Below are 70809 nucleotides of genomic sequence, written 5' to 3' on the forward strand. Positions count from 1 at the left end.
AAATTAAGCACAAAACAATCATCCAACACTGAATTACCTATAAAATTGACATCATATGAACACTAAAAACCATAGAAACGTATGTGTTATCAGTACCCCGACTCCTTGTGAGGTCCGGAGGGTCTCGAATATGTGTATGGTGGGGGGGGAATACACCTATGGGCTATTATTCTTTCCTCTAAAAACAGAGGGATCTCAAGATAGAGATCAAAACGAAACTTTACAAGCAAACTAAGACACCTGTTAACAGAGAAGAGTTTTGACCAACAAGGTTGACGACTGATACTGAAAGACTCTTCAATAAAGAGTTAACAGTTAAGTTACTGGAACTTAACTGATGCACGTAAAGGCTTCAGTCGAGTTTGCTAAAACAGAGATGATATAAATCTTCCTGGCTATCAGAGGATAGATCAGTCAGACTGATATCATACGCAGCGGAAATAACTTTATTTCATAATAGCCTCGGTTGAGCACGTTATTAGTCTTAAGTTTCTCTTTGCAATTAATCAGAATTCAGTTTATCAAATGTAAATACACAAGTAAGAATGTAAAACTGAAAGCTGTAAATAACACAGAGACTTTTACGTGGTTCGGAAAATACTTCCTACATCCACGGTCGGTTGATCAGACCAATAATCCACTCAGCAAGTGCTTAACTGGTGCACTGCAAACCGAACCGTGTGCTTGCCGGGTGCACACAACCGTTCCACTGAAGATTCCACTCTTTAGTATCAACACTTCACTCGCGCTGGATTTCTCACTCCTAGCACGACCTTGCACTAGGATCTCACGGAGTCAGAGTACCTTCCTGAACTCCTTTACCACTCAAACACTCGATTCTATCTCTCGAAAGGAGGTTTGAAAACTTGCCAACTAAACTTCAAAGAACAAGTTCTTTGGAGCAAGTTTGACCTAGGCTTCTGGGTAAACAGATATTTGCCTAAGGTCTAAAAGAATGTGTGTAATCAGCAGTGACTGATTTTGGCTTTGGAATTCTCTTCTTCGATTCAAGCTTTGGGAAGGTTAAGTTTTTGGCTGAGTAGCAATTTTGGCAGAGCTTCAGCTTATGTCGTTGAATCGGTGAAGATTGAAGTGATCCTTGAGCACTACTTATAGGAGAGATCTTGAATAGATCTGCTGGCGGAAAACGTCTTCAAGATTTCTTTCGTTGGAGAGCTTTTTGAATTTGGGCTAAGGCTCCAATCTTCGAGGTTCCTTGTTTGGTGGGAACGGCTATGTTGAAGAGTAGGAGATGTGACGTCTCTGATAAAGTAGCCACCAAATAGGAATGACCTCTATAGAGAGGGATGATCCTGAGATCTCTGCATTTAATGCGGCTGTACTATGTGAGTACGTGGCTTCCTTTTGAACGTTGGAAGTTCAGTCCAAGGAAGAATGTTTAACTGATACTTGTCTTTAGTATCAGTCCGCTGAGTCCACGTGGCACGCATTAAGTAATCAGTTCCGAACTGATTCTTCAACTGATACTTCAGTTGGTAACTTCAGTCTTCAGTCCTTCGTTCTTCAATCTTCAGTCTTCAGAACCCCAAACTAAACTAGAAACGAACTCTAACACTTGAGTTCAAACATTGAGTTCAAACAGTTCTAGTCTATTACATATTAAACCTAAGGATTTTGGTATCATCAAAACAAAATAAGATATTCCATGGGGTTCCCAACAATTTTCCCCTTTTTGATGATGCCGAAACCTTACAGCAGTTCTAAGCATTAGAAAGTCTGAACTCAGAGCACAAGTTCTAAAACAGGGTGAATACTATTCCCCCTTAACAATAGAACCTAAAAACTTGTACTTAGAGTCAAGAACACAACAGTTCAAAACGAGAACGAGGAAAAAGACAGAAAAATATTAATCAGAGCCTGGACAAAAAGTTATTGTCTTCAGGTTGAGATCAAAAGAAGTTCTTTTTATTTCAATAAAATGACTGATGAGACATCCGTCGAGGTACAGAGCAAGACTTACATTGGAGTACAAAGAAAAACAAAAATATCATGGAAAACCCATGGACTCCAGTAGTCTGCTTGGCTGCGCCTTGAACTTCTTGATCTTCATCTTCTGTCTTCGTGTTCCTAAGCTTGTTCCACTCTCACTTGTTTTCCGTTGATTTGAGGTCTTTACTGGAACGTCATCCTTACAACTTCCGGTGATCCTTTTGCTTTACCATCTTCAGTCAAGAAAAGAAGATGCAGGAAAAACATTTGAGAAGGTTTTTCTCTGACTTCCTACTTTCCCCCTTTTTGGCAACATCAAAAATAGAGTTGATGATGGAAGCTATGATCGAATGAGACTTCAACTCCGACTCTCAAGCACTTGTGGGAGGACTTGAAAAGAGGAAGGGTCCCGAGATGCAGAAGGAGGAGGACGCCAGTGGAGAGAGAGAGGGATGAGAAAGGAGGCGGAGAATTGAAGGAAATGAAAGTATGCATAGCATTTTGGAGATATTCAAGTAATGCGGCTATGCATACGAACCTGAGAGAGAGGGCGAGAGACAAGTGACGGTGAGGAAGAGGAATGGTAGAGGTGAGGCGGGAGATGAAAGAAATGCATGGCGAGCCTTTGGTGAAAGAAGTAATGCAAAAAGGGCGGCTCGTCATACATGTAGGGGGTGGATGTGAGGAAGAAAAATCAAATCAGTGGTAGTCGTGAGGACTAGCACTGTCGATGTTGCGCCGGTTGACAACGAGCTCCTGCTCATTGCTGTTGCGCCACACGGAAGCTTCACAAAAAGGTGAGAAACTCGCCTGAGGAACATGTGAAGTCCATTTGCTTGAGACAGGTACTTCAAACCGTATGGTCCGGGCATGAGGATGGAAGACACTCGCTTCGCTGGATACAAGTGAGGGTAGAGCAAACTTTGACGTCGGAGAGACGTTGAAATCCAGTGGAAGGGTCCGGTGAAGACCAAATATGTGAGCGTCATTCTCCCACTCCATGACTTTGCAGTCATTGAATTCTCCTTTTGTCGGAACAAATTTTCTCTGCAAACTTTTGGAAAGATTGGTAATTTTTCTCACAGTGAAAGCTGTGGAGATTTGTTAGTTGATGCAGAAAACTATTGAAGACAACATGGTATAAATAGACAAAATTTACCAAAAAAGAAGATGAAAAGTTTTTCAAAAACTGTGCCTAAAATGTTTTTGAAGTAAAAATTCATGTCCGCCGTCACTGCAGGGGACGGAAGCTTCAAATTCTCAAGAGATTTGGTTACAGAGGCAAAAAGGTTGGAAATATTTTTAGGTAAAGATCAGGACAGGTTAAATCAAATACGGATCCCCTTTTTGAAAATACTTGTCCTTCTCGGATATTCCATTTTCCAACAATCAGTTAAAGATTTTGAAAGAAACTGATCAGTTAGAGAAATATTTTGAATTTAAAACACAAAGCTCATAACTGATGTAACTGATTTTAAATAGTAAGCTTAAAAATACTTACTGATCGACTGATCATTGTAGTCAGTCGATACCACTTGATCTTGGTTGACTCATCAGGATGAGTTTTCTTCATTGCTTTCCACGTCAGCGGTCGTAGAACAATAGTTGGTTGACTACCAGTCATCATGACTGTTTGAGATAAATCTTCAAACACAACATCACTCTTCTGGGTTGATGGGGCCGATCATTCCACACAGATCGTTGAACATTTTTTCTGGAAGAGCTTTGGTTAGCAAGTCTGCTCTCTGAACTGTGGTCGGAACATTCAACAGAGATATCCTTCTTTTCGACGTGATCATGAATGAAGTGATGTCGAATAGCAATATGTTTGACTCTGGTGTGATGAACTGGATTCTGGGATATTGCAATAGCACTGGAGTTGTCGCAATAGATTGGGACTTCCTTTTCTTCGATCCCATAGTCCTTTAACTGTTGGACTAACCATAGGAGTTGTGAACAGCAGCTTCCCGCAGCAACATATTCAGCTTCAGTTGTGGAGGTGGCGACTGAAGTCTGTTTCTTTAAAAACCATGAGATGAGCTTGTTGCCTAGGAATTGACAGGTTCCGGATGTTGATTTTCAATCAATTTTGCATCCCGCAAAATCTGAGTCTGAATATCCGGTGAGCTTGAAGTCGTCGTCAGCTGGGTACCACAATCCTAAATTGGGTGTGCCTTTAAGATATCGCAAGATTCATTTTGCTGCATCCATGTGAGCTTTCTTTGGATCTGACTGATATCTCGCACAAACCCCGACTGCAAACGCAATATCTGGTCTGCTCGCAGTTAAATACAGCAACGATCCAATGATTTCTCTGTATTTAGTTGACGATACAGATTTCCCTTCTGATCCTGGATCAACTTTTCAGTTTGTATTCATTGGGATCTTGACCGATTTCATGTGCTGAATACCGAACTTGGCGATCAGTTCTTTGGCGTACTTAGACTGATTGATCAGTATTCCTTCGCTGGTCTGCTTGACTTGCAATCCTAGAAAGAAATTCATTTCTCCCATAATGGACATCTGGAACTTATTGGTTATGATGTCAGATTGTCAGCGAACTTCTTGCACATGCGTTCGGATTTGGATCCGAAAATTATGTCATCGACATAGATCTGAACAAGTAGGAGATCTTCTCCTTCTTTGAGAGTAAACAATGTTCTGTCCACTGATCCTTTCTTGAACCCTTGTTCAATAAGATACTCAGAGAGAGTATCATACCATGCTCTTGGAGCTTGCTTCAGTCCATAGAGCGCTTTCTTCAGCTTGTACACCTTTTCTGGACCTGCAACCTCAAAGCTTGGAGGTTGTTCCACGTAGACTTTATCGGTGAGCACTCCATTGAGAAATGCACACTTCACATCCATTTGGTGTACCTTGAATCCTTTGTGAGCTGTGAAGGCTAAGAAGAGTCTGACTGCTTCCAATCTGGCAACTGGTGCAAAAGTTTCATCGTAGTCGATTCCTTCTTCTTGACTGTATCCTTTTGCAACTAGCCTTGCTTTGTTTCTCACAATGTGACCTTCTTCGTCTTTCTTATTTTTGAAAATTCATTTCGAACCAATCACCTTTGCATCATCTGGTCGATCCGCAAGCTCCCAAACTGAATTTTGATTGAATTCATTGAGCTCTTCTTGCATTGCAATGAGCCATTCAGTGGACTTCAGAGCTTCTTCAATATCCTTGGGCTCTGTGGATGATAAGGAACAGCTGAAATTCTTATCTTCGTTGATGCAGTTCTGGTTGATATCAAAGACGAGGTTGCACATTGATCTTCGAGTCTTGACACCGTCTGATGGTTCTCCAATGATGTTCTCCTTTGAATGGAGTTCAAACCATCTTCGATACTTCTTGATTTCTTCTGGTGATGGAGGAGGTTCTTCAGTCAGAATGGTTCTGAGAAGTTGAGCATTGTTCTGAACTGGGGAGAGATGAGTTGGATCTTCTTCGGTTGGTTCAGCTCTTTCCTCGTCAGCTGGAGTTCCCCCTTGACTGATGCCATCTGCATTGGCTACAGTCTGAACTTCTGACCTTTGACTGATCTTCTGATACTAAAGCTTTTCAGTATCTTCATCTTTTCTGGGTCCCCACACCAAGACTGTAGAAGGTTCGGTGTCCTGCTCTTCAGTTCTGGAAACTTCAGCAATCTCAGTTTCCTGTTTCCTGAATTCATCAGCAGACTCATCAAAGACAACATGTTGTGTTTCTTCAACACAGAGAGTTTGAGAATTAAACACTCGATAGGCTTTGCAGGAACGCTCAGTTCTAGAATATCCAAGAAAGATTCCTGGATCTGCCTTGCTATCAAATGTGTTTAATCTCCTCTTATCATTGTTGTGAATGAAACACTTAGAACCGAAAGCATGAAAATAAGAGATTGAAGGCTTTCTGTTCTTCCATAGCTCGTATGGAGTTTTTCCATGTCTTTGAGTGAGGAAGGAGCAATTTTGCGTGTAGCATGCGTTGTTGACTGCTTCGGCCCAAAACTTCAAGGGGAGTTTTGATTCGGCTAGCATCGTCCTTGCTGCTTCCTTCAAAGACCCGTTTCTTCTTTCTGCAACTCCGTTCTGTTGAGGAGTCCTTGCTGCAGAAGTTTGATAACTGATTCCATGTTCCTCACAATACTCACGGATGACAGTATTGAGGAATTCAGTCCCACGATCTGATCTGATGCTGATGATGTTGACTTCCTTTTCAACACTTAGTCTTCTTAGCAGCTTTGGCAATTCCATCAGTGTCTCATTCTTGTTGTATAGAAAGATGACCCAAGTATATCGTGAGAAATCATCCACGACAACTAAAGGTATACTTCCTGCCATTGTAGCTTCTGGGAGAGATTGGGCCAAACAGATCCATGTGAAGCAGTTCAAGAATCCTTCCAGAGGAGTGTCCTGACTTTGACTTGAATGATGTCCTTGTTTGCTTTCCTCTTTGACATGCTTCACATTCTTGCTTTTTCTGGAATACAATAGAAGGTAGACCTTCTACCAACTGGTGTTTAGCAAGCTTGTTGATCGTCTTGAAATTGAGATGGTTGAGTCTCCTGTGCTACAGCCAGTTGAGCTCTGAGCTGCTCTTGCTGAAGAGACACATTTCTGGAGGGCTATCTTCCCATGAGACGACGTAGAGACTTCCTTGTCTGAATCCTTTCAGAACCATCTTCCTTTTATTGTTTCTCACAGTGAATTCATCCTTTTTTATCTTCACTGTGAAACCGCTGCCACAAAATTGACTCACAGACAACAAATTATGTTTAAGACCATAAACAAAGCTAACATTACTGATACTGGCGTTACCCATATCGAGCACACCATAGCCTTTTGTTTCTCTGATTGAGTTGTCTCCGAATGCAACTTTAGATCCAGCTTTCTCAACATAATGAGTTAGATATTCTTTGTAGCCCGTCATGTGCTTCGAACAGCCGCTATCAAGATACCACGTTCTGATTGACGCCTTAACTTCTTCCTTCTTTTTAGATTTTCTGCATTTGACCTGCAAAGAAGAGTCAATTTAGGTACCCAATCAAGATTTAGGTCCTTCAATGTTAGCTCGAGTTCCCTTTGAAACCCATATCTGCTTCAGAACTGGTCTTGCTGATCTCTTGCGCTTTGCTGGTCGTCTGACTGAAGTGGTCGTCGCTTCAGTTGGCACATGAGCGTTCTTCTGTTGAGCTTTTCTTCTGAAGGCCTCACACTTGAAGGAGTTCTGTCTGATGAGAGGTTGAGGTCTTCTTTGCTCTACAAAGATCTTCCTAGAGATATTTGAGTCATTCTTGACTGATGGAGACTTGACTTATGTTGAGCAGCATAAGTCTTTGGATATCCAGTCGCATGTTGTTGTTGTTGACGTTTGTCTCGTCTGGATTTGTTACAGCTTTGTCTCCATGGATATTCTTCTCTTCGGAACTGAACTGGTTTCTGTTTCTGACTGATGTTGTCGGTCTTCCCCCTGGACTGATGAGGAAGAGTCTTCTTGAGTCCTGATGTTCCTTGCCCAAACTTTGACTGAAATCTGCTTTCCAGTCTTCTCAGTAGGATGATCTGGTTGGGGGACTCCTTGGCTCGTCTGTAGCTTTGTGGAGGTGGAACATTCGATCTTGCCATCAGTTTCCATTTCCGAAGTTCTTCCATATCATGATCTCTTGGCTCCTCTGAAGTGCTGTCTTTAGGAGTATCAGTCGACTCGTTGATCATGATACTCTTTTCTTTATCAACTTGGGCAGTTCTTCCTCCGATGCTTTCAACAAGGCCTTTTGATGGAAAGTTGCTCATCATGGGAGACTTCATCATGCAGTCCTTGACTGTTTCGTCCAGTTTGTGATTGAGCCTCTTGATTTCATGAGATGCTCTGTCACATTCTGAATTTGAGATTTTAAGCTTTTCTTCCAGTCGACTATTCTTCATGATCAGTTGATCAAGACAAGTTTCATCCGAAAAGTAGATGACTGTCTGATTCTTGACTCGTTCATCATTAATCTCCTTTTTCCATTATCTGATTCTGCTTGAGGAGATCTTCGAACATTTTCCTCAACTGACAGTGATCAGTCATGAGCTGATCGAGCTCGTTAGCTTCATTGGTTGAGCTTTCTCCAGATTCTGAATGATCTCCTGAATACACCAGGGAATTATCAGTATAAGAAGTATTTTAGTGAGAGTTTACCTCTGAGCAATTCATTCTATTGTCGTAGTTGTTGTCAGCCACGCTTTCAGTTTCGTTGGCCATCAGGGCTTGGCTCTTATCATCTGAGCTGGTAGAGTCGAAGTCGGAAGATTCTGATGTATCTTTGGAAGATTTAGCATCGTCAGCAACCATCGCCTTCTTCTTCGCATACTTGCGATCTTTCTTGGCTTTCAACTCTTTGCGCTCAGACTGCGTCAGCTCAGGGCATCCATTTCGAAAGTGCCATTTCTTTTTGCATCCAAAGCATTTCATATCTTTGATGTCGTAGGCGGCTGACTTTCTTTCTCCGCTTCGATCATAGGAATGTCTGGGGTTGCTTTCTCTTTCTTTTGTTTTTGTAGTTGATGAGGAGTAATATGTGCAGAGTAGGGAAAGAATACAAATCAGAGGAATCGACCCCACTGGCGGGACGAATATGGCAGAAGAGATACACTCACCAGAGAAGTCAATTCCATCAGAGAGGTCACCCTTATCAGAAAAGTCATCCCCATCAGAGAAGTCACCATCATCAGAGAAGTCATCCCCCTCAGAGAAGTCACCATCGCCAGAGAAGTCCTCCACGCCAGAGAAGTCATCCACGTCAGAGAAGTCCTCCACGCCAGGGAAGTCATCCGTGCCAGAGAGATCGCCTCTTTCAGAAGGATCGCCAAAGACGCGGAGGATTTTCCCGCGTGAAGATGAAATTCCTAATATACCCTTCAATCATGTCAAACGCATGCACTAACATCGATTTTACCTTTTTACCCTCAATTGTAATCTATAAATAGGCCTCGTGTTCGTGTATGACAATTACGCTATCATTTACTCTTGAATACTACAGTGATATTTTGCTCTCGTGCTCGATTCTCCGATTGTTACTTCATCCTTTCCGATCAACTTTACTAGGTATAGTTTACGCCTTTCATTCCGTAGTTTAGGTGTTGGTTTCGTTAAACACCAACTGGCGCCGTCTGTGGGAATGCTACTGAGCTAGGATGTGAGATCACGGTCGCCGGCGTACGCAGATCTGAAATTCCAATCGGATTTGCGGGCGTTGGCACCAATCGAGCCGATAATTCGGACACCCAGCTATTTTTAATCGGTTAATTGCGTCTTCCGGGTTAATATGTTTTTAATCTGCTATGATTTGCGTTGATTTATGTTTTTAGTGCATGGGGAAAGGTGGCGACGGGCATAAGTCAGGAATCGGGGAATTCTACGTTTATTTACCGTTTGTGTGGTTTAACTGTTTACGAACGAGGGGTTTCCTTGTAGAATTGACGTTTTCATCACCGATCTAATGTTTTGCATGAGGAAATTGTGATGTGAGGCTCTGTTTTGATTATGTTGGGTGTTTTTTTCTTACGGATCTAGTGTTTTGCGTCGATGAACTGCGGACTGACCTCGTATCTCCGGTATCTTGGGTTTATGTTGTTAATATACGGGTGTTTTACGTATAAACGGGATAATTGTGGGGGATCTTCATGTTTTCTCCGATAATCTTTGAATTATGCTTGTGGGCTGTTGAGTATTACTCTGTTTTTGGGAGGATGTGAGGTTTTGTTGTTAATTAGGGGCTTTGCACTGATGAAAGATTATTTCGCACTTTGTCTCTTTTTTCATGAACTTCTTTACTGTTAATTTTCGGGTTTCGCACCGATTAATACGTCGATTAGTGTTTTGGTGTGGTTATCATGAGGTTTGTGTTGCTAATGGGTGGATAATTTGCGTTTAAAAGAATAATTATGGATGTCCTTCGTGCTTGCTTAAACTAATTTTCGTCCTATGCATTGAATACTGCCTTACGCTAATAATTTGGGTGATGGTCGCGATAATCCTGTTGTTTATAGGCTTTGTGATTATTATAAGATAGGATCATGTTAATCTTGGGTTGATTGCCGTGTTAATCTTGTTCGTTTCCTTACATAGCTCTCGTTTATCTATCCTTTCTAACGCATTACGCTAATAAGTTTGTTGGTGGTTGCCCTGTTTTTGCTTGTCTTTGGATTTCCTATGTTGGTTCTCTGGGTGCTCTGTTTTCTCCGCCGGACTTTGGTGGGGGTTCACGGGGGAAATCACCGTTATGCGGGCTCTGTTTTCTTAATCTATGCCCTGGGTTTATTTCCCAGGGTATAGAGTTACTGCGTGAGGAATTTTTTAACGGTCTCTGTACCGGTAGCCGGGATTTCTTATTGGATTTCTTATATCGGAATTTCAATCGGCAACAGAGGGTTTATTCTTTTGTCGTTAGAATGGTTTCTCACTTTGTTTATGTGTAGGTATCATGGGATCCTCTGATGCACACCGCAACCTAGAAAAGGAGTTCGACTCCGCTGCGCTCACCACTGAGGTGCCTACCTCTTTGTTCAACAACTTGCAGGGCAACACAACCTTCGCTACACCGCCGGGATTCCCCGCTGTCTCAGCTACTCCGCTGATGGGATTGAATGGTAACTTCCAGAGGTCTGCTCTGGTGACACCAGGATCAGAGGTGCCGAGCTTGGCCCCCACATCTGGTGGGGGATCGATTAACTTTGGGATAGCAGAGCAGATGATGGCCTTGCTCAGTTACGCTAACATGCGCCAGGCAATGGGAACTCCGATGCTGTCTATGGTTCCTACTGTAGCTCCCCTGGTTGGAGCAGCAAACCCGCAGGGCACTGAGGCCCCACCTCCAGCTGTTCAGGAGGTAAACACTTTGGCAATCAACAAGCAAGCTGTGATGCCTCTGGAACTGCAAGGGGACCCTGCTGACAGGGAAGTGGAAAGAAGACCAGAGGGGAGCCGGGTCAGACTCAACAGTGTTGTTAGAAAGGAGAGGGTTGACGAGTCTGATAGTCAATCCGTCTCCCTTGCGTTCGAGGAAGAGAGACCAAAGGAGAAGGCACGGTTAAAAAACCAAGTGTCCCAGCTGAAACATCAACTCCAGAATCTGGAGGAATCACTGAGGGAGAAATCCCGGAGGGAGGACAGGGAACAAAGGTCAGGAAAATCACACCGGGTAGAGAAGTCCCATCGATCAGAAAAATCGCGCTACACAGAGAGATCAGAGGAACGAGAACCGGAGTATTCCTCTGGCAGACCTGAATATAGAATTCACAAGCGCCATGCTCGTGACGCACCCAGGGACAGAAGGGAGCAGGGGAGGCATAAGGGGGACAAGAGGGCTAAGACTTCACGGTTTCACCCTGTCAGCAACCGTAGTCCTTTCTCTGATGATATTTTGGCAGATACCCTACCCAGAAGCTACAAGCCCATCTCACTGGATTATGATGGCACTACCGATCCGGAGGTGCACCTCAATCGGTTTGAAGGGTTGGTCACGCTGCATATGTACACGGAGGGCATCAAGTGCCGTATCTTTTCAACTACTCTCACTGGACCGGCTCAGTTATGGTTTGGGATGCTTCCCCCGAATTCCATTTACTCTTTTGAAGATCTGCAGACTCGCTTTTTACGTCAGTTTGCGAGTTCACGGAGGGTAGGAAAGTCAGCTCTTTCGCTGATGGATATTAAGCAGGAGCAGGGAGAAACGCTGCGGGAGTACACAGCGAGGTTTAATCTTGCTGCTCTGGAGGTGCCAGAGGCGGAATCGCAAATCAAAAATTGCGCCTATGTCCGGGGACTAAGGCCAGGGATCTTCTTTGACGAATTGCAAATCCGTCCAGCAAGGGATTTTGATGACATTATGGCAAGGCTGCCAGGATACTTACAGTTAGAGGATGCCAAGATGGCAAGAAAAGTGGAGAATGATAAGCATAGGGTCAAGAAAGTTGAGGAAGCACCTGAGAAACAGAGACACCAGGACAGGGCCCCGTTCAGAGGGTTGCCTCCACGGGTATTGCCACCACAAGGAGGAATGTTGTCCCATCAACAACGCACAGTGAATGAGGTTACGCGGTTTACTGAGTACACACCCTTGAATAAACCACAGGAAGAAATTTTCCATTTGATAAAGGATCAGCCGTTCTTTCGGGCACCGGGAACCTACCGGACTGGGCCGCCACAGGAGGGGCCTAATAATAAGTTGTGCGAATATCACAATTCCTTCGGGCATTACACGAAATATTGTGGACATCTTAAGCACCAATTGGAGTTGCTGGTGCGGCAGGGATACCTCGACCAGTTCATCGACAGAGGAAATGAGGGTCAGAGGCGGAATGATCAGAGAGATCAGAGGGATCAGAGAAATAACCGTGATCAGCGACAAGAGCAGGGAAATAACAGAGATCGTAGGCCCGACGATAATCGAGATAACCGCAGAGAGGGACCGGAAAGACAAGCTCCCCCTTTCCCATATCGGAGGGAAGTTCATATGATTTGTGGAGAGAATGGGATGCCCACATCGAACAGGGCTAAGAAACAGGTGGTGCGGGCAGTCAAATCGGGATATTATCCTAAGCGGGTCATGGAGATTACAAGCGCGGCGGAGGACCCATCTATCACATTCGGGGCAAAGGATCTGCGCACGTTAATGTACCCGCACGATGATGCGCTGGTAATCACGGCAGACATTGCCGGCTGCATCATTCACCGTATATTTGTAGATTCGGGTAGTGCTGTAAACATCTTGTACAAGGAATGCCTTCAAAACATGGGAATCGAAGCCCGTATTGAGCCAACAAATGCCCCTTTGTTTGGGTTCGGGGGAGAGATGGTCATGCCGTTAGGTTATGTGGAGTTGCCAATAATTCTGGGTGCTAATGCTGCTAGCAGCAAGACAAGGATGGCACGATTCTTAGTTGTGGACATGCCAAAACCTTCATACAATGTCATACTCGGTCGGCCTGCTTTGACGGCGTTCAAGGCGATAATTTCTATATTTCACTTGAAAATGAAGTTCCCCATCGGAGGGGGAAAAGTGGGAGAAGTTTGTGGTGATCAAACAGCGTCGAAAGCATGCCACGTACAAATGCTTACACAATCAGCGGGTCAAAAGAGGGAAAGAATGTCAGAAGGATCAGATACACGGAAAAAGGGAAAGGTGGGCGAGGTGCATGCCCCAGCAGAGGAGCGCCAAGAGCTGGCGGATTTATTAAAAGACAGAGACTCCACAGAAAAAACCGCGCTGGTGTCCACTAGCGATGTTTGCAACATGATTGAATTATTCCCGAGGAAATAGGGTTTCCAGACTAAAATCGGGTCTGCCATGAGTGATCAGGTCAGAGAAGAGCTCATTGGTTGTCTTCGGCGAAATGCGGATGTGTTCGCATTCAGCACCGCAGATTTAAAGGGAATTGATAGAGGGCTGGCGGAGCATTGTCTCAACGTGGATCCTAAGGTTAAGCCGGTGAAACAGCGGACAAGGAATTTTGGGGCTGAAAAGGACGCTGCAATCAGAGAGCAAGTCTATGAATTACTGAAAGCCGGGCATATTGTGGAGGTGCAATATCCAGAGTGGATCTCAAACGCAGTGATGGTACCCAAGAAAACAAACACTTGGAGGATGTGTGTGGATTTCAGAGATTTAAACGCCGCTTGCCCAAAGGACCACTATCCTCTGCCGAGGATTGATCAATTGGTGGATTCTACTTCAGGGTGTGCCTTATTATCCATGATGGATGCATACCAGGGATATCATCAGGTAAAGATGAACAGGGGAGACATCGCCAAAACAGCCTTTGCCGTCTGTTGCGGAGTATATGGATGGAGAAGTATGCCTTTCGGCTTAAAAAATGCGGGAGCCACGTATCAGCGAATGATGGAAAAAATTTTCAGAGACCAACTTGCTAAGAATATTTCGGTATACGTGGATGACATGCTTGTTCGGAGTGTGAGGGCAGAGGATCATGTTTCTGATCTAGAGGAAATATTCACGGTGGTCAGAGACCATCGACTTATGTTGAATCCAGCAAAATGTACCTTTGGGGTCACAACAGGGAAGTTTTTGGGATATAAAGTCACGCCTGCAGGGATTGAGGTTAACGCCGAAAAGGTCAAAGCTATTATGGAAATGACACCGCCCAGAGGAATCAAGGAGGTGCAGACTCTGAATGGGCGCATCACTGCTCTGAGCAGGTTCATCTCGCGATCGGCAGAGCGGAGCATGCCATTTTTCAAAGTATTGAGGAAGGGAAGTAAGTTTCTGTGGACAGAGGAATGCCGAGCGGCATTTGAGGACCTTAAGGTATATCTGGCAAAACTACCGACTCTGACCAAGCCGGTCCCAGGAGAAACGTTGTATCTGTATATAGCGGTAGGGGAGGATGCGATCAGCTCTGTGCTTATCAGGGAAGAAGGAAGCCACCAGATGCCCATCTATTTCGTCAGCCGAATTATTCAAGGTTCTGAATTGAATTATACAGAGATTGAGAAGGCTGCTCTGGTAGTCATGGTCACGGCGAGAAAGTTGAGGCCTTACTTCTTGTCACATCGGGTGGTGGTGCGCACTGCTCTACCTTTCAAACAAGTTTTGGGACGCCCGGATTTGTCTGGGAGAATGGTTAAGTGGGCAGTAGAGTTGGGGGAGTATGATGTGGACTATGAGCCGAGAACGGCGATCAAGGCGCAAGCATTGGCAGACTTCATACAGGAAACAACTCGTCGTCCTGTACCAGAGTTTTGGGTGGCTTACGTGGACGGATCCGTAACGAAAGAAGGATGTGGAATCGGGGTTTATATCACTTCGCCGGGTTATGGGACATACCAGTTCGCCATCAAATTCACTTGTCGATTATCCAACAATGAAGCGGAATATGAGGCCGTGGTCAGAGGGGCTCATATCTTGTCAGAGCTTAAAGCCGAGTGTGTCATCATAAAGACAGATTCCCAGTTGGTTGCCCAACAGTTCTCGGGAGGCTATAATATCAAGGATCAGAGGATGAAGGCGTACCATACCAAAATTAGCGAAATGAAAGAAAAGTTCATGGAATTTAAGCTCGAACAAATTTCTCGGGAGGAGAACACGAAGGCCGACCTACTGGCACGCATGGCTAGTGCAGTAGAACAAACTTGGAGCGACGAGATTATTTTACTCTGTGATACCAGGGAGATGGAAACTTCGCAGGTGTTCTCGGTAGAGATCAGAGATGATTGGCGGGCTCCGATTATACACTTTCTGAAGATAGGGGAGCGGCTGAGCAGAGAGTCCAATCAGAGGGCTCGCTATGAGAACTATTGCTTAATCAACGATCAACTCTTCAAACGATCTTTCACTCAACCTTTGCTAAAATGTTTATCTCCAGAGGAAGCTAATTTTGCTTTGCAAGAAATTCATGCAGGTTGCTGTGGTGGGCATACGGGATTTCGGGATCTGGTGCGCAAAATTATCCGGGCCGGGTTCTATTGGCCTCACATCAACAAGGAGGCCAGGGAGTTCGTCCGCAAGTGCGAAGCTTGCCAGAGACATGCAGGGCGAATCAATGTACCAGGGGAGCCTATGGGTGTCATGTACGCGGCATGTCCATTTGACAAATGGGGGATTGATATAGTCGGAAAGTTGCCTACAGCACCTGGAGGGAAATGCTTTCTTATCGTGGCAGTAGATTATTTTTCTAAGTGGGTCGAGGCCGAGGCCGTGGGCAAGATTGATGAAGTTACAGTGGAACGCTTTATTTGGAGGAACATCTGTTGCAGGTTCGGGGTACCGAGAATCATTGTATCTGATAACGGGACTCAGTTCACAGGGCAAAGAATCGCGGATTTTTGCGACCGAATGGACATCACCCAGCGTTTTGTTTCAGTGGCTCACCCACAGGCAAATGGCCAAGTGGAATTAGCTAACAGAACAATCTGTGAAGGGCTCAAGAAGAGGTTGAACCAGAGCAGAGGGAAGTGGGTTGAAGAACTGGATACCGTCCTCTGGGCTTATCGCACTAGTCCAAAGACGGCAACAGGGGAGGCTCCTTTCACGCTAGTATATGGATCCAATGCGGTGATACCAGCAGAGGCTAGATTGGAATCATATCGCATTATCACCTATGATACGGAGCACAATGCCGACCTTCGAAGAACTGAGCTAGACCTTGTGGAAGCACAGCGGGAAGAAGCGCAAATCAGAGCAGCAAAATATAAAAGTGTCATCAAGGCAGGGTATGACAAAAGGGTCAGAGCGCGGAAGCTGGTCAAGGGCGATCTAGTCTTGAAAAGAGCCGATGCATTAAAGGCAGTGGGCAAGTTTGAAGCAAACTGGGAAGGACCGTTCGTAATCACAGAGGTCTTGGGTGGGGGAGCGTACATATTGTCGGATTCAGACGGCAGAGCTCTCCCCAGGCCATGGAATATAAACACACTCAAAAAGTTCTATGTATAACTGCTTCTTAGCAGGAGTAATCATTTGTAGACCGGATACTCTTTTTCCCCACAGGGGTTTTAACGAGGTCCGGGGCCATGATATCAATAAAACAGATATGTGGTTCTAGGGAATTCCCTTGTGTTGTTTCATTTGTTTCAATTTTTGCCTTCTTACATTTCATATGCTACTTAACATGTTCATGCAGAGCATTGCACATGTCACCAGAGGGGGGAGTAGGGTGTATACCCGTAATCCCCAATTTTCAAATTCAAAATACAAACTGCTTCTTAGCAGGACAAGGGAAAAACGAATACAAAAACTGCTTCTTAGCAGGTCAAAGGGAAAGCAAGCACCAGGGATGGACGTCTTTTCTTCCACACTTCGAGTTCTCTTTCGCCGCCGAGACATGCTCATTCCCCAGATCTACTCCAGCTCCACCCCACGTCTGCAGAAGTATCAAGAAAAACAACAAGTCAAAATGCCAAAAAGAAAGAATACAGAAGGGGAACAAACCAATGTCCAGATCCGGGGAATCAACGCCCAGATCTGGAGAAACAACGGCCAGATCCGGGAAACACGGCAATAATGCTCTCAAGCAAGGGAAGTCCGCTCATTACAACCACAAAGTCAGAGATCTGCACCAGAGGCACAGAGGAAAAGGGCGAAGCCTTCAGGGATGTGAATGTTCAGAGGGGAACTTCCCTTACTTGAGTGCCTTACAACCAAGCCAGGAATGGTTCAGGAGGGAAACTTTCTTCAGAAACCCTGGAGATAAAACTCTCAAACGGGGGAGAGTCCTGTTTTTTCAGTGTACAACCTCTTAACAGGACTCGCTCCCCCGATTGAGAGCGTTACAACCAAGATAGGAAGGCATTTTGAGCCAAGAAGACGGGAGATCTAGGGTTTGAGAGGAGAACAGTTTGGGGGCGGCGAAAAGAAAATAAGGGATTCTGAGCTAGGTCATGAAGGGGAGAAGGGTATATATAAAGACGATACTGGGCTTAAGAAATGGGCTAAGAGATAATGGGCCCACGCGAGTTTATGGGCTGAAAACGGAGTAAGGAATAATCGGGTCAACATGTTCATAACAGAGTATTGCACATGTCACCAGAGGGGGGAGTAGGGTGTATACCCGTAGTCCCCAATTTTCAAATTCAAATGACTTCTCAACAAGTAAAGGGAAAAACAGAGGGATCACGCTCCAGCAGAGCAGAGGGAAGCGCTCGTAAGCCGCGAAAGTTGGTTGCACCATCCGGGCCTTCCATGCTCCGCGCAGAGGGAGGGAAGCGCTCGTAAGCCGCGAAAGTTGGTTGTGCCATCCGGGCCTTCCATGCTCCGCGCAGAGGGAGGGAAGCGCTCGTAAGCCGCGAAAGTTGGTTGCGCCATCCGGGCCTTCCATGCTCCGCGCAGAGGGAGGGAAGCGCTCGTAAGCCGCGAAAGTTGGTTGTGCCATCCGGGCCTTCCATGCTCCGTGTGACACCCAAATCCATTTTAAATTTACATGAAAACGCACGCGGAAAAATCATGACTATAAATAAATATTTAATGAGAAAATCAGGAAATAAATTTTTATTTAAACATACTTCACACAAATTAAAATAACATTTTTAAGTAAAATTAATTACAAAATATTTTATTCGCCATTCGACCTTTCATGCGCCTCCGGCCTTTAAAACCTGAAAATGTTAAATATGGGATGAGCATACAGGGTACACTCAGTGTGGGAACATGCAATTATTGTCCAAGATAATAACACAGTAAACACATACGGTCACTTCATATATATCCTCAATTATTCGCACTGTGGCAATCCAAGGACTATTAAAGTCCCGGACCCTATTTACGGGCCCCTGGCGACATCCTCAAAATAAACCTCAAATCGCATTGTGGCAATCCAAGGACGGTGAAGTCCTGGACCCTATTTACGGGCCCCTAGCGATATCCTCAAAATATACGTCATAACACATATGGAAAACACATATTATTAAAATGGACAAGAATTAACCACAGCATGTACTGAAATAAATCCCACACCTGAAATTTGAGCTTTAAAATTTGACTCGGACAATTCGAAATAAAACTACAGTTGAAATTGAAACTAAAGTATTCGCTGCAAATGTGTGTGTTGTTGGATTTCAAATAACTATGCGTATATATATAGTGAAAAATATAGGCTTGCTTAATCATGTTTATAGGCTTGGTTTCTAGACTTATAGGTTTGCTATCAAGCTCCCAAAATATTACACGTATACACTCATTTAGTATTTTAAAATAGATATGTATTATCCCTTTCCAATCAAAGATGCATATATAGATATATTGTAGAAATTCCACTTATTGAAAAGAATCCAAATAGCTACATATATTTACACGTATATATAAATCTACTTATTGCATGTATTACTAAGCAAATTTAAATATACACATATATGTTATACGCATATATAGATATCTATACAGATATAAATATTTCTACTATTCTATATATGGATTTAAAATTAGCACTAAGTAAAAATTAAATAAATATTCTTTATAAGGCTCAAAAGTAAATTTTCCATTTAAGGCAATATTTAACTATTCAAAAAAAGCTCGATAAATAAAATATTATTGATAATTTTATAACTTGAAAATTTAATAATTTACAAATAAAATTATAAAGGAAATAAATGGTTTTGGGCTGTGACAAACCTACCCACTTAAAAGAATTTCGTCCTCGAAATTTAACAATTCAAAGTTGCAATAATCTTCAACATAATAACATGAACTTGAACTTTCTGATAATAACTTCAACTATTGCAGCAAATCTCAACATACTTTCAACGTAAATAATTTGTACTCATCCCCTTGAAAATTTTTCAAATACTTTTACCTTGGAGTCGGAGCGCGCAGTGTCGAATGACTTTCTCACACACGACTTTTAAAAATTTTATGTAAAATATATTGCAGAGTCTACAGGAAAGTAGACCTGCTCTGATACCACCTTGTGACACCCAAATCCATTTTAAATTTACATGAAAACGCACGCGGAAAAATCATGACTATAAATAAATATTTAATGAGAAAATCAGGAAATAAATTTTTATTTAAACATACTTCACACAAATTAAAATAACATTTTTAAGTAAAATTAATTACAAAATATTTTATTCGCCATTCGACCTTCCATGCGCCTCCGGCCTTTAAAACATGAAAATGTTAAATATGGGATGAGCATACAGGGTACACTCAGTGTGGGAACATGCAATTATTGTCCAAGATAATAACACAGTAAACACATACGGTCACTTCATATATATCCTCAATTATTCGCACTGTGGCAATCCAAGGACTATTAAAGTCCCGGACCCTATTTACGGGCCCCTGGCGACATCCTCAAAATAAACCTCAAATCGCATTGTGGCAATCCAAGGACGGTGAAGTCCTGGACCCTATTTACGGGCCCCTAGCGATATCCTCAAAATATACGTCATAACACATATGGAAAACACATATTATTAAAATGGACAAGAATTAACCACAGCATGTACTGAAATAAATCCCACACCTGAAATTTGAGCTTTAAAATTTGACTCGGACAATTCGAAATAAAACTACAGTTGAAATTGAAACTAAAGTATTCGCTGCAAATGTGTGTGTTGTTGGATTTCAAATAACTATGCGTATATATATAGTGAAAAATATAGGCTTGCTTAATCATGTTTATAGGCTTGGTTTCTAGACTTATAGGTTTGCTATCAAGCTCCCAAAATATTACACGTATACACTCATTTAGTATTTTAAAATAGATATGTATTATCCCTTTCCAATCAAAGATGCATATATAGATATATTGTAGAAATTCCACTTATTGAAAAGAATCCAAATAGCTACATATATTTACACGTATATATAAATCTACTTATTGCATGTATTACTAAGCAAATTTAAATATACACATATATGTTATACGCATATATAGATATCTATACAGATATAAATATTTCTACTATTCTATATATGGATTTAAAATTAGCACTAAGTAAAAATTAAATAAATATTCTTTATAAGGCTCAAAAGTAAATTTTCCATTTAAGGCAATATTTAACTATTCAAAAAAAGCTCGATAAATAAAATAGTATTGATAATTTTATAACTTGAAAATTTAATAATTTACAAATAAAATTATAAAGGAAATAAATGGTTTTGGGCTGTGACACTCCGCGCAGAGGGAGGGATACTATTTAATCGTAAGCCGCGAAAGTTGGTCGTGCCATCCGGGCCTTCCATGCTCCGCGCAGAGGTGGCACATAATCGTAAGCCGCGAAAGTTGGTTACACCCCCCGGGTCCTCCATGCTCCGCGCAGAGGTTGTCCTTAACCGTAAGTCACGAAAGCTGGTCGCACCCCCCGGGTTTTCCATGCTCCGTGCAGGGTGTTCTTTCAATCGTAAGCCGCGAAAGTTGGTCGTGCCATCCGAGCCTTCCATGCTCCGCGCAGAGGTTGTCCTTAACCGTAAGTCACGAAAGCTGGTCGCACCCCCCGGGCTTTCCATGCTCCGTGCAGGGTGTTCTTTCAATCGTAAGCCGCGAAAGTTGGTCGTGCCATCCGGGCCTTCCATGCTCCGCGCAGAGGTTGCACATAATCGTAAGCCACGAAAGTTGGTTGCACCCCTCCTGGGTCCTCCATGCTCCGTGCAGAGGTTGCACTTAACCGTAAGCCACGGAAGTTGGTCGCACCCCCCGGGTTTTCCATGCTCCGTGCAGGGGGTTACTATTTAATCGTAAGCCGTGAAAGTTGGTCGTGCCACCCGGGCCTTCCATGCTCCACGCAGAGGGTTACTATTTAATCATAAGCCGTGAAAGTTGGTCGTGCCACCCGGGCCTTCCATGCTCCACGCAGAGGGTTACTATTTAATCATAAGCCGTGAAAGTTGGTCGTGCCACCCGGGCCTTCCATGCTCCACGCAGAGGGTTACTATTTAATCGTAAGCCGTGAAAGTTGGTCGTGCCACCCGGGCCTTCCATGCTCCACGCAGAGGGTTACTATTTAATCGTAAGCCGCGAAAGTTGGTTGCACCCCCCGGGTCCTCCATGCTCCGCGCAGAGTGCTCAAGCCTGGATGGGAAGCAGCTCGGAGGGGAAGCAGCTCGGATGGGAAGCAGCTTGGATGGGAAGCGCGAAATCATTGACAAAGAAATCAACCAAATCCTCGTCAGAGGAGGCGGTGAAATCCTTTCCAGAGGGATCAACCAAATCCTCATCAGAGGAGGCGGTGAAATCCTTTCCAGAGGAATCAACCAAATCCTCATCAGAGGAGGCGGTGAAATCCTTTCCAGAAGAGTCAACCGAAGTTCCTGCCAGAAGAATCAACAGAACCCCCACAGCGGAAATCAGAGAAATCTCGAAGGAGAAAATCAAAGAAACACTGACAACAAGCATGATGAGCCAAACCAAGCCAAGCACAGATTCAACATGAACGTGAAAGCAACAAAAACAACACAAGTAATGAAAGGGAAAAAAGCAGTACAAGCAGGGAAGAAATTTCATATAAACAGGCCGAGAAGGCATAGTTGCATATCAAAAACAGGAGGTAAGTATTAAGTTCATACAGACCAAAAAATTACAAAAATTTTATTAACTCAGGCAGGAGGAACGGAAGCATCTCTATCAATGGCAGAAGGGGCAGGAGCAGAGGTAGATGAAACCGGGGGAGGAACATCACTCGTAGAGACTTGGCCAAAAACGGCTCCCTCTGCGAACACGGGCAACATGCCAACTTCCTTTACCTCGGGGAGACGAACTCCCAGGTCCAGCAATTTTACAGCTTCTTGCACAAACGTCTTCTCATCTCGGTACAAGGTAAAAAGCTGATTCATCACAGCGGAGGAGGAAGCGGAATCTTCAGGAACGAAGGCCGCTAAGTCGGAGGGCAGAGGAGGCACCACACCATACTGAGAAAACCTTCGGGTGCTTTTGTTGGTGGGGTCCCGCAGCCGATTCACAAAGCCCGCCAGGGAAGCAGAGAAGGCAGGCGCGTACAATGGAGCAGAGGGCACTGAAACAGACCCAACCCCAAAGGCGAAATAGGGAATAGCCCTCTCCAGCACTGGATACCACCATTCTGGTTTCTTCGGAGAATCCACAGGGATCCCCATCAGCTTGTTTATCTCCTCATCTTGGAGGTTATCCATCAGGGCATGCAAATCCAGGGTAGCGAGCTGCTCCGAGGTCGCCCCCGCCATCTCTAACGCCTTGGAGGCGGACTGCTGTATCACGTAGGCAAAGAGGGGTCCGAAATCCTCCAAGTACTCTTGAGTCCGCTTGAAGGCCGCCAAAGTGCCTTCCAGCATCAACCCCAGAAAGTGTTGACCCTGCGGAGACAAGAAATACTCCAGGCGTTGATCTCGCGCCCCCAAGACATAGGCACGATGCTGCGCCTCCACAAGCGTTTTCTTCCAACCCCGTCGGGTCTCCTTGTAGGCTTCTTCATATCCTGCCTTGAACCGGGCCAAGTTCTCATGGCCTTCCTTGGTCGTCCTGGTCAGTTCAGAAACCAGGGAAGACTTTTCCACCTCTGCTTGAGCCAGCTGAGCCTTCAACTCAGCAATTTCTGCTTCAGCCTTACTTAGACGCTCCACCACCCCAGCGACATCATCATCACGCTTGGCGATGTCCGCCTGCTCCTTCTCTCTTTCTTTCTCTGCCATGTCGTAGTCGTGGATGCACTTAACAGCTCCCCACATCCGAGCCTCCACCTGCAAGAAAACAAAAGGGGTTCCGACAGAACAATAAAAAGGTTAGTAACTTCGTTTTTCTCTCTATGATAAAAGTATAAGAAGCAGGGTACCTGAAGAGCCAACTGGCATAACTGAGTGGCTAAAGCTCCCCGGGACAATTGCTCCACTTTCTCCTGGTCCTTTGAGTGGACACGAGCTATCAAGGCATCAATTAGCCCTTGACCCGACAAACTCGAGATCGGCCCAGGAACAACATCTGCTGGTTCATCAGCAGGGGACACCACAGATTTCCCCTTGCCTTTTCCCCCGGCAGAAGCGGGAACTTTAGAGCTACCAGCAGACTTCTTTGCTGGCCCCTTGCCCTTCTCCATGGCAGACGAGAGAACCTTCGAACCACCAGCAGACTTCTTCGCTGGCTCTGAAGACTTGCTGGCCTTCTTCAGGCCCTCCTGTCTCTCTTTTTCACCGACGGAGATCAGGGAACCTCTCTTCCTTTTCTTTGATAGTTCGGAGAGGGTGACACCAGGGACCGAATCAGGCGAGGGAACTTCATCGGTAATGTCCACAATCTGGACATCTCCTTCATCGGCACCAGATGTATCACCAGCATGGGAGCGGCCACGCCTGTGAATAAGGCTACCCGCATCAACCCCCTCGGCATCAAAGGGGCGTGAGACTTCCACATTTCCCTCTGGGACTTCTACCACAGGAGGGAGGGCGACCAGCTCGGCTTCAATTGGCTGTTCTGAGGGGCTTGTCCCAGAAGCAGAACCCCTGGTACCATGCTCCCCACTGGGAACAGGAGAAGCAATAGTGGGCAGATTGTCCCTGCACTTCTTCCTCCAAGACATGTCTGCAAATCAAAATGCTATACCGTTAGCATCAGGGTAACAGAAGTTAATGTATTTTTCTATCTCATATTCTTTACCTATTGATCTCTGTGGATATAGGGGAAACAGGCCATTGTATGCCAGAGCCGAATTATTCTCAGCAAGGTATTTACAGTCTAAGGGCTGGACTTTGTTCATAGCATTCAGACGTGCTATGACATCCAGGTCAAAGGCAGAGGGAGCTTCTGGGGAGGCTGGTCTATAATTGGTCCGGGAATTGTGCCATTCTAGTTCCCGAACATAATACTCGCGCCAGGTGCCGAGAAGGGTGCGTACATAACAGTAATAGCTCAAAAAACCGCCATCAGAAGAATTTAAAGAGGAAAGGAAAGAAGTGGGAAATCTCCGAAGACCCGCAAAGCTATACAAAGGATTGCCTTGCATGCGAAGAGATTGGGTTTGACAGAATAGTTTGGCAGTGTCCTCAACACCGTGGGCTCGGCAAAGGATATGGAAGGCGTATAGTCTTCGGATGGCAGAGGGAGCAACTTGGAAAAAAGGAATATGAAAATGGTTGCAAACATCAACCAAAAAGGTAGGAGGAGGGAGCCTTAGGCCAGCGTCTATTTGGGCTTGCCAGATGACTATTACCCTAGGGTTGCGAAGGCTCTCGGGAGGTGTTGAACTTTTAGAGAAGGCTTCGAATTTTAAACCTTCGGGGTGACGACATTTACGTGCTAATCTCTCAACCGCCGCGACATTAAGGAGGGAGTCAGGAACACGCCTCGGGGGTAGGGGGTCTTCTTACCCCTTTTCTTAGGCTGAGAAGAACTGGGAACAGTTTGGGAATCATGAGAAGCAGTGGGGGAAGGGAGGTTATCAAGATCCTGGAGTTGGGGAGAGGAAGATGAAGAAGTTCGGGAAGAAGGAGAGGGCGAACGCGAGGGTTGAGGAGCGGAAGTAGAAGCCATTACCAGAAATACCAATCCTAGGGTTTTCTAGCACGCTCAATCAGAGCACCAAATAATCACACCCCTACGCTATAACTAATCACAAGAGTTGGGAGAGAAGGGTATGCGAATTACCTAGGTCAAATAAAGTTTGATTGCAAAATACCGGAGCGGAAGGGTCGCTGAAGATACGCCGGAACAGGAGGGAGAATCGCCGGAATTTGCAGAAGAGGGAGTTTGATAAAACCGGAGAAGAAGAATAGTGAAAAACGGGAGTTCGAATCGACTAAGTAAAAGTATACGCGGGCAACTACCAACATGCGGGATGAACAACACGTGGCATACAGAAATAAATCGACGGCTAAAAATTCCTACGGAAAGACGAAAGGACGCAAGGGTTAAAAAGTAACCTCGGGGTACGGGAAAAAGCACTGTAGATCGGGCAGGCATTTAATGCAGGTGACGTCATCCTTGCGGGCGAATCCTCTGACTAGTTGCACTATTCCAGAAGTGAACTAGCCAGACCAGGGGGAGGAGTGACAAAAACACCAGAGAGCAACTTACAGGACTTACCTTTATTTTCGTAAAATATTAGAGTGTTTATATCTTCATGACTTGCAGGGATCAGGGAAAACATCATAGCACCAGCTTTAACAATACTACAATGGTTGAACACGAAGAATACCCGGTTCAACCAGACTAGAGGGGGGAGTGGTTGATGAGGAGTAATATGTGCAGAGTAGGGAAAGAATACAAATCAGAGGAATCGACCCCACTGGCGGGACGAATATGGCAGAAGAGATACACTCACCAGAGAAGTCAATTCCATCAGAGAGGTCACCCTTATCAGAAAAGTCATCCCCATCAGAGAAGTCACCATCATCAGAGAAGTCATCCCCCTCAGAGAAGTCACCATCGCCAGAGAAGTCCTCCACGCCAGAGAAGTCATCCACGTCAGAGAAGTCCTCCACGCCAGGGAAGTCATCCGTGCCAGAGAGATCGCCTCTTTCAGAAGGATCGCCAAAGACGCGGAGGATTTTCCCGCGTGAAGATGAAATTCCTAATATACCCTTCAATCATGTCAAACGCATGCACTAACATCGATTTTACCTTTTTATCCTCAATTGTAATCTATAAATAGGCCTCGTGCTCGTGTATGACAATTACGCTATCATTTACTCTTGAATACTACAGTGATATTTTGCTCTCGTGCTCGATTCTCCGATTGTTACTTCATCCTTTCCGATCAACTTTACTAGGTATAGTTTACGCCTTTCATTCCGTAGTTTAGGTGTTGGTTTCGTTAAACACCAGTAGTGTTTCTTGTGGAACCTTCTGTACTTGCAGAATTTGGACTCCATTTTGTTGAATCTTTCAGTCAACAGAGCATATTGACTGAAGAAGTCCTCTGGCTTGAGTTCCGCTGGTTCATTTGTTTGCTTCTTGCTTTCTCTTGCTAAAGCTTTCAATGCTGTTCCTCTTGAGGTTGAAGGACCATCTTCATCTGATCCTCCAGTTTTCTTGATTCCAAGATTTTTCTGGATGTCGAACTCATTTGCCAAGAGATCATAGAAGAGCTTGTTTGTTGGGAGCTGACTGAATCCAGGCTTGTTCTGATGAGCGACTGAGTAGATCTGCCAATCTCCTCGTGGCAGTGCTCGAAGAATCTTTAAGTTAATTTCTCGTTGGGTGTACTTGTCCTTCGAGATGGATTGAACTTCATTCAGGATTTGATTGAATCTGAGTTCCATCTCGTCAACAGATTCATTCTTGAGCATGAGGAAGGAGTCGAACTTCTGGCACGCTATGGATAGCTTGTTCTCCTTGATTTTCTCGGAGCCTACGCACATTCTTTCAAGAATGTCCCACATCTCCTTTGCACTTTGGCACTTGATGATCTTGGTGACACGTTTGTCTGGTACTGTGCTGGAGATGATACTTTTGACGAGATTGTCAAGCTCATCTTGCTTCCTTTCTTTAGTGGTGAAGTCTGCCTTCTGCTTGATCTGGACGTCATCGAACGGATCCCGAGCAGGATCAACGGGAATCCTTTTGACAATTTCGGTGATGATGATTGGTCTGTTGGTGATGACTTTCCACATTCGGCAATGTTGAGCAGTGAGGAAGCTTTCAAACCGAAACTTTCATATGTCGTATTTTTCAATACTGAACATAGGTAGAGAACATAATCTACTGTGGTTAGTCTCCATAAAAACAGGTAACAACAGATAGAGCAAATCACAAGCACTTTTTGAAAGAGAAAAATTTTTCGAGACCTTTGAGAAAAATGATCTAGTTCAATTAGAACATAATCAGAAACAGAGTGTTCTTGCGAACAACCTGCTCTGATACCAATTGTTAAGTTCGGAGGGTCTCGAATAGGTGTATGGGGGGAATACCCCTATGGGCTATTTTTCTTTCCTCTAAAAACAGAGGGATCTCAAGATAGAGATCAAAACGAAACTTTACAAGCAAACTAAGACACCTGTTAACAGAGAAGAGTTTTGACCAACAAGGTTGACGACTGATACTGAAAGACTCTTCAGTAAAGAGTTAACAATTAAGTTACTAGAACTTAACTGATGCACGTAAAGGCTTCAGTCGAGTTTGCTAAAACAGAGATGATATAAATCTTCCTGACTATCAGAGGATTGATCAGTCAGACTGATATCATACGCAGCGGAAATAACTTTGTTTCGTAATAGCCTCGATTGAGCACGTTGTTAGTCTTAAGTTTCTCTTTGCAGTTAATCAGAATTCAGTTTATCAAATGTAAATACACAAGTAAGAATGTAAAACTGAAAGCTGTAAATAACACAGAGACTTTTACGTGGTTCGGAAAATACTTCCTACATCCACGGTCGGTTGATCAGACCAACAATCCACTCCGCAAGTGCTTAACTGGTGCACTGCAAACCGAACCGTGTGCTTGCCGGGTGCACACAACCGTTCCACTGAAGATTCCACTCTTCAGTACCAACACTTCACTCGCGCTGAATTTCTCACTCCTAGCACGACCTTGCACTAGGATCTCACAAAGTCAAAGTACTTTCCTGAACTCCTTTACCACTCAAACACTCGGTTCTATCTCTCGAAAGGAGGTTTGAAAACTTGCCAACTAAACTTCAAAGAATAAGTTTTTTGGAGCAAGTTTGACCTAGGCTTCTGGGTAAACAGATATTTGCCTAAGGTCTAAGAGAATGTGTGTAATCAACAGTGACTGATTTTGGCTTTGAAATTCTCTTCTTCGATTCAAGCTTTGGGGAGGTTAAGCTTTGGGCTGAGTAGCAATTTTGGCAGAGCTTCAGCTTATGTCGTTGAATCGATGAAGATTGAAGTGATCCTTGAGCACTACTTATAGGAGAGATCTTGAATAGATCTGTTGGCAGAGAACGTCTTCAAGATTTCTTCCGTTGGAGAGCTTTTTGAATTTGGGCTGAGGCTTCAATCTTCGAGGTTCCTTGTTTGGTGGGAACGGCTATGTTGAAGAGTAGGAGATGAGACGTCTCTGATAAAGTAGCCACCAAATAGGAATGGCCTCTGCAGAGAGGGATGATCCTGAGATCTCTGCATTTAATGCGGCTGTACTATATGAGTACGTGGCTTCCTTTTGAACGTTGGAAGTTCAGTCCGAGGAAGAATGTTTAACTGATACTTGTCTTTAGTATCAGTCCGCTGAATCCACGTAGCACGCATTAAGTAATCAGTTCCGAACTGATTCTTCAACTGATACTTCAGTTGGTAACTTCAGTCTTCAGTCCTTCGTTCTTCAGTCTTCAGTCTTCAGAACCGCAAACTAAACTAGAAACGAACTCTAACATTTGAGTTCAAACAGTTCTAGTCTATAACATATTAAACCTAAGGATTTTGGTATCATCAAAACAAAACAAGATATTCCATGGGGTTCCCAACACTCCTTCATCCGATGTTGACGAGGATGGGCGGACACAGGTGCATTTCACTAGTGGGTACGTTTCATAATGTATCAATTTACTTCAAATTTTAATATACATTAATTCTAATCTTAATTTCAAATATTTAAGTATTTTGAGGCCGAGTGGAGCTATATGGGCTACGGTGACTGTTAGCTTTCAAGGTATACCACATGCAAGTGGCACGAATCGGAAGAATTTGACTGAGGAGTTGAAAGACTTGTATTTCAATGAGTTTGAGGTAGGATCATCTTATATATAATTACGTGGTATTCTAAATTAACACTCACAAATACTCCCTCCGTCCGCCAAAAGTGGGGCACTTTAGCTGGGCACGGGATTTAATAAAATTGGTGATGATTTTGATATAGTGGAAAAAGGGTCCCACCACTTTATGAGGTGTGTGGTTGAGATTGAATTTGGGGTGAGTTTTTTTTTGTAAATAAAGAGTGTTTGTAAGGTTAAAAGATTAAAGTGGATGGTGGAGTCATTTCTTTAAAAGGAAAGTGGTACACTCTTTGCGGACGCCCGATATAGTAATTGTGCCCCACTTTAAAACAAAATCTTATTTTATGTCTATCAAAATAATTAAAATTTTATTTTTATTTTTTATAAATATCCGTACATTTTATTTGTATAGGGAAGAAAAATATATTTTTCATATCTAAAAATATTATTTGTTTCAGTTTCGTCAATAATAATAATAATAATAATAATAAAAATAGATAAATTATGAAATTAGTAATGCATAAAATGAAGAATTTAGATAAAGAACAATAGAGGATATGAATACATTTGAAATCTTTAATTATGTATTAAATTTATAATAATCTCAATCGAGTGAAGAATTCATATAAATCACCTCATTTCACATTTATTTTTTTATAAGGTTTCGCTAAAATAAAACTTATACAAGGAGAAGCTCTTGCTCTCAAAATTAAAAGTCTATATTTAACTAGCAGAATGATTGAGACTAATACAACTTGAATTGCTCTAAGCGAGATGATTCCTGGAACCCAATTAAATGATGATACTCAAAAGTTAAATTTGTTCTTTCAAACTCCAAACGAGATGATTCTTGGAACCCAATTATAATATTTGAAGCTAATAATGCATAAAAGTTTATCAAGATTTTTTCAAGTTTCATACAAAATGATGTTTACAAGTTAGTTATGATATTAGAAGCTGCAAATCATATAATCTCACAAGTCAAATTTGATTTTTAAACCTCCAGATAGTGATGTTAAAAAATTGACGCATAAAAATTCATTTTTTGTAGTTTAAGGTCTAGACGAGATGATGCTGAAAAGTCTGGTGTTCAAACATTAGATGTCGTCTTCTAGGCTTTAAATGATGATATGACCCTACAGGGTGGTTCAGACGAGATGATGCTCAGACGAAATAAAATCTTCAATATTGACATTTTTCCAAAATATTATTAAATAAAAATTTATATAAAAAGAATATTTATTATTTTGACAAAAGGTTAACATTTAATTGGGGAATATGATTCAGATTAATATAATTTCAACTATATTATCTTAAATTAAATAAATTTAAAAATAATTTATATATAAATAATTATTTATACAAAATAATAAAATTTATTAACTTAGATTTTATGTAATGTTAATATTATATATATATATATATATATATATATACATCTACAATTAATTATATTTATTAAGATTAATGAATCTTTATATGGAATGTAATAGTTAATTAATTAATAAATAATGAAGAATATATATATGGTAAGTTTTGAAATGGAGCAATTCTAAGCATGCCATGTAGGTTAAGGCCTAATGGTATTATAAAGAAGATTTTCCATTACATATTAGGGCATTAAATCAATAATTCAATATGAATTCAGATATATAAAATTACCCCAGAATCAATACGCCTAATAGTTGGCCTTGCAGGAAGAAAAAGAGAAATCGCTTATCTATTGATGGCGTAAACTATTTCACATATTCAAATATTCAATTGAGAATGGAATCGAGCAAGCACTCTCATATATGCATACTATGCAAAGAACCTCTCTAAAATCAATATTCTCGAAACAATATTGATAACATAATTTCATCAATAGGCACCACAGATTATTAAAACAAGAAATTATTATAGTTTTTCATATTGCCAATGATTCTCTAAAACAATATTCCTGACATATTCCAAATTATTCAATCATGTATTTAAGATATTACCTTGCAGGTTCTAGGACATCATTCTTTCCTAGTGTTGTCTTTTCTAGGATATCTCTCCATATTTACTCACTTGATTACACCAGTTGATTACCGTGTTGAAAGTAAAGAGAAAAATAGAAGAAAAGATAATAGCGTAGAGAGAATAAATATGCAGCGCATTTTATTATGAGAACTAAATGTCTCTATTTATAGGAGATACAAAGCCAAGGGTAGGGTTTAGGGTTTTTTTTTTTTTTTTTGAGAAGGCGAAGATATTTTATTGATCACATGAACATAGTACATAAAAATGACCCACCACACACTCCGGAGGTTCATTCCAAACATGAAGTGAATTGATATCTTGCGCCGCTTTCGCTAAACCATGAGCGATAGCATTATGAACTCTCTTGACATGCTTGACATTAAAACCAGGAAGCAAGGACAGCAACTCTCGACAATGCTGAGCTATAACTCCACACTCGGCAATATTTCTCTTCGTGGACTGAATAGCGGCACAAGCCTCCTTACAATCTGTCTCCAGCCACCCACGTTGAAAGCCCAAGTCTTTCAACCAAGAGAGAGCTTCTTTAATGCCAATCAGCTCACCCTCTCGAACACTACCACAGCCCCGGACCTTGATCGATTTTCCAGAAATGAACAGGGAAATATGTATATTATATATATTTACAACAATCGGCACTATTTGTCAGCCTTAATTTCAATAATGAACAAAAAAAATAAAATTTGCTCAGTTATATCGTGTGGGGCCAGACTTTGAAGTTGTAACATCAATACTAATGACTGAACGCAGCCCAAATCAGAGGCCCACAACCCTAAAAATCATAATCAGCCCAACTGCCGCGTCGTTTAACCACCATTCGCACGAAAACCCAACGACTTTTTGGTAAAAGAAAAAAATAAAAACAATAAAAAGAAATTCCAAAATCCAAAAACAGAGTCTCCATAAATCTCTCACGTACATCTTCAAAACCGAAGCAAAATCGCGATTTGTAAGAGTTCTCCGCTCGCACGCGACCAAATTTTCAATTGTCGTCAAAAAAATCCCCACCCGTTTTCTTCAATTCGACAGGATGGCGGAGGTGGAGCAGCCGGAGTCGCCGCCGCGGCCGTTTCCCACGAGGTCGCCGGAGTTTCCGCGTGATCAATTCCACGGAGATCGTTTCTCGCGCAATTACAACGGTGAATCGTCGTTGAACAATGGCGCCTCCACTGCGAATGCAGACGATCCCAAGTCGTGCTTTATAGCTTCGACCGCGTTCTCGTTTTTTGGTATTTTTTTTTGTTAAATTTTATGATGTGAGGTTTTTGGATGCTTTTGAGTGAAATTAAATTGGTAGCTTAGTTGATTGCCATGGATAGAATTCGGCGAGACTGTTTGTATAGCATACATGATAAGGTGCTACTGCATGTCTCGTAGAGACCAGAGTCAACTGTTATTGGTGATGAGGTTTTAAATTTATAGTTGGAATGTGTTGGTTGGGTTCTGGCGATTATTTATGAGTTTTCGAGTAACTTTTGTTAGTGAAACTTGTTTCATCAATTGTGGGCAACGCTGTAATTTGATATGTATATGTGAAAGAATACGAAGGTTGAACGGTAAATTAGGGTTGAGGTTTATTTGATTTTACTTATATGTTCTGTTTCTGATTTCAGTAGCCATAACTATGGCATTTGGACTGTATTCTCCCGAGACTCTGCGTCTTGGACCTAATGCATCAATACTGATACAGCCCAATCGCTTATTCGTGGAGTCCATAGAGGTATTTTGAAATTGGCTTAAATTTGTTTCTATCAATGTTTTGTTCTAAGCAATTCTAGCTTGTGCCAGGTGGTAGAAGTTGGTGCAGCTAAAGGTTCAATGCTGTTTGGATTTTATAAAACTCCTCCCCTTGATGCTACGACTACATGGCAGGAGACTCACAAGATCTCTCTGCCTTCAAGTACTCACAAGGTGAGAAGCATAAAGAGTGCTGCTGTGAAGAACTAACTTGATCTTGAAAGTTTTGTTTTATTATGGATGGTAGAATAGTACATGTTTGTTTTAACATAGTTAAGAGTTCTGTGGTTTATATCCTTATACTCCTCGTGCTGCAGGAATGGGTGCATTATTTGAATGAAGGGTCTCAAATAAACATATCTTATAGTGTTTCCTCTTGGGGCTTATCTTCTATTGGTCTTGTAATTGCTGAAGGTAATTTTCAGTTTCTCGAGAACAGATTACTTCTTTAATTATACTATTTTCTAGAAGATGCATTCCTTTACATTTTGAGGAAATGATAAAGGATACACATAAATTTCAATAGCACACTGGTTTGATGTCAATATATCATCATAAAATGTTAATTAACATGCTTCTGATAACATTTACAATTAAGTAAATTATTGAGGGACATTGTGTACTTTAGGGGCATTGGATCACAATTTATTTTGTTATTCTAATGTTGTGCTATCATTTGTATTTCCTCTGTGGTCTCTATTCATTAATCATAATATGAAGATTCCTAAATTGTGAGCATCAGTATAGATACACAAGATTTCAATTTTTTCACATATTCGGTATTTTGCGTTGCTAGTTTAGCATGGATTATGGATGAGTACCCTTAGATTTTTCTGTAAATGCTGGCAGGGAATGCTGAACTTGCTGAGTGGCTTAAGGAACCATCATATCCAGATACAACCTTTTCATGGAATATAATTCATGGTGAGGTAAAAAAGAGAACCTTCCTATTTTTCCCTCTGTCATATTGTCATTGTAACCCACTTAATTTATTGTTGCAGGAAATGGCTCAATTCAGAAGGATATCTTGAAATCTTCAATGTACTATATTGGAGTTGGTAACTTGAATCCAGAAATTTTCACGGCAAGTGTTCTAACACTTTCTGCTGCAATGTCTTTGCTATATCAAGTTTTGGATGGCGGAGAATGTGAAATCACAACAATTCAATAGTCCCCTGTCTGATTAAAAAAAAAAAAAAAAAAAAAACAATTTCGGGCATTTATACTTGACGTTGTAGTTAATTAAGTCATTGTGGGGGTTGCTATATTAATAATATTAAAATGAATTCAACTCCCCCTTTTAGATTAGCACTCATACATGTCTATCTTGGACCATGTTTCCTTTTCCCCAAATTCTGTTCTCGATGACTTGTTTTTATGCATTACTTCTCATATTTCAGATGTTAAACAGGTTCATTTGAACATGTCAATAAAGGCTTCTTTGTACAACACAGCAGAACCATATTACCATTGTAGACCTGCAGAGGGCAAATGCACTTTCCCGCTGTTTTTCATGGGCGCAAATGCAGCTGTTCTTACCACTCCTGGTCGAGTGCCTGTGAGTACTTTCTTTGGTGGAGTGATATTTGCACAAATAAACTCTACTTATGACATGATTGCTACCCTTTGTTTAAAGTGGAGGGGTACTGCCTCTTACACGAGCCAGTAAATGAAATATAAGGCTTTAAGATGAGTGAGACAACTGAATTCCTCTTCTGAAATACCCTTATATAAGGGTGTTAAAAGAACCCTTATGAAAAGTATGGCCTTTAAAATCATTTTCAGATATGGCACTGAAGATTCTATTTTTTTTAACAAAACGCATATTAGAGTGCTTTAGGTGGTCCTTTTAACTGCTTGATTGAATTAATGGAGGTGATTCTGACTTGTTTTTGTGCTGAACCTTTTTCACAAATATGGCTTTCATTTATCAAGTGCCAGATGGAAGTTAGTTAGATTTTCGAATAGATAACTCATTGGCATTTTTTTTCTTCTTCTATATGTGCTTGTACTTGTAGGGTTTGGTCAGTGATAATTGTTATGTCAAACTTTCATATGGACCTCGATGGATGGCATATGTCGTTGGAGCAGGTACATTATCTACTGTGACTGTAAGAAAATATAATATAAAGCTTTATCAAAGTATCTGTAAATTTATTAATGCAGGTGGGATGATTCTTCTTATGCTACTCTTTAACTACTTCACGAACCACTTCCGGCGCACCGAACAAGACATGCCTTGCGATCAGCCTGGGGGCATTGGATCTGAGAGAAACCCTTTGCTTTCACAGAAAGATGATAACACCTCTGGCTCAGATGATGAAGATGACGCTCAAACTGGGCTAGAACCAAACCCAGTTAAAGATGATGAAAATAGCCGCCATTTTTGTGCAATTTGCTTTGAAGCTCCCAAGGATTCTTTCTTTATTCCATGCGGACACTGCGTGGCATGTTTTGGATGTGCAAATAGGTAATACTCTACACTTCCCCTTTTACATACTCTGTCCATGCTTCCAATACCACGTCCTTACATGTTAGAACTGAGACCTTGAAGCATTCAGATACTGCAAACATTTTCTCATGCTCTAGATACATTGAAAAGTATATCGATGTATCATTCTACATATGGTACCATAAAATTAAATTGCCACTCAAGTGATGCCCGTGTAACTGGGAAATCATGCTGTTGCAAGTCGAGTTTATTCTTTCAGAACCTATCATGGGATAGAGAAGGGTTATGGAAATGCTTCAAGTTTGAGTAGAGGATTAGTTCAGAGCAGTGAGATATTGGAATCTGTTGAAGTTCTAGCCCCGAGTGCCGTCTTGTAAACAGATTATGATTGTGTGACAAAGAATTCGATGATTCGTAGTATACATTATCACTACATTTTAGCTTCCTAAATTGCTTCAGAACCTAGCTATGAAAGCCTATATCAGTTTCAAATAATTCACGAGTGATATGATTTTCACTTTACAGAATAGTGGAAACTACAGCAACCTGCCCTATTTGCCGGCGGAAGACCAAGAAGGCGAAAAAAATATACACTGTTTGAGCAGCGCGGAGGCTCTGTTGTGGTTATACACTACATTTTGAGTAGCATTCTGTATTATATCAGATTCTTTCTGAAAGTAGAAAATCCATGAGCTTCTCTCCCTTCTTAATTTGTTGCATTCTGCTCTATCTTGATTTTGAGGAAGGTTTTCTATTGTACATGAACTAACTCTTTTCAAGAATACGTAAATATCAAGGTCTTAATATTTGTGCTCTTTCTCCCCACTATTAGTATGCAGCACACTCAATTTTAAGTGGATTTACTGGTCATATCAGCTGGATTTCGAATTTTATTTCATCAGCTATCCATGTCAGGAATGAAACAAATGGAAATTATAACTGCAAGAATTAGGCATTTTTCTACCTTTCTCAATTCAAGGTTTCGAATATCTTGGCTACAACTCCAAATGCTCTCATGGGGCTCAAGTTTTTTTCCCCACAGCTTGTATTAAAAGAAGCAACTTAAGGAAGTAGTAAGATGCACCTCCAATTGTGGCGTACTCCAACTTTTCACTACCTTCGACGGCCGGAAAATCATCGTCGGTCGCCCGGGTGAACCCTCCGGCCAGCCACCCCAAGTTCTTGTATCCTCCTTTATGCAATTTCGCGACAGCCATCAAAGATCTTCAGCGTACATGTCATGTTATCAATAACCAAAACAAGTGTTCTCACATACTGAATATGGAAATACTATATGAGTAACAAAAAATATGATTTTAAAAATTCTTCCTTTAAATATAAGAATTTTCAACTGTTATAATTTTTCACACAATTGCTAATTTTCGATGAACTAGTGTCGTTGTGGCTAGTTGAAAATGACAAATTAAAGTGACGTAGACAATCCAACTACATTATTTAGTAGACCGTGTAGACAGTAAATTTGAAGATAATTGATAATTGAGTGAAAAATGAGAAGAATTGAAAGTTGATACCTTAGTCCCTCCCCACACGCTACGAGCAGCTTAGAATCTTTGTCAGGGACAGCTTGTTCCACTTGTTGGAGAAAAGTAGGATTGATCATGGTAAACAACTGGCCAGTCCACAGCCCAATGTAGCCCAAGTGAACCCACTTCTTCAACAGTGTGATGGGGCTGTTATCCTTATCCTCCACGAACAACGGCACGTGCATCGATCCCGAAACGCGTGCCTTCTCTCTCTCCCACTGCGGCCTGATGTCCAGCAATCTGTAGCCTTGGGACTCCATTGCCGCGGCTGCATCTTTTGGTGCTATGGGGGTCACCGCACCGGATTCTATCAGCTCCTGCGCTCTGCCGCCTACCACCGCATGCACTCTCAGAGAGCCGGACCGCGGCTGAGGGGCGGCGCACCGCGGGTGTTTCAAGGCGGATGTGTGGTGGTGCTTCAAATCAAGTGCCATGCTGTCGCTTTGAGCCTTAGTTACACTCACCTTATCTTTTCACTCACACCTCTGGAGATAGACCCTTTTTTAATGGCCAACCATTGAAGGAAAAATGATTTATACTTTTATTTCTCATTAGTGAAATTAGTTTTTAGAATATTGTTTGGTGTTTTATTTTAACTACTAATAATTTTAGATATATTTAAAAATAAAATATAGAATTGCAAGAATTATTGGAGCTTGCAGTTCATAATTTCATTGTTGGTTTCTTTCACATGTATCGTTCGAGTAATATAATCGTACATGAACTTGCTTGATTTGATAGGACTATGTTTATCAATAATTATTTCTCTCTTTCATATACACAATTTATGATCAAATTCAATTCTACAAATTTTATACTTTATCAATGACCAATCCTTTAAATAATCGCACTTAAAACAGAGAATCTCGTTAGATCTTATTGAATATAAATAATCGTTCTTTTTAAAAGTTTAAAATTATAATTATCAATCAATAATAAAGGTATTTACATTTGAATCATACGACTAAACACCAATAAAATATTAAAATGTACTCAAAAGCAAGTTTTGTGCATCGCAACTCTCTGGATTTTGCTAACCATTAACAAACTTTTTATTAAAATTAAATGGGTTAATAGCCAGAAAATACACGAAGTTTGCCCGAATTTGCATTTTGCACATCACCTTAAAAAATAGCCCCATAATACATCAGCTTTTGATTTTATCGTAAATTGCACACGACGAGAATTCCGAATATAATTAAAGTTGACCGGCAACAACGTGGCAGTACGCGTGGCATTTTTAATGATGTGGCAATACGCGTGGCATGAAAATTAAAAACAATGTAATTTTTTGTTACATGTGGCATAAGAGAGAGAGAAATTGACAAAATCAAAAGCCCTAATTAATCCTCCAGCCCTATTTCTCTTCACCATTAATCCTCCGGCGTCTTCTATAGCGAGCAGCGGAGGTGGTCGAGGGTGAGGCCGCCGCAGCCGCGACCGGTGGCGGCTGGTTTCTCGATGCCGCCACCTCCCCCCGCCTTACCTACTCCATCTTCCTCCGCCATGTCGCCTCTCTGTCCGCCTCCCTCAAACCCATCGTCTCCAACAACGCCGCCGCTTTCATCCTCCTCCACTGCCAGGAGCGCCATGGCTGCAGATCCCCAAATCGCAGCCCTCGGCCTCCTAGATTTTCCCTCACCACTCCTTTGATTTCATCCGGATCGACTCCGATTTTGGAAGGTTGGAGGCGGAGGAGGATTGTGGGGGATTTGGGTGGTGTTTGTGTCATGATTGTGGGGGATTTGGGTTTTGCAAATTTGGGGATTTGTGTGGTGTTTGTGTCGTGGTGTGGTGGTGGAAGGTGGCGGCTGGAGATGAGGCCGCGCTGTGCGACGCGGCGGAGATGGAGGATGGCGGCGGATTTGGGACGCGGCGGATCTAATGCAACCGGGTTTTGCAGCCATGGCGGCGACTCCTCTTGCCTATTTTTCGATTTTTCCAGATCTGAGCCTCATTTACAGGAGGAAGCCGGCGGCCGAGATTTGGATAAGCGACTCCTCATCTGGATCTGGGCGGTTCGTCGGTCCAGGAGGAAGGCGGTAGTTAAGATTTGGAGAAGAAGGGGTGAGCGGCGGCGCGCCGGCGGCAGCGGGGGTGGGGGTGACAATATCTTTTTTTTCTTTTTTTAATTTTTATTTTTATTAATTGAAAAAAGCTTCACAAAACGACGTCGTTTTGTATGATCGCCGGTATGTCCACGTCTGCAAATTCCGGGAGACACGTCATCTAAGATTTAAGGGATGGTCAACGCATGTGCAAATTACAACAAAATTAAAAAGTGGTGTATTCTGAGGTCATTTTTGAACGTCATGTGTAATTTGCAAATTTGGTGATAGTTCGTGTATTTTTTGGCTATTAACCCAAATTAAATCCTCAAAATACCTATAAAAAAGAAAAGAACATTGTGTGACGGTCCGAATTGCGATGAAGCCCATTAACTAACGGGCTAGTCCAATTAATAGAATTGCTGAGAACAACGCTTTCTGTTGAACGTTTAAATCCTAAAGCAGATCAAAATTGTAGCAACACAAATCCCGCTTTACCGGAGCCGATAATCTGGTAACCGCCAGCGGGAACGTCAATCCCACAGTTTCCCTCTCGATTCACAGTGCCAGATTTAGAGAGAGAAACACCATTTCTTCAATCTCAGCTACTCTATGAAATCACTCTGCTTTCCTCCAGAGACCTAGGGTTTATTGATTTCTTTTTTTCAAGTTTTTGCCAATGGTGGCAATGATGGCAGCTGTATCGCGGGAGAAGATTGCTGGTCGAATCAACTCGATTAAGTACGGAGGCGCCGCTGACCTGTCGTTGAAGCTCGACCAGCTGCGGCGACTGCGGGAGGAGCTCATGGCGGCGGACTCCGTGTTGGTTGTGGAGGTCGTCTCCCCTGTTCTCGACCTCCTCTCAGACCGTTTGAGCCCCGTCCGAAAATTCATCACTCAGTAAGAGCGTCTGAGTGTTTGTGTGTACGTGTGTGCTGCGTGTTTTTATTGTCGTGAAAGACGTTGGTACTTCTATCAATACTTCAATTTGGTAAATGCAAGTGCCAAGAAATGTTCCTTGCACAAGGAATGTTAATTGCGTTGGAAAATTCAAGCTAATGTTGAGATTATTTTATCTAATCTCTCTTTCTTGTCAACATGTGCTGAGATATTTTGATTATATTCGGTGGCCAATTGAAGTTCTCTGTTGAGATTTCTTTTTATATGGGTTATGTTTTCAATGTTTGAGTTCTCAACCAGAAAAATAAAAAGTTCTGGCTACTATGTTAGTTCGTGATGCTGTGATTTTTATTTTCTTCTTGAGAAACAGGTGTAGTTTTGATTGTATGTCATTTAATTTCTAACATTGATAAGGGTCTCGACTGATGCAGGATGATTGGTGAAATTGGTTTAAAGCACTTGCAGTTGTTACCTGAAATTATACCAGCACTTGTAGATGTTCTGAAAGATGAGACACCTGCTGTTGCTCGACAGGCTATCTCATGTGGTTTTGATATATTCCGTTATTCTCTGGTCAATGTTGCCATCCAGGTCTGTTGAGAATTAAAACCTGGCATGGTTTTGTTGTTACGATTTTAATGTGGCATCAACACATCATATGATTCTATCCAGTCCTATTTTAACAATTGACCTATGTGCAATATGCAGCTAGTAAGCTTCTGTGCTACTAACGATGTTGCTTTTTCTATACCAGGGCTTATACTCAAGTGAATTTGATGAATCACTGCGATCATCATGGGCATGTGTGCTAAAGTTTAGAGATGAAATATGCTCAATGGCATTTAAGGTAAGTGTCACTTGAAACTCAAAATGCGCATTGAATCTGAACATTGTTTGACTACTAAACATGTCTTAAGGAGGAAAGTGAAGGGAGAAAGTTGCCTGCATTGAAGTTTGTGGAATCTGTTGTGTTACTTTACACCCCTGACCCTAATGGTTCTCTGGAGCCACCTTCTGATAAATTTTTTCAAGGTATTTAATTATATATCTGTCTCTCTGTTACATGTTGGCATGTATAATTTATTATATGAGTTTATGTGATTTCCTGCAGGAAATTTTGATGAATTCAATGTCTCATGGCTTCGTGGTGGACATCCCCTTCTCAATGTTAGAGATTTGTCAGCTGAGGCAAGCCAAAGTTTGAGTCTTTTGCTGGACCAGCTGAGGTCCCCATCATTGAAATCACATAGTTATTTGGTGATCATAGTTCTAATTAAGAGGTATACAATCTCCCATTACCCAAATAAATAATTACTCTCTCTCTCTCTCTCTCTCTCTCTCTCTCTCTCTCTTACGTCTCTCACTTCATTCTTTTTGGTTTATCTTGCTTTAGTCTTTCAGCAGTTGCGAGAAAGAGGCCTGCTTTTTATGGTCGCATTCTGCCTGTTTTACTTGGTTTGGATCCTTCAAGTTCTGTTAGTAAAGGCATGCATCTTGCTGGGGTGCATCATGCTCTGAAGAATGCGTTTGAATCTTGTTTGAATTGTACACACCCTGGTGCTGCTCCGGTACATTTTCTATTCTTCATGTTCCTACACTTCTTTTTTTCTGTTCTATCATCAGCTTTCTCTTTTGGCTTCATGTATCATACAGCCACACTGGTACTATTTGCTATCCTTTATACTGGTTCTAAATGCACAATTTAAAGTCATCTTTGTTTAACTACCCGGTAAAAATGTTTTTGAGTATTTTAGCCAAATATGCAATTAGATTGGGTTGTATTGCGTGCCATCAGATAATATCTTTAGAATTTTAATTTCCTCAATGAGTTATGTCCTGTAGTGCTCATCTGATATCTGTTCTGCAGTGGAGGGATCGTTTAGTTAATGCACTAAAAGAAATTAAAGTTGGGAAGTCAATTGCACAGGCTGCAAATGAATTGTCAGAGAACAATGGAAGAACTGAGTGGACAAGGGATTCTGATATGTCTCAAACTCTTGAGGTATTTTCTATCAAAATTGATCATTATTAAAGACACCCATCCCAGGAGAGAACCTTTTGTCAAATGATCTTACAAACTTCTTACAGGATGAAAAACCTTCTATTAAGTCTGCGACTGAGCATGGTAGTGCTGGTAGAAAGAGAACTGGAGTGCCAGATACAATAGATGCTAGTGAAGATGAGAACTCCGGAAAGCGTGCAAAATCAACTCCTGGCGATTTGGATGGACCAGGGAATGAAAGGAATAAGGGTCAAGATAGAGCTCCATCTAGTGGAACAACACCATTGTCAGATGTAGATAGTGGACCAGTGCAGCAGCTTGTGGCAATGTTTGCTGCATTGGTTGCTCAGGGTGAGAAAGCCGCTGCTTCTTTGGAGATTCTCATCTCTAGCATTTCAGCCGACTTATTAGCCGAAGTAGTTATGGCCAACATCTGGAATCTTCCTCCAAAAAGACTTAAATCTGAAGGGGATGAAGAGCTGCTCACAAGTGCTGCTGCTCATACTGAGATGGTTGGAAGTGATACTCACATCAAACATTTGTCATTGTTGCTAAAAGATACGCTCTTACAATCTACGTCATCTCTAGAGAAAGAAACTGGAATTGAAGATAGTGAGCTCGAGGCATGTATTTTCTTACTTAATATAATCTTTGGAGGGTTTCTCAATACACACCACTTATTAGTTATTTTCTTACAGCTGCTACTTATCTTTTTTCGTTTTCTAAATTCTTCACTTCAATGGTGTTGATCCATGGCATTCAGTGCTTACTTTTGACACAATTTGATTGGAATTGCAGCAAACTCTAGAAGAGGAACCACAGGTAACCTTGGCTGACAGTAGTGTTGCACATGATGACTTGAGCAGTGCCAATGAGCAAGCTGCAGTGTCTATCAGTGAGTCCGCTTGTTCTGGAGACATTCCATATCCAATGGAGACTGGTTATGCAGTGATCACATCTGAAGTCACTGATATTGAAGGTAGGGCAAATGAAATTCCAGGACTATCTTCAGCAACTGAGGATGATGGATTACCTGAAAACATGGATACTATGCCAAAGGGCTTGGCTGATTCAGATGATGCCAATCAAGAGAAATTCTCTAATTTGGGTGGAACATCAATAGAATCAGATAGAATACCGACTGAATTAGCTCAATCTTTGTCCACGGATAGGTCTGAAGAGCTTAGCCCTAAAGCTGAAGCAGCAACCACAGATGCAAGCAGCTTAAATTCCTCAACTGCAACTTCTGTTGGGTTAGCACCTCAGTTGGTTCTCCCCAAGATAGGAGCCCCTGTCATCCACCTAGCTGACGAGGAAAAGGATCAGCTACAACAACTGGCTTTCGTGCGCATTGTTGATGCATATAAACAAGTTGCTGTTGCTGGTGGCTCTCAAGTCCGTTTTTCTGTCCTCGCCCATGCAGGATTGGAGGTAAACACGGGGACGTATGTGACATAGTATATCCTGATAATGCCAGTCATTAATTGCCTGTTATGATGTTATTGTTTGATGCAGTTTCCTTCAGAGCTAGACCCATGGAAGTTACTGAAGGCTCATGTATTGTCGGACTACATAAATCATGAGGTAAATTAATATCTTAGTTTCTAATTTCTCTGGTTGTTAGCGGTGGCACAGTTTGTTTTCCTGTGTATTTTTAGTTGAATTGTCCTAGATTTATACTGGAAATGTCCTGACAAGAATATAATGCTATATAACATACAAGTAAACAATCTTGTTTAGAAGAAGACTTTTTAAATTCTGTTGCAGAGGGATACAAAACTGTAATGCTACTTCGATCATTACTTTCCTTATGCAGCAGTTGCTTTTTATTTGTGTCCAGTTGTCAAAGATCTTTAGTGGGCCTTTTCTGAGTGCATGCTATACTTTTATGTCTAATTTTCTGATGGCAGTTTAATATATTTGTCATATGTACATAGCTAACTTAACTTGTAATGGAGTGGCCTGAACAAGTTGGAGATCTCAAAACTTATTCTTATAGCAATATTAAGTTGGAAATGGGAAAATTGTGATGGTTAAACATTATTTCCTCACTTATAGACCTTTCAACTTTGTTTTTCTATATCTGAGTGCATGCTATACTTTTATGTCTAATTTTCTGATGGCAGTTTAATATATTTGTCATATGTACATAGCTAACTTAACTTGTAATGGAGTGGCCTGAACAAGTTGGAGATCTCAAAACTTATTCTTATAGCAATATTAAGTTGGAAATGTGAAAATTGTGATGGTTAAACATTATTTCCTCACTTATAGACCTTTCAACTTTGTTTTTCTATATCATGGATATTCTTTATAATGTTGCATACCATATTACTTCTACCACATTGCACATGTTAATGTCTGATTCTTGATCTATCTTATGGCATGATTGGTTAAACCATTTATATTTTCTGTGATGTGGCTGATTAGTGTATCTCTTCAGGGGCACGAGTTAACATTGCGCGTCCTCTACAGGTTATTTGGTGAGGCAGAACAAGATCGTGACTTTTTTATTTCAGCCACTGCTAAATCCGTATATGAAGCATTTATTCTCCAAGTGGTGGGCATATGCGTTTCATCTGCTATTTTATTTAAACAACGGTGATGCGGAATTGCATTTTTACATCTGTCCTTATTTATAATTACAGGCAGAAACACTTAGGGATTCTTTTCCAGCTTCTGACAAATCTCTGAGTAGGTTGCTTGGGGAGGCCCCATATCTGCCAAAGTCAGTTTTTGAAATGTTGGAGTGCTTGTGCTCTCCTAGTGGAGGTGATAGCGTAGAGAAGGAGTTGCCTGGTGGAGATAGAGTTACCCAGGGACTTAGTGCTGTCTGGAGCTTGATTTTGCTCAGACCTCCAATTCGCGATGCTTGCCTCCAAATTGCTTTGAAGGTTGTCAACCATATGCTAGATTATATTATTAGAGGGGCAGAGTTATGTCTCTATTTCCCATCTTTATTTTTCTCTTCATCAACAGAGACCACACACTCACACTCTCTCTTATACCTATTAAATAATTAGTTTTAAATTTGCTCAATGGAAATTTGGGTTTCCTGATTGACAATGAGTGCCCAAAGATGTTCTTAAATAATTAGTTTCAGATTTGTGCTCATCTACAGTTCAATAGACTGTTTAGGTGTAAAAATGTATCAAGTAATTCCTTTCTGGTGTTTGGTGTAGTCTTCGCGTAGCCCCCACACGTTCCACACGTTAGTAGTTAAGGATTTTAATATTCACTTTAAAACTTTTGATAATTTCAAGCAGAGTAATTTTATTCCCAACCCATTGCAGTTGCAAGGCTAAGACCCTATTTCTTTTATTGTGCTTTAGTTTTTTTCTTCCATTTTGGTTAATCTGACTATTATAATTTGATTTTTCGATAGAGTGCGGTGCATCACTTAGAAGAAGTTCGAATGAAGGCAATACGTCTGGTATTCATATGACTTGTCTTCCACTCTACACTTTTAACATGTTCTTGAAAAGATTGCTTTTATGTTCATTGCATATATATATTTTTCCTTATTTTGTCATTTTAGGTGGCAAACAAGCTTTATCCTCTGTCATCAATATCTGGAAGAATTGAGGCTTTCGCCAAGGAAATGTTGCTGTCAGTTGTAACAGATGATCAAATCTCTATGGCAAAGGAGGCTAATGAGCTACATAAGGTACCAATCTAAAGTATGTCATATCAATGATAAAATTATACTTACATAATCAGATAACTTTTCTGGTTCAAGTATATAGATATACAAGTTTTGCCATCATAAAACTTACGAAGAAAACAACAAAATAAACAATTTAGCTATTTAATCTAAAATCTCTAATATGGAACAAGGGTAGCATGGGATAACATGCAACACTTGTATGTCATACCAGTCACATTAGGTTCCAAATATGCTACTTTCTCTCGTAGAAATTCATGCTGAATATGACATTATCGAATAGCTTCTGCATCACTCTGTTTACTTCCAAATTTATTGGTTCACAAATCTCCCATCTTTAGATTTTTATTTTATTTTTTAGGATGAAAATCCTTCAAGTGAAAACCAGCCAGGTAGTTCAGCAGCTAAAGAGATTCTCCCAGACAGTCATCAGATATCAGCATCTGAAAGCATTTCATCTTCTGCTGTGGTTGAGGTGCAACGTTGCATGTCTCTTTATTTCGCACTGTGTACAAAGGTATTATCAACATGTGGTTCAGGATGATTTATGACCATATCTGTTATGCTTTCCTGCCTAATAGTACTATGTTTGCTTAACAGAAACATTCTCTCTTCCGACAAATTTTTAATGCTTATAAAGGCACATCCAAGGTGGCAAAGCAGGTTTGGTGCAATTTCTTAAAGTTCATCTCGACAAGGATTTCATATATGTGCCAATCTGCTATGAGGCTGTCATGATATCAGTTTTGTCATGGCGCAGGTAGTTCATCGCCAAATTCCCTTACTTGTTCGAACTATTGGCCCATCTACTGATCTCCTAGATATATTATCTGATCCACCAACAGGAAGTGAAGGCCTCGTAATTCAGGTCTTGTTTTTTATTTTATTTTTCTTGTAATTCGGGCTTGTATGGTATGTGTCCGATCATGACTGCTCATGCAATTGCAGGTAGTGAATACACTGACAGATGGAACAGTTCCTTCTCCAAACTTAGTATCTGCCATTAAGAGGTTGTATGATACAAAGCTGAAGGTAAAACCATGGATAATGTCCTTTATCTGTTCACTATTTCTGTCCCAATTAGAATTGTCCTCCTCTATTTAGTCATCAAGCATTTTTCTCATCTAAAATATGAACCAGATAACATCCAGAGCAGTATTATTACTTTTGGAAATGTTTGCAGATGGTGAATATATATATTTTCCCTTCTTAGAAACCCCATGGTAGTTTTGCTGTTTCTGATCTTTTATTGATTATCTTTTTCCAGGATATAGATATTCTGATTCCAGTATTACCCTTTTTATCAAAAGATGAGGTCAGAATCATCGAGAACTTCCTTCAATTATTTAATCCTTCTTATTTGACACTCTGAATTGGATTATTTCTTAATATTTTTCTTCTACTCTGATCATCTTTCCTCACTAAAGATTATTCTGCTTCTGCTTTTTCCAGGTTTTACTACTTTTTCCCCACCTTGTGAATGTACTGCCGGATAAGTTCCAAGTCGTGCTTTCTCGTCTTCTTCAGGTATTCTATTCCTGATTGTATCTTAACCATGTCATGAATCTTTATGTCTCTATTATAGATAATGCCAAATCAATTTGGAGGATATGGATAATTGTTGTGGTGGGGATTGTTTTATAATACCCCGTCCTCATAAAATGTATCCAATTTGCCATTTTTGTCCGTCCTCATAAAATGTATCCAATCTATTTTTGGTAAGTTTACCACTCACAATAAAGTGAGACCTTACTCCACTTACAACACATTCAACTACTTTATTAAAACCCGTGCCATTTAGATATGGATACTTAATATAAGGACGGATGTTTTTAACAAGTGCCCAAGCTTATTAAGCAAAAAACTGATCTTATGCTTTCCCTGAATTATTTATGAAGCAACATGCTGAATATCAGTGTTGTATAAATTTGTGTTTTACACTCCAATAAGTTCTTACTCTGGCCTTAATCATGATCTTATTTTGTTTGTTCAGTTTTGTCACCTTACGGATTTTTGAAATGTTATCCTCCAGGGGTTCAATCATTCTACTCCTGTCTTGTCTCCTGCTGAAGCATTAATTGCCATCCATAAGATTGATCCTGAAAAGGATGGAGTTCCTTTGAAAAAGGCAACAACACTTGTGCTTCCTGTGCACTTAATTTTTCTGAATTACTTGTTTACTGAATGTATTTCTTGCTAGCAGGTCACGGATGCTTGCAATGCTTGTTTTGAGCAGAGACATACATTTTCTCAGCAAGTTCTGGCCAAAGTTTTGAATCAATTGGTAAGGTCATCGTGTTGTAAGTGTCCTGCAATTCTGTAACAGTTTAACATGCTATAAGGTTACACGATTGTGCAGGTCGAGCAAATTCCTCTACCATTTCTATTTATGCGCACAGTATTGCAAGCAATTGGTGCTTTTCCTTCTTTGGTAAGGCACACAACAACCTGCCTGTTCACGATTAAGTTTATAAATTGTTTATGGTGTTATAAGCTCATTGGTCAGCCCTGTGTCACCATTTTTAATTTTCTAAAAAACAATTTTCAGGTGCAATTCATAATGGAGATTCTTTCTCGTCTTGTAAGCAAGCAGGTATCTGTTAAACCATGCATGGGTTACTAATCCATCTTTTTCAGCAAGATACTTTATTCAGTACATTTAAAATGTAGATATGGAAAAGTCCAAGGCAGTGGGTGGGTTTCGTGAAGTGTGCACATGTGACCCTACCAGATTCTTTTGGTGTTCTGCTTCAGGTGAATTATTTTCATTGCATTCAATTCCGAAATGTTCGCCTCCATTAAGTGATTATTCTTTGTTTTGACTTCACGACTCATATGTAGTTGTTAGTAGTAGAACACCCCCCCCCCCCCAACACACACACACCTGCAATGTGCTGTTTAATTTTTTGTGACACAAGATTATTTTCTTAATCTTCCAGCTACCGGCAGCACAGCTTGAAAATTCATTGAATAGAATACCTGCTCTCAAGGCTCCTCTAGTTGAACATGCAAGCCAACCAAACATAAGATCCACACTTCCGAGGTTTGTGCTCATCGTATTGCAGCATAATGTCAAGCAGATGTTTTTCTTTTTTTAATGATTCAAGTCAAATCAACGGAAGTTCTTCATACAGGTCTACATTAACGGTTCTTGGGTTGGAGCAAGAGTTGCCAACCTCGACTACACAACCAACTCAAACTCAGACTGAAGAGGTGGGCAATTCAGAAAAGGAAGCAGCGACTGACAAGTCCAAGGAATCATCTACTACTACGACTTGATCTGAGGGCTTGAAAATTTAGTTGGAATGGTTACTCTCTTTGAAAAGTTCACCTTTTCTGCTTCTACTTCATACACATGAACTTGATCCCAGATTTGACATGCTTTTTCTTTTACTCGTGCTAGATGACTCAAACATGAACTTTCTTGCCTAAATTTTGTTCGAGTGATGTTATCTCGGAGAATCTTGGGTGAAAGTGCGTCAAGCAGGAAGCTATGCCTCGGGTGAGTATAGTTGAAGAATTGTATATAGTCCCTAGTAACGATGGCCTCATGCTTTCTGAAAATTTCACCTTGTTTCTCCAGCTTATAGTCTTTGTATGCTTTGTAGCTTTACATTCATCATCATATCTAAATCCTAATATTACGATCACAGTCTAACATATCATTGTAGCATTTAACATTTTAGTAGTAAAGGTTTTACAGGTTATCCGAAATGTTTGATGGAGTTTGTATCTTTACTGACTATTTCTGTCGTTTTTTTATTTTATTTTATCTGTGTATTTCTATTTCAGTAGCTATTGTTGTATTACGCGTTTTGGAATCATTAAAACTGAATTTATACTTGATTTATATATATTTTTGTAGTTCTGGGCGCACATATATTATTTGATTTAAATGCAGTAAGATGTACAATAATTCATAAATAATTTACACGGTACATTTTGATAAAAGTAACAGAAAATAAAATTTCTATTTGAATATAAAGTAATTTCAAGTATCAGACATAGCGCTCTAACCAACCATTTTATCATCCTCAAATAAAATTAAGTTCTAATTATATAAAATCCAAAAACTCAAAGGGGTGAAATTAATTTCTGGGGTGCCTTGTCCCTAATAGTTACGACATGAAAATGTCAACTTATTTTAACATTGAGCATAAACTTGGAAGTAATTTTTACTAAATATGTTTCCTTAAAAGTATATTCAAATTTTAAATTTGATCTTGTCGATCTACGTCTAGGACCAAAATTTCAATAATTTTTCTTAAAACAATAGTAAGACACGACTCTAACACTAACATAAATAATCAGTAAAAAAACACTAACATAAATAATAAATAATGAACTAATTAATTCTGGATTAAAACTGTAATTTGGAGTCTAGAGATGTTGGCTATATCTCAAACACTAAAGCCTTCATACCAAATATCTCAAATAGGCGAGAGAGGTTGTTAATGTTTCTCTTATTTATTATCATGGTCAATATCTAGAAATAACATAAAATTCATTCAAATTTGTAATTGCAATGTTTTTGAATAATCTATTTTCTACATTTGCCAGCAGCTGAAGAAGTGAAGAAACTTGTAAGTTATTCACCAATAGTCACCACAATTACATGATCCTCCCTCGAAGTGATGAAAACGATTAGAATCACGTAAGATGATCAATCTCCCGACGATCTTGGCTATGAGCTTGATCGCGGTGTGGCAGTCCTCACAGACGCGCAAGTTCTTGTAAAAGCAAACAGGTCTCCCACTCGGTGTTTTCATAATCCCATAAACAATAGCTAATCTTTCACTGTGATACTTGAGCATATGTTGCTTTTTTTCTTTCTCCACATCATGCAGCACTAGTCTCGTGGCCAAAACATATCCCTCATCTTTCATCTGCAAATCCAACTCTTCCAAGAACGCATGGATGCTTCCGCTAGCAGGATAGGTCCAGTCTCCAACAGAAAACATGTGACTCTTGTTTAGAACTTCAACCCAGCTATATCCTAGAGTTTTTCTGACATTCGTATCCATCATTCTTAATCGTATCTTATTAACATCTTCCCATCTGCCCAAAGCTGCATATAAGTTTGAGAGAAGAACATACATCCCAGAGTTCCCGGTTCCAAAGCAAAGATCATTTCGGCAGCCTTTTCTCCCAATTCTGTATTTCCATGAATCTTGCTAGCACCTAGGAGAGCTCCCCACGTTGCTCCATCCGCCTCAAAAGGCATATTTTTCATTACCTTTTGAGCTTCGTCAAGACACCCAGCTCAACCTAGGAGATCAATCAGGCAGGTATAGTGCTTTAGATTTGGCACTATGCCGTGATCTTTGTTCATGGAATAGAAATAATGTTTTCCCTTGTCTACCAAGCCGGTATGACTACAAGCAGATAGAACACCAACCTAAATCAAAACAATTGATCAATAGATGGACACTAGCATCTACAGAAACCGTTAGGAGGCATTTACTTTGCATGATTGAGTATTTTTATCATTAAGAATATGATTTCTCCAATTCCACTCTTTTAATAGGATATAAATCAAGCAAAAGAACTTAAATGATAGAAATAATCAAGGCTCTAGGGATATCCCAAAATTTTAATCTATATAATCTAAGTAAACAAGAGATTAGCCATTTAGCCTTACTATTTTTTCTATCAAGTCTAATCTGCAAAAGTAAATGCTCCCTTAAGGATTTCATATAGTTCTGTACAATATTGGCAATAAAAAAGACAAGTAGATATCACATAACCTTTTGTTTCAAACACAAGAAAAATAAAATATAAAATAAAACAAAATAAAATAAAGTTTACCATTGTAACTTCATCAGGTTGGATAGAGGCTTGTTTCATTGATTCGAAATGCTGGAGAGCTTCTTGGCCAAATCATGTCTTGCATAACCAGTAATGATTGTATTCCAAGAGATCACATCCTTATCCTCAATTCTCTCAAAAACTTCATACGCCTCCTTGATGCTTCCACACCTACAGTACATGAAGAGAAGAGCATTTCCCACATAGCAGCCAAAGTCAAATCCCGCTTTAGCAACACGTCTGTGTATTTGCTTACCAAGCTTAAAAGCAGCAATATCCGCACAAGTGGTTAAAGCACCAACAAATGCAGACCGGTTCAACCTTTCTCCATCCCTCATTGCCTCAATGAAAATCCGCAATGCCTCATCACTATCACCATTCTGAACGTGCGCAGATATGATTGCCGACCAAGAGATACCATCCCTATGTGGCATCCTATCAAATAAATCCCTAGCTTTGGCAATAACATTGTTTTGAGCATAACCAGTTATCATAGTGTTCGAAGAACTAATATTCTTATATGGCACTGCTTCAAACAACTCTCCCGCCAAAACCATATTCTTGCTCTGCACATACCCTGCAATCATTGCATTCCACGACACGACACCCTTCTCCGGCATCTCATCAAAAACCCTTCTAGCTTCATCCAACTGCCTGTTTTGTATGTAACTGGACACCATTTCCGTCCATGTGAACACACCACGGCTTGGACATTCTTAAAACAATTTCCTTGCTTCTTTCATATCCCCATTCTGTGCATAACATGTAACCATTGTATTCCACGAAACCTCGTCTCTAACAGGCATATGTTCGAAAACCTGCCTCGCTTCAACCAACCTCTTCTTCTTCAAGTAGCCTCCCATCAAATAGTTCCAAGAAACCAGCGCCCAACGCTCTTTACTATCAAACAACCTCCTCACCTCCTCAATCTTCCCATTTTGAACATACGCCGCAAGAATTGTGTTCCACGATATCTCATTCCTCTCTTGCATCGCGTCAAACACCCTCCTGGCCTCATCCAAGTACCCATTCTGCGCATACCCGGACAACATGGCGTTCCATGAAACAACATCCCTCACAGGCATTTCGTCGAACAGGCGGCGTGCAGCTCCGAGATTCTTGTTCTTAACATTCCCACTTATCATTATATTCTAAGTGACCAAATCCTTAACAGGCATTTCATCGAACAGGTGTTGGGCAAGCTTGAATTCGCCATTAGACAAGTAACCGGATATCATAGTGTTGTAGGAGACCGTGGATTTGCGAGGCATGGAGTTGAAGAGGCGCAAGGCGGCGGCGCATTGGCCGTTGCTCAAGTGGTTTGTGATAGCGACGTTGCATTTCACTATGTCGGAGTCCGTAAATCTGTTGGTTTTGGGCCTCGCCGGTTCCCTGCTGGGCGGTGGTTCAAAAAAGTGGCTAGTATTCCGGCGCCGCGGCGTTGCATTAATTCGCGACGAGCGTAAGATGGTAGTGTGAAAATATCTGAAACGCATACTACACTTTGTTTTTAAGAAGAGAGTTGCTGCTTCTCCAAGAGAGTGTTTTTTAAGCTGCGGATATAGCAGTTTCTTGAAGAAGTGCCACTCTGGCTTTTAATGTTTTTGTTAGGTTTATTGAAGAAGTGCTACTGTAAGGGAGATTAATAGAGTAATCCTAAACAACAATATGTGACCACCCACACACTAGTTAAATTGAGAAAATTTTAATTATTTCATTGTCTTGTTCACATTGTAATTATGTTTGTATAATTAATTTACAAATTTTCATATAAAAATAAAAAGTATTACTCCATCTGTCCCAACTTTTAGTATCCAACTTTCTTTTTTTATTCGTCCCACATTTATTATCTATTTCTATTTTTAGTAAAAGTAAATGAGACCCTTGCTCCACTTTAATTATTTTAACATTCACATAAAAGATGAGATCCTTATTCCACTCACAATACACCCAATCACTTTATTAAAATCTGTGTCACTCTTAAATTAATAGTAAAAGCTAAGACGAAGGGAGTAGTATTTAAAAAAAAGGTTAATTGCATGAAAATAATCGAACTTTAGTCAATTTTCCATTCTGCACACGAACTTTGAGATTTACATTTTTAATCATGAATGATACATATGTTTCAATTTTTCTGTATTGAAGTCCGGCCATAAAAAGCTGACATGTCTTTAAAAATGCCACATGTTTGGCTGACGTGTCTGTAATTAAAACTATATGGCACAATGTAAACGACGTCATTTTAATAGTGGTTATCAAAACACCTCATTTTGGTGTTGGACGACGTCGTTTTGCATACAATCTCGAATTAAACCCCCCAATTTAGGGCATTTTCATTTTTACAACCGTAAAATTAGGGTTTCGCCATTTTCACCGAGAGTTAAGGTCAATAGCTACAGCAAAATTCTTGTTTATTCGAAGTGGTCCCAACTTTCGTGTCATCGATAGTAGAGAACGTGGTAGGTGACGACAAATCGAGGAATAAGTGTAGCTTCAATAGCAGACAAGTAGGTCATTTTTAATTACGCCTTTTTTTCGTTTTTGTCCACTAGTTCCTAGGAAAATCATATAAATTGTAGACGATTTGTACGAATTAGGATTTTTCGACATCAGATTGGGAAATTTCTTTGCAAAAGCGCAAATGGAAGTGCAAATGTGCGATTTCTGAATTTTTTCTTATTTTGTGAATTCTATGTAATGACCAATTTGGGGTTTATATACATCATAGGGCAGGGCAATTGTCAAAATGGCAGATAAGGATAGATTTGGGTACTTTGATTTAGTTGAATTAGTTCGTGAATTAGATTATGTCAGTTGGGATTGCCTTGCTTGGAAAGCACTTAGGACACTTGTCTTTTTTGATATAGTGAATGATGCAGATGTTATGAAAATGCTTAAGATTAGTCTTTGCAAGAATGAATTATGTAGTGTTTATGTAGATGATGGTAAATTAGATAATGTTAATATTGTTGAAAAGGGGAAACGAGATAGCAGTAGAAGAGGGGAAAGAGAAGGAAGAAGAGAGTGGGAAGGGTGTGATTAAGCCTAAGGGTAAAGAGAATGTGAGTGTATCAGATAAAAAGAAGGGAAGAAGGTTGTTGGTGAATGTTTTATGCTAGCAACTGTTATGTAGTAACCTTAGGTTATTTTATGTAAGACATGACTTTTTTCAGGAAGACTATATTAATGAATCATCATTTCAGTGCAAAAAAGTTGTCTTAAATACATTTGTTTGCAAAATGTTGTGTTAAACACAAAATGGTCATTTTTTCAGGCATTCAATTTCCAGCAAATACTGATAATCCAACTTATGACAATTAACCTATTAAAAATGATAAAAATCATACAAAATACAGACTCCAATCCATGAAACTGCAATATATCTAAGCAAGCTATCCATCTCCAATCTATCTAACTTCAACTAATCTAAGCATTAGACCAAACACAAGCACCAAAAAGGCATGCAATGATAAAACGCTGCACTCGAATTTGTCTCTCATTTCACTTGTTTGCAGACTCCAAAATGGAGAGTTGAACTCTAAGATCATGATAATGCTTCAAGAACGCTGCATTTGACTCAGAAATCTTTTAGTACTCGTCAATCCAAAAGTTGAGCTTTTTTAGGCAGTTGTCAACAACAAATACAACATTCCAAAACATTACTTGAGATTCAACCCATCGAAAATAATCACACTACATGAAGATGGGAATAATTAACTCAATCAACCAGTGAAGAACAAGTGAAAAACTACACAAAATTATAAGAATCGAAATTAACACCTACCACTCCATAATTGCAGCAAAAAAAATTGCGCCCAAGATTATCGTCCTAAAAATAGATTTTTTGGCCGGAGCACCACACTTGCACTTCCGTGAGTACGTGGACGATGAAAATTGGCCGGAATTACCAGAGGTTGCGGATGAAGACGACATTTCAGCTATGAAGAATCGAAACCCTAGAATATTCGAAATGGGATTGAAAATGATATCCCTCTTCACATTTAAACCTCATTTTGTTAATTGGAGTAAAACGATGTCGTTTACTTAGTCGCACGGCGGTTTACATGGCATACTTCTGACTGCCACATAGGCTCTACATCATTATCAAATTGGGGTAAATCAATTTTAAGGAAATATTGAAACATATGCAAAGTTCACGATTAAAAATGTATTTCAAAGTTCGTGTGTAGAATGAAAAAGTGACTAAAGTTCGTGTATTTTAGTGCAATTAACCCTTAAAAAATAGTAGTACAATATAAAACAATACAATAAAATAATTAGAACGTATTTTTTATTTTAAAAATTAAATTAAATAAACCAAATTTGTTCTATTTAACTAGTTCGTAAGTAAGAGTGCATAAATTTATTGAAATTAATATCCTAGTTTCTAATTTGTCTAGTTTGTTAGCTACTTAGTTGTGTTGTCACAATTTCTATTTCATTAGCAATTGTTGTATTATGCATTATGTATATGAATAAAATTTGGCATATTGGATTTGGGTGATATGTGAGTATATCTTTTCTCCAAATTCGATATTTGAACGTAGGCCTGATTATCTTGAAGCCCTAGTTTGATGCGGCTCCGGTGGCCGTAGTTGACTTCTGCCTTCTCTTGTCAGCCGATTATTGGCTTTCCCCGGCTGACCTCTCTCATGTCTTCAGTTACTTCGTGGAATGGTCATCCGACTTCGGAATTTCCCCAAGTTTCCAATAACTTATCTCCATCAACTAGGGTTTTCAACCCTAAGAATGATTTGCCAAAACCTCCATTTGCTGCTGCAGTTACGAATTTACACGACGGGGCTTCTTCTGTTAGCGCAGTTAGACCTATGATACCGACTCATGAGGCCCTCTCCAGCGGGCTATCCATGGCTGAAGTGCTTGGAGATCTTATGCTTCCAGAAACTAGGGCTTGTGGTCCGTCTTATGCCCATAATCCTAGGGTTCCGTCTAATGCCCATAATCCTAGGGTTCCAGATATCAACTCTATTACTTTAACTAAGGGATCTTCTTTGGTTGCTACGATGATTGCAATTTCTAAGAGTGATAATACTAATGCTTTAGGCAAATCTCAGGAGGAGCATTAGGCTCATGGTAAGGATGTAGAAGTGCAGAGAGATACGTCGCAGCCATCTTGACCAAAGGTAAAGCTTCTTTTTCAAAAAATTGCTGGTGGCTCATCTTCCAAGCCTCAGGATGTTTTTGCTCATGACTTCTCGGTGCTTTATCCTTCTTTGGAGGGAGATAAGAAAGTTTTTATCATGCCAGAATCTCTTTATCAATCTCAACTGAAGAATTTCACATTTGCGGTCCATGCTCGTCTTAATCTTCATAAGGGAGATGCCTGATGAGCCCAAGTTTGTGCTCTGTTTTTGTGTTTGTTTTAGGTCTAGATCGAGTCTTTTTCCTTGTGTTTGTGTTGTTTGGTCGCCTGGGAGGGCGCAGTTCAGTGGCAGGACCAACTTGTGGGCAAGAGGTGCTCCAGGGGTCGAAAGTGCTGTCACCTCTCGTGAAAGAGGTATGCGCCGGAAGCAAAAGGGATTTGGAGGCAAAACCATCCCTTATGCCCATAAGTACCGCACGAGAGCTGGCAGGCAAGAGAAGGAAGGCAGGGAAAGAAGACGGAGGCACAACAGGCGGGCGAGGGAGGACTGCAAGTGGGAGTTCGATATGGGCCGAAGGCGGCAGCTATCCAAAAGAGACCGATGAGGCCAAACCACCGCCTTATCCAAAAGGAAACATATCTTCATGAAGATTAGGTCTGAAAAATGATAAGCATCTCCATGCTTGCATGGATCCGGCCGCACCTCATGGGCTGGGCCTTAGTTCGCCCTAATCACTCCTATAAAAACCCGAAGAGCTTCTAAAGCCAAGGGTGCTGAAAAACCGACCTGTTGTGCAGTATTTTGTGAAGTGGAAGCTAGCCCGGGCTGTGGGCATAATCTAGTACTTTTTCGTTTCATGTTTTGCACGCCGTAGGTACTTCTATTTTCCTTTAAGCAGTTTCAATTTCAGTTATGTTTTCATTTATATCTTTTGCTTGTGTTATTTACTTTATGCTCGGCTAAGTTTATATTCTAATTTGGGCAAGCTGATCTAAGCATGAACACTTAACTCGAGAGGTCTAATTTGGGCATAACAACTGTATGAGCATATTCCCGATACACTAGGTTTGATTCCAAAAAGGTTGTAACAACTTGGTTAATTAATTGATCACTAGTTAACTAGGGAGTTCTGGCCACAAGTAATACTTTGGGCAAAAGGCGAGTTGCCATCAACCTCCAAAATAGTACAACGAGTGTTGGAGCCGTGACTGCTGTGAAATATCGGCGTAAGAGTCAAGTGGGTCTATCTAATTCCTAAAGCATTCTGGGCAAAGCACAACTAGCGATAGGCCATAGCAGAGAGCGTGGATGTTGCCCGGGGTAGTTGATTTCCATTAGCTGACCCTTCTAAGGGATCATAAACTGAAATGATAGATTGGGCAAGGGGTTTTTGTGTGCGTGACAAGTGACAATAGGGGCACAACAATTCTTATGCCTATAACCACTGGTATGCGAGTATAGTGAATAATCTTTGCACCAATGATCGAGTGTTCCGTTCATGTCTAGTGATTCAAACCCAAGTCAGAATTGTTTTGTTATTTGATTTATCTACATTTTTATTTCAGTTTAGGTTGGAAACCCTGTTCTGCCCATAAGCACGTTGTGGTCAGAACACTGCAGAATACAAACCCCTTTTAGTGACACCCTTGTGAAAGAAGTTACTGCTCAGTTCCCTGTGGATTCGACTCTGGACTTACCACTAGCTAGTCTAGTTGTGGGCACAGGATATTTTATTTGCGCGAAGCTCAAACGACGGCTTCGTCAAATTAGCGCCGTTGCCGGGGAACTGAGAGCGCTAGTAAATTCTTTTGTGATTTTAAGTGTGAGTTTTCCCTTAACGTTTGTGTATGCGTCGTACCAAGAGTGCAGGAAACGAAAATCTTTTGTTCAACGCTGAGATCGAGCGACCTGTCCGACTGAACAACGCTAACAGACGCAGGACAGAACAGGAAGCACAGGCAAGAGAAAGACAGTTAGAAGCAGAGAGAGAAATGGCAGAAAATCCGGAACCACCGAATGACAACACCAACAAGACTCTTCGGGACATGATGTTCCCAAACAACTTGAACCTCCGGCCATCAGCCATAGTACTACCGGAGATCACTAGAAATTGGGAGCTGAAGCATACTCTCATCCAAATTTTGCCCAAGTACAGTGATATGCCCGGAGAGGACCCTCAAAGGCACCTCCAAGACTTTGAGATGGCATGTGGAACAGTGCGCACCGCTAGTCAAGCCCTTGGCGAGTACATCCGACTCTTCACTTTTCCGTTCTCTCTATTAGAAGGAGCGAGGGAGTGGTTGTATGATTTACCCGAATGAACCATTCGGACCTGGCAGGAGTTGCAGAGCAAGTTTTTGGAAAAATACTTCCCAGCTGCCCGAATCCAGAACTTGAGGACTCGAATAAGCAACATAAAAATGGGATCGGGAGAAATTCTCTATGAGTACTGGGGAAGATTTAAGTAGAAGTTGGCCAAATGCCCACAACACCAAATACCGGATCATGACCTTATTCGGTATTTCGTGGGAGGACTTCGAAGGCAAGATAGGCAATGGTTACATGCTGCATGTGGAGGATCGATCCTAAATAAGTCCGCAGCGGAGGCTTTCAAACTCATAGCTGACATGGCCGAGGAATCGAGAGATGAGGAAGGGACTATAGTCAGAACTACTCCGGTGCAAACCCCTTCTGCCCAAGATGACAAGTTGGATAAGCTATGCAACATGTTCGAGAAATTTATGACGAACCAAGGAACACCTAATCAAGGGATTCCCAACATTCGGAAGCCTGTGAAGGCATGCCAACTTTGCATGGCAAACTCACATGCAACCGATGAATGTCCACAACTTTTCGAAGAGGAAGAGCTTAATGCTGTTGGGCAACAGCCGGGAGGAAATAACGGTGGGCAACACCAGAAACCCTTTGAGCCTTACAGGCAACAGTTTAACAATCAAGGGTGGAGACAACATGAGAACCTTAGGTACAGCAATAATAACTTTTTGGGGCCAAACCAAGGGCAGACGAGTAATCCACCACAATACTCGCAACAACCCCAACAGGCAAGAGGATCCTCCCTATCAGAGCTTGTGCATCAAATGGCCCAACAACAAGTGAAGTTCCAGCAAGAGACCGAGAAGTTCATAATGGAGACAAGAGAAGGAATGCAGAATGTGAATTCCCAACTATCACATCTTGCCCAAGCAGTTGCCAGACTTGAGAGCAAACAAGGAGAACTTCCCTCCCAAGTAGAGGTGAAGAAGGTAAATGCTATGACACTTAGAGGAGGAAAGGAGTTACCCGAGGCTGTCAAAATGAAAAGCCAAGAAGAGCCAGAGATCAATGAGGAAGTCGGAATGGGGTCGGCAGATGAGGAAGAACTTGCCCAAGAGAGAGAGGCCAAGCGAAAGGCGATAGGAAAGGGTAAGGAAAAATCAAGCCAGACTGAGCCCATAATCCCTTTCCCAGGCAAAATGGCCAAGGAACAAGAGAAGGAAGAACTAACCGAACTGGTGAAAATCTTCAAAAAGGTGGAGGTCAATATGCCCCTTTTGGTCGCACTACGCTCTATGCCCAGATGCGCGAAATTTCTCAAGGAACTCTGCACTCGGAAGGTCAAATACACTGATGATGCGAAATTTCAAGTGGGCGAGTCCGTATCCGCGGTCTTACAATGAGATATGCCCATAAAATGTGGGGATCCCGGCATGTTTTACATCCTATGTGTAATAGAAACCATGAAAGTGGAGAAGGCAATGCTCGACTTAGGGGCATCCATCAACGTTATGCCCTTATCCATGTACCAGGACCTGGAGATAGGACCACTGAAGCCCACCCGAGTGGTAATCCAATTGGCAGACCGATCAAATGTCTACCCAGAGGGGATACTAGAAGACGTTTTGGTCATAGTGGAGGAACTCATCTTTCCAGCGGACTTCTACATTCTCGACATGGGGAAGTCAAAAGCAAGGGACCCGGTTATGCTTTTGGGCAGACCATTTCTAAAAACTGCCAGGACTCGCATCGATTGTGATACGGGCAAGCTAACATGTCAGTTCAAAGGGGAAACAGTGACCTTCGACATATACAGTGCCATGAAACATCCAGCTGATACAGAAATGGTGAAGAGTGTTGACATGATCGAGAAGGTTGTTGAGGAGTTTCTGCCCAGAACAGCATTCAAGGAGCCATACGATGCAATAATCCAAAATGGCATAACCGAGGAGGACTTGCAAGAAGAGTCATTGCAAGAGGCGGTGAAGGTACTAAATGCATGGAGCGAAGGGGTCAACCACACTGAGGCTTTGAAAATCCCCACCCTGAAGGAGGAAGACCGACTTGTGCCCTCGATCTAAAGAGCACCCAAGCTCGAGCTGAAGTCTCTGCCCAAACATCTCAAGTATATCTTTTTGGGCGATAATGACACTTTGCCCGTAATCATCAATTCAGAATTGACACTCGAAGACGAGAACAAAGTCAAGATGACTTTGGGGAAGTACAAGGAAGCAATCGGATGGACCCTGGCCGATATCAAGGGCATAAGCCCTACCGTATGCATGCACCACATATTACTAGAGGAAGACGCAGTTCCAGTCCGGGACCCCCAAAGGAAGCTAAATCCAGCCATGAAGGAAGTTGTGATGAAAGAGATACTCAAACTATTGGATTTGGGCATAATATACCCCGTTTCCGATAGCAGGTGGGTAAGCCCGGTGCACATTGTACCCAAGAAGTCTGGCATACAAGTGGTGGAGAATGAATTCTGGGAACTGATTGCTACAAGGTTGCAAACTGGCTGGAGGGTGTGTATTGACTACCGCAAGCTCAATCAGAAGACAAGGAAGGATCACTTCCCTTTGCCTTTCATCGATGAGATGCTTGAAAGACTTGCGGGAAATCAATATTTTTGCTTTCTGGATGGATACTCGGGATATATGCAGATCTGGGTTGCAGAGGAGGACCAGGGCAAAACGACGTTCACTTGTCCTTTCAGAACGTTCGCCTATCGAAGGATGCCATTTGGGCTATGCAATGCCCCGGGTACATTCCAAAGATGTATGATGAGCATATTTTCGGATCTCCTTGAGAACTGCATCGAAGTATTCATGGATGACTTCACGGTCTATGGGCAAACCTTCGACTCATGCCTAGCCAATCTGGAGAAGGTACTCAAAAGGTGCATTAACAAGAGCTTGGTGTTGAATTATGAGAAGTGCCACTTTATGGTCAAAGAAGGGATTGTGCTCGGACATGTGATCTCAGGCAGGGGAATAGAAGTGGACAAAGCAAAGATTGAAATCATAGCCAAGCTACCTTACCCAACGAACATCAAGCAGTTACGAGGATTCCTTGAGCATGCTGGATTTTATAGGAGGTTCGTTAAGGACTTTGCAAAAATTGCTCAACCCATGACAATGTTGCTTCAGAATGAAGTGGAGTGGAATTTTGATGAGGATTGCAAGGAGGCTTTCCAGATTTTGAAGAACAATCTGATCTCCGCACCCATAATACAACCCCCTGACTGGGGTATGCCCTTTGAGGTGATGTGCGACGCCTGTGGATATGCCATAGGGGCAGTTCTTGGGCAAAAGCGGGGAAAGGAGAGTCACGTCATTTACTATGCCTCAAAGACACTGAATGGAGCCCAAATCAATTATTCCACAACTGAGAAAGAGATGTTGGCAGTGGTATTCACTTTTGAAAAATTCAGGTCTTACTTGCTTGGAGGAAAGACCACAGTCTACACCGATCATGCGGCCCTGAAGTACCTTTTGGCCAAAAAGGAGTCTAAGCCCAGATTGATTCGATGGGTCCTACTTCTACAAGAATTCGACGTGGAAATAAAGGACAAGGCTGGAGCACAGAACCAAGTAGCCGATCATCTAAGCAGGATCGTAAGGAAGGAAAAGGGGGAACCAATCAACGAGATGTTCCCGGATGAACAGTTGTTCTATACCCAAGGAAGAAGGGAAGACCCATGGTACGCAGACTTTTGCAATTATCTATGTTCTAGATATGTACCCCCTGGATACACTTATGCCCAGAAGAAGAAATTGGCCAAGGATAGAAGGGAATACATTTGGGACGAACCGTATATGTGGAAACAATGCGGGGACCAAGTGTTACGAAGATGTATCCCGCAAGAAGAGCAAGGAAGCATCCTAGAATTCTGTCATTCAAAGGAGTGTGGGGGACATTTTGGGCATAAGAGGACAGCAGCCAAGGTTTTGGAATGTGGGTTTTATTGGCCGACAATCTTTAAGGACAGTTACACCATCTGCAAGAATTGCCCACAATGCCAACGAGAAGGGAACATAACCAGGAGGAATGAAATGCCCATGATGCCCATTATGCCCGTGGAGATATTCGACATTTGGGGGATGGACTTCATGGGACCCCTTCCCAGTTCGAGAGGAAACTTATACATCCTACTTTTGGTGGATTATGTCTCCAAGTGGGTAGAGGCAAAAGCATCCCCGACAAATGACTCAAAGGTAGTGGTGAATTTTTCGAAGACTAACATTTTTTGCAGGTTTGGTGTGCCCAGAGCAATCATCAGCGATCAAGGATCCCACTTCTGCAATTTTTTGGTCGAGAACCTTTTCAAAAAGTATGGTGTCCAACATCGGGTCTCAACAGCCTACCACCCACAAGCCAATGGACAGGCCGAACTCTCAAATCGCATTATCAAGACGATTTTGGGAAAGACTGTTGGCCCTACAGGGAAGGACTGGAGTCTTAAGTTGGAAGATGCCTTATGGGCATATCGCACTGCGTACAAAACTCCATTCGGGATGTCACCATATCGGATGGTGTATGGCAAGAGGTGCCATCTACCGGTGGAGTTGGAGCACAAGGCCTTCTGGGCAGTGAACAAAGTAAATTATGACTGGGACAAGGCAGGGCAAGCAAGAAAGCTAGAAATCCAAGAGCTCGAAGAAATCAGAAGAGAGGCATACGACAATGCTGTCCTCTACAAGGAAAGAATAAAGAAAAGCCACGATGCCTTGATCATAAACAAGCAATTCAGTTTTGGGCAAAAGGTTCTCCTGTACCAAACAAGGTTCAAATTTGCACAAGGCAAACTGAGTACCAAATGGACCGGCCCATTTGAAGTGTAGACCCAATTCCCAAATGGGGCCGTCGAGATCAAGAATCCAAAGTCTGGAAGAGTGTTCAAGGTGAATGGACAAAGGTTGAAGGCCTATTATGGGCATAAACCCAACGCTGGGGAAGAACTGGATCTCGACCCAGCCACAAACACCCTGGGTTGATTGAAAGGTATAACGTCATGCTCGGGACGATAAATAGGGCACTGGCCAGGAGGTAACCTGGTATTTTCATTTCGTTTATTTTTTTTAGTTCGTTTCGTTTTCTTTTTGTATGCCTAGGAACTAGGTTTTGCCCACAACAGTGGGCGAGTTTGAGTTTCCCGCCTTCGCGGGAATTTGAATTTATTTTACAGATCTAGGGGAAGCAGTTATGGGCATAAGCAGTCAAATGGAGGAGTGTCGATTCCAAGGTAAAAAGGGGCTCTCGGGCAAAATACGGCTGAAACCGCCTGACGCACGTCACATCAAGTGACAGTTGTCAGCCCTACACCCCCAAAACCCTAAAACCTCTACCCACGACGTCACTACCCTAACCTTCCAACTTTCCATAATCACCACCCCCCTTTTCTCGGCCCTTAGCATACAAAACCACCACCCAACCACCATGGTCTCCACCAAACCCAAAAACAAACTCCGAGGCATACCCCAAGGCACAGAGATCGATCTCACCGGAGAAAGCCCCTCACCGTCGAAACCCAAAGCTTCAAAAAAAACCCCACGTCGGAAACCACTCCCGATGGAAACCACACCAACCCCTTCATCCAAAACCCTGCCGCAAGCCGAGAGCCCCTCGCCGGTGGATGAAAATGTCATCGAGCAACTCACGGCGGAGATAAACGTCCCTACGCTCGGGACTGGCGACCAGCATGCAGCCGAAGGAGAAGGCAAGGCCACACCGGAATTGGCGAAAAAGGCGAGGAAGAGCCATCCAAGAAGAAGCAGACTCCCACCGCTCCGAAGAAGAAGAAGTCGGCGGCCGAGAAATCGGCCACGCCGGCCGAAGGATCATCCAACGAGAGACATGAACCCTCGGGTTCAGTGATGCAGAGTGAGCAGGGGGAGTCCGGCAAAGAACAAGAGAAAACTCCGGCGAAGAGGGAGAGGAAGGTGATGGCCCCAACCCCGATCCGAATGATCAAGGGAGAGCCGACGTCAGCACCGAAGAGCAGGAAGAAGACAGCGAAAGGGATCGCTGTGCCCAAAATCCCAGATATGGACGCACTGGACCCTTTGGGCATAGTGGATAAGGTGAAGGAGTATTTCGAAAATATTGGCTGGAAGGCGTTTCTGAAGTGGCCAGGGCACGCATATGAGGAGGTGGTCAGAGAAGTATTCGACTCGGTGCAGGTGGACATCAACCCAGCCTGCGGGCCTCTGGGCATGAACTTCTCCATGAAGGGAGAAACCAGGGATATGTCCGTGAATGAGCTCAACCTCAATCTGGGAATGGTGAAGCTGAAGGACCTGCAGAAGAAGGAGTACAAGGACGCGAAGAGAGGAATCCCCACTTTCACTACACAGGAGTGGGATGTTATGTGGGCAGAGATCGGCGATGGAGGACAGTTCAGGACCCAAAAGGTCAAAGGGCATAGGATTCGCGACTCAGCCCTGAGGGTTTGCCACCGCATCCTCTCGTACTCCCTCTTTGGCAAAATTGACAGCGGGAATGCTATGTCCAAGAAGGATCTCTACATCCTTTGGGCAATGCACAGCGGGGTGAAGCTAAACTTTGGAGCTTTTCTGATCGAGCACATCGATTCCATCATCAGCAAGCCTAATCAGAGGCTCTCCTGCATCCAGTTCACCACCGCATTTGCCCAAGTGAACGAGATCGAAATCGAGGAGGGAAACACCAAGATTGAAGCAGAGAAGCTGAACATCGAAGCCCTGATCCGCATGAAGGATGTCAGGATGGATCGGGGTGTGCTCAAATTTACCAACCCTGAGGAGTGAGAGGTCTCGGCGGCCGAAGGCCAAAGCCCCGCTGTGGGCAAAGGAAAAGAGAAGGTGGAGGAGCCAGAGTCAGAGGAAGAGGAAAGTCAGCTGGACAGGATTGAGTTCATGATCGTGGAGACCCAGGTTGCACTGGCAGCAACCCAAAAGGCCCTTCTGGCCTTCTTCAAGTACCAAGGGTTCAGGTATCCACCTGCACCTGCCCCTTGAATTTCACCCTCCCTAGGTTGTTAGTTTTTGTTTTGTTTTATTTTGTTGTGTCTTTGTGTGTTTGTTCTGTTTGTCTGCTGAGTCTGTCTGGCCAAAGCTGCGGGAAGGGTAACCTTCTGCCTGCACCGGTGTTTTGCCCAAAAGGCAACACACTTGGTGCAGGCGCCCAAAGCAATGGCCATTCTCTGTGTTTTCTTTTGTTTGCTTATCCCGTTTATTTTATTTGTGTCTGTTGTTTTCCTTGACCCCCTCCACACACCCACTTTGCCCAAAGCAAAGTGTGTGTGTGTGGGGGGCCAAGGCGTCTGTTGTTGTTGTACTGGGTAATCCTTGTTCTCGCACCCTTTGCCTTAAGGCAAAGTGTGTGAGTGGGAGGGAATGCCCGGTATCTTTTTAATGCTTTAAAAGTTTTGTGTCAAGCATGCTGTACAATCAAGGTTACTCCAGTTTTGATGATTTAAGAGTTCAATTATGTGAGTAGAAGTCTACAAACTTTGTGCTGTATGTAGTTGAGGACGATGGATGGGGATTTTGGGCATACCAAGTGAGGATTTGAGCTTTGAGATATGCTGTTTTATGCCCATAACGGTTCTTTTCTTTCTTGTGTGAAAATTTGACATCTTGATTTAGGGTAATGCTAGAACTTGCTTTGATTCTTAGTCGAACCCTGTGTACATAGCCTAGGTGTGTTAAATGATTTAGGCAATTCTTTTGTTTAGCCCACATGAGCCAAACTGACCAACCCTACATCTATCACTTGTGAGCCCTTTTGAGCTTAATAATTCATTTGAATTCACTTATAAATCTTGCCTAGATTTGAGCCGTCCCGGTCAAACTGAACTCAAGGGCAAAAGAAAGGGAGATAGTGTAGTGGATCCTATGGGCAGGACTAGTGCAAAAATTGCAAAATGGGACATCTAATCCCAAAGTAAAGAAAAAGTCCAGAAAGAAAATAAAATAAAAGAAATAGAAAAAGAAAAGAAAAAAAAAAGAGAAAGAGGAAGAATAAAGGGAATAATGTGCTTAGGCCCGCGAGAATAGGCAAGGCTTTTAAAAATCTGGGAGGTCATATGCCCAGAACGAAGTTCAGAATGACCTTAGCCTCGTACCAAAGATCCCCACCTTATGCCTTAAGCCACATTACAACCAATAAAAGAACTAATGAGATACACCTAGGGCTTTGACTAAAGGGGAAGACAATAGAAGATAGGCAAGCTTATGGTCAGAACCCAATCAAGATGTCCGGAGTGAAAACACGAGCCCAAACACTTGAGAGAAAGAGTGAAAGGGGAGGAACATCCTTATGCCCAGAATCCGATCTTGACTCAACTGATGGCATTTTATTAATTGTTTGATCATACTGCTAATTGCTTCTTTTAATCGTCATTTCGCTGTTGGATTGAGAAAGTATAGCATGCTGTGTGTTTTCCGTTATTCTTTTATTTTTGTGTGTCCGTTTCGTCCGTGTCTGTGCTTGGGCAAAATCATGCATGCACGCTTGAGGACAATCGTGTTTAAAGTGTGTGCGTGTGATGAGCCCAAGTTTGTGCTCTATTTTTGTGTTTGTTTTAGGTCTAGATCGAGTCTTTTCCTTGTGTTTGTGTTGTTTGGTCGCCTGGGAGGGCGCAGTTCAGTGGCAGGACCAACTTGTGGGCAAGAGGTGCTCCAGGGGTCGAAAGTGCTGTCACCTCTCATGAAAGAGGTATGCGCCGGAAGCAAAGGGGATTTGGAGGCAAAACCATCCCTTATGCCCATAAGTACCGCACGAGAGCTGGCAGGCAAGAGAAGGAAGGCAGGGAAAGAAGATGGAGGCACAACAGGCGGGCGAGGGAGGACTGCAAGTGGGAGTTCGATATGGGCCGAAGGCGGCAGCTATCCAAAAGAGACCGATGAGGCCAAACCACCGCCTTATCCAAAAGGAAACATATCTTCATGAAGATTAGGTCTGAAAAAGGATAAGCATCTCCATGCTTGCATGGATCCGGCCGCACCTCATGGGCTGGGCCTTAGTTCGCCCTAATCACTCCTATAAATACCCGAAGAGCTTCTAAAGCCAAGGGTGCTGAAAAACCGACCTGTTGTGCAATATTTTGTGAAGTGGAAGCTAGCCCGGGCTGTGGGCATAATCTAGTACTTTTTTGTTTCATGTTTTGCACGGCACTTTTGACCGTAGGTACTTCTATTTTCCTTTAAGCAGTTTCAATTTCAGTTATGTTTTCCTTTATATCTTTTGCTTGTGTTATTTACTTTATGCTCGGCTAAGTTTATATTCTGATTTGGGCAAGATGATCTAAGCATGAACACTTAACTCGAGAGGTCTAATTTGGGCATAACAACTGTATGAGCATATTCCCGATACACTAGGTTTGATTCCAAAAAGGTTGTAACAACTTGGTTAATTAATTGATCACTAGTTAACTAGGGAGTTCTGACCACAAGTAATACTTTAGGCAAAAGGCGAGTTGCCATCGACCTCTGAAATAGTACAACGAGTGTTGGAGCCGTGACTGCTGTGAAATATCGGCGTAAGAGTCAAGTGGGTCTATCTAATTCACAACTAGCGATAGGCCATCGCAGAGAGCGTGGATGTTGCCCGGGGTAGTTGATTTCCATTAGCTGACCCTTCTAAGGGATCATAAACTGAAAGGATAGATTGGGCAAGAGGTTTTTGTGTGCGTGACAAGTGACAATAGGGGCACAATAATTCTTATGCCTATAACCACTGGTATGCGAGTATAGTGAATAATCTTTGCACCAATGATCGAGTGTTCCGTTCATGTCTAGTGATTCAAACCCAAGTCAGAATTGTTTTGTTATTTGATTTATCTACATTTTTATTTCAGTTTAGGTTGGAAACCCTGTTCTGCCCATAAGCACGTTGTGGTCAGAACACTGCAGAATACAAACCCCTTCTAGTGACACCCTTGTGAAAGAAGTTACTGCTCAGTTCCCTGTGGATTCGACTCTGGACTTACCACTAGCTAGTCTAGTTGTGGGCACAGGATATTTTATTTGCGCGAAGCTCAAACGACGGCTTCGTCAATGCCCCGCGGTTTGCTAATGATATAAAGGCTGAGTTGATGACATTGTGGCAGCTCTCGTCTCAGACTCGGGTTATTCCTCTTTGCAAGGGGTTTTTCTCTATCATCTTTACTTTAGAAGCGGAGATGAATGTGGCGAAATCCAAATGAGTTTGGAAACTTAGAACTGGTATTCTCTCTATCAGGGATTGGACCCCGGATTTTAATCCTTATCGTGACCAGTCACCCCTTACTCCTGTTTGGGTCAGAATTTTTTATCTACCTTATGAATATTGGCACCCGAAAGCTATTGTTGGAATCTCACGTTATATTGGCAATCATATTAAAATCGACGGACAGACTTTCTCGGCGAACGTGGGTCATTTTGCTAGGATTCTTATTTAGATAGATGTTTCAAAACACGTTCCTGGTTCTTTAACTATGAAACGGGGCGCGATTTTCTTTTATAATGAATTTAGTTATGAGAATCTCTCTTACTATTGTGGTTTCTGCAAAGTTATTGGTCATGCTTATGATCAATGTCGAAAGAAGCAAGAAAAAGAGTTTGTCGATTCTAACCCTGGGATTAAGGAGGGCATTATTAATAAGGATAAAGACGATGGAGGCTTCACTGTGGTTGCTAAGAAAAATAAGAATTTTAAGGATCGTAAGAACTGGAAGCCTCTTACGGCTTCGAAAAAATATCACTCCTTGAATTCTTTTCAGGCACTTAACGATGAGGCGGAAGAAGCCCTTCCTAATGATAAGGAGCCTTCATTATGGGATGATGATACATATAACTTGCAGGATATGGATGCCACGGTGGTTAGCGATGATGTCGCTGGGGATTTTTCTCAAACAACTGGTGGGCAGATCGAGAAGGTGGATTCTTCTTCTTCTTCTTCTTCTTCTAAAGCTTTGGTGTTATTTGACCCTGTCTTAGCGGGTTCGTTGACTGAGGCCCATGTGGTTTGTAGTGAGAGTACTAAGAATTCAGGCTCCCGGAATGTCAAGTATAGCAAGAATGGACAGAGGGTTACTCCTCTTCAAGTCCACGGTCCAAATAGTTCTTCAAGAGTGGAGGAGCATTCGTCTGCAAGGAATGATTTGAATTTTGACAGTGACAAGGTGCCAGTGCCGTCGTTGGGGAGAAACAACGCTATTGAAGAACAGGCAGAGATCAATGTGACTACCACATGGACTTTTCATCAAGCTGCTTCTGGGCATCAGATGGAATTTTTGGTGTCTCGCTCTCCAGCTACGATGATGCATAAGGAGATTGGGGTAAGGTCTTCCTTGGGTCAGGATTTTCCTGAACTTAGCTCTGCTCAGGCCGCAGCTTTGGCTAAGGCTAAGATGATCGCGCAGGGATTATCTACGGCTCACTCTGGAAATCCGAGCAATAGAGGGAGGATTTTTTATAGTGATGGAGAAGCTCTCTCGACTCAGGTGAATGATCTTTCTTCAGAAGGAAATGACAGCCTGAATGAGACTGGCAGTCGTCCGGTTTTGGATGTGGCTCAATCTGTTCAGGGAAAAAACACTCATATTTCTCGTACCGAAGCTTTTTTGGATAAGGTGAAAGAAGCTAATAGCATGGGGTTATCTCTTAATGCTTTCAGTACTTCTATGAATAGTAAGAAGGTGACTCAGATTATGGATGCTATAGCTTCAAAAAGTTGGGCCGATATTGTAGATGCCGAAAATAATCCTCAAATAGAGGAATATACTTCACACTCTTTACCATGAATTTACTTTCTTGGAATATTCAGGGAATGACGGATAATGCTCGCTCGTTGCTACAAAATTACTGTTTCCGTCATAGGCCTCAATTTCTAGGTATTTTGGAGCCAAAAACTTGTTTTGATAGGATTCCTAATAGTTTTTGGCATTCTATCAATCTTTGTCGTATTCATCAAAATTCCCGTGATGGGCAGTCGTCCAATATTTGGATTTTGGCGGAGCATTCTCTTCAGTTGGACGTGGTTTACTCTTCGGATCAAGCGGTGGGGATTATTATGGATTATCAGGGTACTTCGCTTTATATCTTTTTCATGCATGTGATCTGTAATTATATTTCTCATTGCATTCTCTGGGATGATTTGGCGAGGTTCGCTTCAGATGGGTTGATTATTATTGGGGATTTCAATGTCGTTCTTGGTGCTCATGAACGGAGAGGTCGCCGAAGACCGAGTTCGATTTCGGTTAGGGAGTTTAAAAATTTTATTGAGGATAA

The 70809-nt window shown here is 41.8% G+C and overlaps 4 protein-coding genes and 1 pseudogene across 7 annotated transcripts; 2 read left to right on the plus strand and 3 right to left on the minus strand.

Annotated features, from left to right (window-relative positions):
* Positions 1-21958: 21958 nt before the first annotated feature.
* On the minus strand, positions 21959-24857 carry LOC131022973 (uncharacterized). The gene is made up of 3 exons (XM_057952513.1): positions 24695-24857; positions 23167-23909; positions 21959-23074 (listed from the first exon to the last, which is right to left on the minus strand). Exons 1-3 carry the CDS (start codon positions 24855-24857, stop codon positions 21959-21961), a joined length of 2022 nt encoding a protein of 673 aa, XP_057808496.1.
* A 6960-nt stretch (positions 24858-31817) lies between these two features.
* LOC131022651 (E3 ubiquitin-protein ligase APD2) lies at positions 31818-36018 on the plus strand. 2 transcript variants are annotated; one of them, XM_057952169.1, is made up of 11 exons: positions 31818-31967; positions 32048-32247; positions 32632-32738; positions 32807-32929; positions 33073-33169; positions 33605-33679; positions 33757-33839; positions 34167-34313; positions 34774-34846; positions 34922-35225; positions 35733-36018. In XM_057952169.1, the coding sequence occupies exons 2-11, from the start codon at positions 32049-32051 to the stop codon at positions 35806-35808; spliced, it is 1284 nt and encodes a 427-aa protein (XP_057808152.1). In that variant the 5' UTR covers positions 31818-31967; position 32048; the 3' UTR covers positions 35809-36018. The 2 variants fall into 2 exon arrangements, with proteins under 2 accessions (XP_057808152.1, XP_057808151.1); XM_057952168.1 differs by having other exon boundaries at positions 31895-32247.
* A 122-nt stretch (positions 36019-36140) lies between these two features.
* LOC131022652 (rhodanese-like domain-containing protein 10) lies at positions 36141-37414 on the minus strand. Its single transcript, XM_057952170.1, has 2 exons — positions 36740-37414; positions 36141-36431 (listed from the first exon to the last, which is right to left on the minus strand). The coding sequence occupies exons 1-2, from the start codon at positions 37183-37185 to the stop codon at positions 36230-36232; spliced, it is 648 nt and encodes a 215-aa protein (XP_057808153.1). The 5' UTR covers positions 37186-37414; the 3' UTR covers positions 36141-36229.
* A 1810-nt stretch (positions 37415-39224) lies between these two features.
* Positions 39225-49079, plus strand: LOC131022653 (uncharacterized). 3 transcript variants are annotated; one of them, XM_057952171.1, is made up of 28 exons: positions 39225-39699; positions 40131-40290; positions 40454-40546; positions 40617-40731; positions 40811-40979; positions 41093-41267; positions 41567-41701; positions 41788-42324; positions 42500-43132; positions 43217-43285; positions 44145-44261; positions 44350-44595; positions 45087-45134; positions 45240-45368; positions 45727-45882; positions 45966-46028; positions 46126-46233; positions 46314-46397; positions 46633-46680; positions 46818-46892; positions 47398-47493; positions 47569-47649; positions 47725-47796; positions 47914-47958; positions 48036-48119; positions 48305-48408; positions 48500-48673; positions 48769-49079. In XM_057952171.1, exons 1-27 carry the CDS (start codon positions 39479-39481, stop codon positions 48642-48644), a joined length of 4008 nt encoding a protein of 1335 aa, XP_057808154.1. In that variant the 5' UTR covers positions 39225-39478; the 3' UTR covers positions 48645-48673; positions 48769-49079. The 3 variants fall into 3 exon arrangements, with proteins under 3 accessions (XP_057808154.1, XP_057808155.1, XP_057808156.1); XM_057952172.1 differs by having other exon boundaries at positions 40620-40731; XM_057952173.1 differs by lacking the exon at positions 39225-39699 and having other exon boundaries at positions 40149-40290; positions 40625-40731.
* A 726-nt stretch (positions 49080-49805) lies between these two features.
* LOC131022654 (pentatricopeptide repeat-containing protein At4g02750-like) lies at positions 49806-52941 on the minus strand (annotated as a pseudogene).
* Between the last annotated feature and the right edge of the window lie 17868 nt (positions 52942-70809).

The sequence above is a fragment of the Salvia miltiorrhiza genome, chromosome 4 (assembly GCF_028751815.1).
Source record: "Salvia miltiorrhiza cultivar Shanhuang (shh) chromosome 4, IMPLAD_Smil_shh, whole genome shotgun sequence".
NCBI classification, from domain to species: Eukaryota; Viridiplantae; Streptophyta; class Magnoliopsida; order Lamiales; family Lamiaceae; genus Salvia; species Salvia miltiorrhiza.

Excerpts from the sequence above, each read along its gene's own strand:
- LOC131022973 (XM_057952513.1), bottom strand. The coding sequence starts at position 24,857 with ATGGCTTCTACTTCCGCTCCTCAACCCTCGCGTTCGCCCTCTCCTTCT. Across the intron at positions 23,910-24,694 it reads TTCTCAGCCTAAGAAAAGGG|ACATGTCTTGGAGGAAGAAG; the intron begins GTAAGAAGACCC and ends TTTGATTTGCAG. Across the intron at positions 23,075-23,166 it reads TATGCCAGTTGGCTCTTCAG|GTGGAGGCTCGGATGTGGGG; the intron begins GTACCCTGCTTC and ends GTTTTCTTGCAG.
- LOC131022652 (XM_057952170.1), bottom strand. The coding sequence starts at position 37,185 with ATGGCACTTGATTTGAAGCACCACCACACATCCGCCTTGAAACACCCG. Across the intron at positions 36,432-36,739 it reads GCGTGTGGGGAGGGACTAAG|ATCTTTGATGGCTGTCGCGA; the intron begins GTATCAACTTTC and ends TGTACGCTGAAG.
- LOC131022651 (XM_057952169.1), top strand. The coding sequence starts at position 32,049 with ATGGCGGAGGTGGAGCAGCCGGAGTCGCCGCCGCGGCCGTTTCCCACG. Across the intron at positions 34,314-34,773 it reads CCACTCCTGGTCGAGTGCCT|GGTTTGGTCAGTGATAATTG; the intron begins GTGAGTACTTTC and ends TTGTACTTGTAG. Across the intron at positions 35,226-35,732 it reads TGTTTTGGATGTGCAAATAG|AATAGTGGAAACTACAGCAA; the intron begins GTAATACTCTAC and ends TTCACTTTACAG.
- LOC131022653 (XM_057952171.1), top strand. The coding sequence starts at position 39,479 with ATGGTGGCAATGATGGCAGCTGTATCGCGGGAGAAGATTGCTGGTCGA. Across the intron at positions 41,268-41,566 it reads CACACCCTGGTGCTGCTCCG|TGGAGGGATCGTTTAGTTAA; the intron begins GTACATTTTCTA and ends TCTGTTCTGCAG. Across the intron at positions 46,029-46,125 it reads CATCCAAGGTGGCAAAGCAG|GTAGTTCATCGCCAAATTCC; the intron begins GTTTGGTGCAAT and ends GTCATGGCGCAG.